Source organism: Triticum dicoccoides, chromosome 3B, assembly GCF_002162155.2.
Source record: "Triticum dicoccoides isolate Atlit2015 ecotype Zavitan chromosome 3B, WEW_v2.0, whole genome shotgun sequence".
Lineage (NCBI taxonomy): Eukaryota > Viridiplantae > Streptophyta > Magnoliopsida > Poales > Poaceae > Triticum > Triticum dicoccoides.
This window is the reverse complement of record NC_041385.1, coordinates 225,040,178-225,112,266: the sequence shown is the minus strand read 5'-3', so window position 1 is coordinate 225,112,266 and position 72,089 is coordinate 225,040,178. Positions and strand designations below refer to the sequence as shown.

At 43.3% G+C, this 72,089-nt stretch overlaps 1 protein-coding gene and 1 long non-coding RNA gene across 2 annotated transcripts; both read left to right on the top strand.

Moving 5' to 3' along the window:
- The first annotated feature begins 27,574 nt into the window (after positions 1–27,574).
- LOC119281168 lies at positions 27,575–28,599 on the top strand. The gene is made up of 3 exons (XM_037561769.1): positions 27,575–27,827; positions 27,917–28,008; positions 28,233–28,599. The coding sequence occupies exons 1-3, from the start codon at positions 27,747–27,749 to the stop codon at positions 28,384–28,386; spliced, it is 327 nt and encodes a 108-aa protein (XP_037417666.1). The 5' UTR covers positions 27,575–27,746; the 3' UTR covers positions 28,387–28,599.
- Positions 28,600–60,230: 31,631 nt separating this feature from the next.
- LOC119281167 lies at positions 60,231–60,623 on the top strand. Its single transcript, XR_005138290.1, has 3 exons — positions 60,231–60,286; positions 60,380–60,506; positions 60,596–60,623. It is a non-coding gene; the product is annotated as an uncharacterized LOC119281167 (long non-coding RNA).
- The last annotated feature ends 11,466 nt before the right edge of the window (positions 60,624–72,089 follow it).

Below are 72,089 nucleotides of genomic sequence, written 5' to 3'. Positions count from 1 at the left end.
TGTTAGCAGACTCAGAATTTGCATGGGGGCGAACACCCACGGGAGTGTTGAGCCCGTCATCAGGAGCCTGGAGCAAATCCATGAACTCCTTCCAGGTAGCAGTCAGCTTACGGCCATTGGTCATCCAGGTCATCCTCCGCTCCTCATTAGGGTGAAAGTATACTATGGCAAAGAACTGATAGATAAGCTCAGGGTCATAGTCAAGGTGAAAAGAGATCACATGTTCAATACCAAACTGCTCCACCAAGTCCAGAGCTTCTCCAAAGTACTCACGATACTTGTCCTTCCTCATGTGATGCATTTCAATCCATTTCACATCCACATAGGTATTCTACTTGTTCTTGATGACATCTAGATAAGTGAGAGTCTGTTGCTTGTTCCAAAACAGCTCACAACCTCTGACAGTAGCACGAGGGTTCACATACGGGTTGAGCTGCCTGAGACGGACGAACTCAGATTGGGGTATCTCGTCCATGCCCTTAGTGGGCTCCTTGTGCTTGCTAGCTGATGTCTTGACATGGCGCTTGGGAGCAGTGGAGCCCTCTGGTGCTTCACCTGGATTGCGCAGACGCTTGGAGCCAGTGTGACAACTGGGATTGGAATGGCGAGAGCCACCACCTGAGACACAAAACACAAAGCACCCACGACAAGCAAAAGGATCAATGCAAAGACCATGACAAAGCACAAGAAACACAGAGAGAATATACGTGAAAGCTTCCATGAGATAGATGTGATCCACGGTAGTACTGCCAGAGCCTGCGGTACTAAAATTTTAGTACCGCTCCAAGTCGCGGTAGTATCGTGCGAGGTCACGGTAGTACCGGGGTGGAAGCGGTAGTAAAACTTTAGTGCCGCAGCGAGTGCGGTAGTACCGCGCCAGACGGGCTGTAGTACCGGACAAGCAGTAGTACCGCGCCAGACTGGCGGTAGTACCGCACCGCGTCAGATCCAAACGAAAGTTTGAATCTAAAAGGAACTGCGAAACCACGGAGGTGCTACGGTGATCAAATCTAGCACATGACAAAAAGACAAGTATAATCCCTACGCAATACTACTCTCCTTCATCCTACTCTTGCATAGATTTAGCCTAAGAATCTCTAGAACACACAAGTCTCCCCCAAAGACCTAGAGGCAAAGAACACAACAAAAACAAGAAGGAGTTGGGGAAAGACCTTGGTCCATGGCAAGAGCACGTGGTGGGGAACGATCCCACCGGACGGAATCACGGGAGGGCAGCCGGAGGCGGAGATCCGGCGACGGATGCTGGCCCCGTTCTTGAGCGTGGGAGAGAGAGAGACGATGTGGGGGCACTAACAAATGGGTATGGGGGAGTTAGAACTCCCCCTGCCCATCCTTATCCCCACGCATCTGTGATGTCGCGGTAGTACCGCATGTCATCGCGGTAGCACCACTTGGGCGGAAGTACCGCACCGAAGCGGTAGTACCGCACTCCCAGGCGGCAGTAAAAAATTACTGCCACGTGGGGGCGGTAGTACCATGCTCCCTACACGCGGTAGTACCGTAGCTGGCTGCGGTAGTACCATGCACTCAAGAAAAAGAAGGTTTCAACATAAGAAAAAGATCTTTGCAAGGAACCTTTTAGCATAAGAGACACCACAAGAACATGCACAACCCAAGGTAGAAAAACAACAAGGAGCAACCTCGCGACACTACCTCTCAAAAGGAGAGGGCGGTGGCCGGAGCCACCTATGTCTGAGTTAGTTGGTATGGCACCGCGAAGAATTATCCTTGGTCCCATGACCAAAACTCGTCTTTGAAGCACAAGTACCATCAAAAATGGCTAATGTGAAAGATTTGATCGATTTATGCATAATGGGGGGAGGGAGAGTTCATTGACAGAACAACACTCCCCCTATGTCCATGCCTACACCTAAACTAGACAACAAGTTGAGTGTGGTGCGGGTGCAAGGGTTCAAGTCACATTGCTCGAATCAATGATATTTAGCTCATGCCTTAACTCGCGAAATCTTGCTTCATCCAAGGGCTTCATGAAAATATCTGCAAGGTTATCATGAGTGTTGACATACTTGAGCTCGATCTCCCCTCGCCTAATGTGATCCCGGATGAAGTGATACCGAATCTCAATATGCTTTGTCTTGAAGTGTTGCACCGGGTTGAGAGAAATCATGATGGCACTTTGATTATCACACCAAAGAGGCACTTTGTCACAAATGACACCGTACTCCTTTAAAGTTTGCCTCATCCATAAGAGTTGTGCACAACTACTACCGGCCGCCACATATTCCGCTTCGGTGGACGAGAGAGACACACAACTTTGCTTCTTGGAAGACCAACTCACCAAAGAGCAACCAAGAAATTGGCACCCTCCGGAGGTGGACTTCCTATCCACTTTGTCTCCCGCCCAATCAGAATCCGTATATCCTTCAAGCTTGAAGTTTGCCCCTCTTGGGTACCATAAGCCAAAGTTTGGGGTATGAGCCAAATATCGAAAGATTCGCTTGACCGCCACATAATGACTTTCCTTTGGTGCGGCTTGAAACCGTGCACACATTCCCACACTCAACATGATATCTGGTCTAGATGCACAAAGGTAAAGCAAGGAGCCAATCATGGAGCGATATACCTTTTGATCCACCGCTTTACCATTGGGATCAATGTCCAGTTGGCACTTGGTAGGCATTGGAGTAGAAGCCGGCTTGACATCACTTAGCTTGAAACTTTTTAGCATGTCTTGAGTATATTTGGCTTGGTTGATGAAGGTTCCTTCTCTTCTTTGTTTGATGTCAAAACCAAGGAAGAACTTCAACTCTCCCATCGAAGACATCTTGAACTTGGAGGTCATGAGAGCGGCAAATTCCTCATTGAAAGCTTTGTTAGGGGAACCAAAGATAATATCATCAACATATAGTTGGCATACAAACAACTCCCCTTTGACCTTCTTAGTAAAAAGAGTGGGATTGATTTGCCCCACCTCAAATCCACGATCTTGTAACAACTCGGTAAGGTGGTCATACCACGCACGTGGGGCTTGTTTAAGTCCATAGAGTGCCTTATCGAGTTGATACACATGATCCGGGAAGTAGGGATCCTCGAACCCGGGGGGTTGCTTGACATAGACCAACTCATTAATAGGACCATTAAGAAAAGCACTTTTCACATCCATTTGTTGCAACTTAAAGTTGTGATGGGAAGCATAAGCAATCAACAAATAAATGGATTCAAGGCGAGCAACGGGAGCAAAGGTTTCGCCATAGTCGATACCCTCGACTTGGGAGTAGCCTTGTGATACCAATCTTGCCTTGTTGCGAATGATGTTCCCATGAGCATCTTGCTTGTTCTTGAAAATCCACTTGGTTCCAATGACGTTGTGGTTCCCCGATGGCCTTGGCACCAATCTCCACACCTTGTTGTACTCGAAGTTGTTGAGTTCTTCATGCATAGCATTGAGTCTTCGAGCCCTTCATTGACCTTTTGGGGTTTAACACAAGAGACAAACGTGTGATGTTCACAATAGTTTGCTAATTGTCTACGAGTGCTTACCCCCTTTCTTAGGCTTCCAACCACATTCTCCATGAGATGGCCTTTGGTGGTGAGTTTGGAAGCAATCTTCACGGCACGACGCTCTAATTCCTCCTCGGATGTGGAAGGAGGAGGGTTAACTTGATCATCTTGGGCGCCATCTTGAGCTTGTTCTTGATCTTGAGCTTGCTCATGATCTTGAACTTGCTCGAGGGGGAGAACTTGACCTTGGGCATCATTTGGAGGTTCACCACCATCTTGAGATTGATCTGGCCCTTGGTCTTGTTCACAAGGTTGAGGGCCTTCACTTTGTTCTTCGGAAGCATGTGGGTCTTGAGGAGGTGATGGCTCCACTTGAGTGGAGCATTGTCCTTCTCCTTCGGCCACAAGGGGTTCCTCAATGGGTAGAATATGACCAATACCCATTCTTCTTATGGCTTGGGGAGGAATTTCATCACCTACATCACAAGTACCGCTTTGCTCCACTTGGGAGCCGTTATTTTCGTCAAACTCCACGTTACACGTCTCCTCAATGAGTCCGGTGGACTTGTTGAGAATACGGTAAGCATGAGCGTTTGTAGCATAACCAACAAATATGCCCTCATAAGCTCTAGCCTCAAATTTTGACAAACGAACACCTTACTTGAGAATGAAACACTTACACCCGAACACCCGGAAGTACTTGAGATTGGGCTTGTTGCCGGTGAGTATCTCATACGGAGTCTTGTTCAAGCCTTTGCGGAGATAGAGCCGATTGGATGCATGACATGCGGTGTTGATGGCTTCGGCCCAAAAGTTGTATGGAGACTTGAACTCCGCCATCATGGTCCTTGCCGCATCCATCAACGTCCGGTTCTTCCTCTCCGCTACACCATTTTGTTGAGAGGTATATGCTGCAGCATATTGATGTTTGATCCCCTCATCACTAAGAAACTCATCCAAGGTGTAGTTCTTGAACTCGGTGCCGTTGTCACTCCTTATTGTCAAGATCTTTGCATCATGTTGACGTTGAGCTTCATTTGCAAAGTCGATGACGGTTTGTTGAGTCTCACTCTTCCTCTTGAAGAAGTATACCCAAGTGTATCTTGAATAATCATCCACAATCACCAAGCAATACTTTCTACCTCCAAGACTATCAAAAGATGGGGGCCCAAAGAGATCCATGTGAAGGAGCTCCAAGGGTCTCTTCGAGTAGATGATGGTCGTGGGAGGGTGAGCGTTCTCATGAAGCTTTCCTTCAATACAAGCACTACAAGCACGGTCTTTGGCAAAACTAACATTTGTTAGTCCACGGACATGGCCCCCCTTGAGAAGACTTTGCAAAGATCTCATATTGACGTGGGCTAAACGGCGATACCAAAGACATCCCACGTCAACTTTAGCCATTAGGCATGTTGCGGTCTTAGTGGGTCGCTCCGAAAAGTTTATCACATAGAGACCATTCTCGACATGCCCAACAAAGGCTACTTTAAGAGTCTTGCTCCACAAGAGGGCCACAGTATCAATGTCAAAGAAAGTGGCAAAGCCCATGAGTGCAAGTTGACGGACGAAAAGTAAATTGTATGCAAGGGACTCAACAAGCATGACTTTCTCGATCGTTAGATCATGAGAAATGACAACCTTGCCAAGACCCAATACCTTAGAATGTGAGGCATCACCCCACTCGACATTGGTGGGCATAGATGGAATCTTTTGCACGTCCACCACCAAGTCCTTGCTCCCGATCATATGATTCGTTGCTCCACTATCGAGCAACCATGATCCCCCACCGGAAGCAAACACCTACAAGAGATCAATGCTTGGTTTTAGGCACCCATTTAGTAATGGGTCCTTTGATGTTAGTAACAAGGGTCTTAGGAACCCAAATAGACCATTCAATGTACTCATAAGGAGAACCAACAAATTTAGCATAAACATGTCCATCACTAGCACGGCACAACACATAGGATGAGTTAAAGTCGCCGGCTTTGTTGGAGGAGATGGTTTTGCCCTTTTTGGACACATCCAATGTCCATCCAATGTGGTTGCACTGGGAAAGACTCGTTTCAGCGGCACCATGACCCGGTCAACAACATATTCAAGTTGAGTTATTAATCAGGTTCAACTTAATGTGAAAATAACCGGTGTCATAATGCCATACTATGCATCACTTAACACATGCATCACATAACCATGCAAATAATTGAATCAACCATGCTCCTTCGGAGCCATCATCAACTCATGCTACTACTCTGGTTAAGATCACACCTCACTTACACCAGAATCATTTCTAGCAATCTCATCATTTTTCGTCATGCAAAGATAATAATTAAACTCTATGACCATATCCTTTATTCATTACTTGCAACTAAGTTCTCCTTAGCTTACAAACAAAATTCACTTCAAACATTCTGTAATTCAAGTATTTTAACATGACAAGCCTCTAACAGAATATACTCATTATATAACTAATTTTAAATGCATAAATATTCACAAGTTCAAGTAGGAAAATCACAAATATTGAAGTGGCACTATGAAAATGTTACTGTGGCTTGCCTTAGTGCTGATGAGGTTCACAAAGCTCCTGGTGATCCTCAAGACAAGCTGGCTCTTCTGAAAATAATCAAAACCACCAAAAGAAAACATCAAGAAACCTTCTGAAAATTACCAGAAAATCTAGACAGTAAGGAAAAATCACATCTTTTGGGTGTTGTTAGATTTTTGGACACAGAACACAATGCAAAAAGAATCAATGCATTTGGACTTATAGATAAAAAGTTATGGCCATTTGAAGTTTCCTAGATTTTAAATGAATTTGAAATAAATAAACATGGGGGTGACGTCGAAAGCGTAAACACCCAGGGCACCACCACTCATACCGCTTCACGCGCGTAATGAGTGGCTGACTAGCGGGCCCCGCTAGTCAGGCCAGAGGGAGGGGAGAGGGAAACAGAGGGAGGCGGCGCTTCGCCGGAGCACACGCCGGCGATGAGGCTTCTTGGAGTCAAACGAGAGGGAGGGATCGACGGAGGAGATGTTTGCGCACCTGCCCGTACCTGTAGCGTAGCTAGCGGTGACCGGACAACGTCGGAATCGACCTTTCTAGCGGAGGCAGAGGGCGGAGGTTGCCGGAGATGAAGACGACGACGGCTTGGAGCGGCTCCAGGGGCTCCAGAGGGGTGAGTTTGCTTCACGGAGGAGAGGCGGAGGCCCTGGCGGGGTTGCCTTGGCTTGGGAGGGACCGGAGCTGCAGGAACGATCCGGAGGGGATCGCCGGCGAGCTCGGCTTCGGGACGGAAGCCCGCGGCCTGCCCGGCCGGGTTGTGGCTTCTACTGGCTCGAGGAGGAAGTGGGAGTGGTTGTGGGTGCTCCAAGAGGCTGCGGGTGGCTGCTTTTATAGGCGGGCGGCAAGCAGGGCTCAGGCTTCGCCAGAGGACACCTGTCCACGGCGCCCGGCGACGAATGGCGCCAAAGAGAGAGGGAGAAGATGACGGAGGTCACGCAAGAACTATGCGCGGGCACGGACAAGCACACGAGCGAGGGGAAAGCGATGAACACAGTGCGCCACGCACTGTGCCATTGGCCGGATCGTGCCTGTGCTCGCTGCGGCGAGCTCCGGCATCGGTGAGCGGCAGGGGGAGTTATGGAGGTGGAGACGAGGATGCTGGTGAGGTGTGGCATGCTCTGGCCAGCTGGGCAGCAAGCACGCGCTCAACAGAGCACTGGCGGCGCGCAGAACGCGTGTATTGCATGCCAGCACGCTCGGATGAACGCGGTCACCGCGTGAACTGTGACATCAGGCCACCCTACGCACTAACACAGATGTCTGGCGTGTAGTCCTTAGTAAACTGAGTTGTTACCGCGGTTTGGTTAGGTTTCAGGTGCAGTAGAAATAAATTTGTGCTGCTGACAAGTTACTGGACAGTAACTTTGGAGAGTTACTGTGGTCAAACCACTAGGTGTCAAGGGCTGAGCTTTGGGGTTTTACTCACCCTTACTAAGGTAAATAGGCACAGGAAAAACCAGCTGCAATGGATCTAGTAAAAAGGTAGTTGCTGTAGAAACTACCATTTCTGTCCAGAAGTGACTTTATTTTCTGTAGCCAAAATATTCCAAAGATGGTGAAATATTTTTGCGCAGAAAGGTGCCCTAGGGTCCAAAAAATAATTGGGGTTTTTCTCAGGATTTTTGGGGCAAGAAAAATTAGGGTTGCTTTGGAGCTCAAAGGGTTAGCTAGGGATTTGGAGGTCAAAATGAATATTTTTCATTTAAGAAAAATATTCCACACAATATTTTTGGGTTGGACCAGGGGTAAAATGATGGTTGTGAGGAGGAGAGGGAACACTTGGGTGAAAATCAAGGGGTACCCAAGTGGTTAAGTCCAAATGAAATGATTCAAAACTCCAAATTCAAAACCAACTCAACTAAAAATCAAGCAAAGAAGAGAGGGCAAAAACCAGGCTGCCACAAATCTCCCCCACTTAGAATGAATCTCGTCCTCGAGATTCGGTTGCTTGGGAAAACCATTCTAGATAACATGCCCTTAGAAGTTCTTCTGATTCCCAGGTTGATTCTGACTCGGTATGATGCATCCATTGGACCTTGTAAAACTTTCGTGCTTTAGTGGGAGTGACCCTTTCCATTTGATCCAAATTTTTCACTGGCCTCTCTTCATAGGTCAAGTCCTTTGCCAGCTCTATCTCTGTCAAATCGGTCTTTTTCTCGGGCGGTGATATGCACCATCGCAATTGTGAAACATGGAACACGTTGCGCACGTCTGACAGCTCAGGGGGTAACTCCAACTGATATGCCACAGCACCTACCCGTGTCATAACGGGAAATGGACCAATAAACCTGGGTGCCAATTTTCCACGGGTTTGAAACCTCTTGATTCCTTTCATAGGCGTGACTCGAAGGTAGACATGTTCTCTGGGTTCAAAGCTGATCGGTCGGTGCTTTGTCTCGTAATAACTTTTCTGTCGCGATTTGGCCAATTGCAATCTGTCTCGGGTCTCCTTGACTTGCTTTTCGGCTTCCAGCATGAGATCTGTTCCGAAAATACGGCTGTCTCCGGTTTGAGACCAATTTAATGGAGTGCGGCACTTACGGCCATACAAAGCTTCATATGGTGACATCTTTAAACTGGTCTAGAATCCATTGTTATACGAGAACTCGGCGTACGGCAAGCAATCTTCCCATTGTGGTCCTTGGGCCAAAGCACAGGCTTGGAGCATATCTTCGAGTATCTGATTTACCCTTTATGTCTGCCCATCCGTCTGAGGATGATAAGCGGTACTGTATTTCAACTTTGTTCCGAGGGCCTGATGGAGAGGGGGCCAAAAAGTGGAGGTGAAAAGCGAACCTTGGTCAGAAGTGACGGTTCCGAGAACTCCATGCAGACTGACTATTCTGGATACATACAGTCGTGCAAGCTCATCTGCTCGGTATGAGGTTTTGATTGGGAGGAAGTGGGCCACCTTGGTTAATGTATCCACTATGACCCAGATCGCATTATTGCCTCATCGGGTCTTAGGTAGTCATGTGATGAAATCCATACAGACATCGTCCCATTTCCATTGTGACACTGGCAGCGGTTGGAGAAGTCTGGCTGGTTTCTGATGTTCTGCCTTTACTTTGTTGCATATGTCGCAACAGCCGACGAAATAAGCAATGTCTTTCTTCATTCCATCCCACCAGAATATTTGTCGAAGGTCTTCATACATTTTTGTACCTCCAGGGTGGATTGAGTACGGGGATTCATGGGCTTCTGACAGAATTTTCTGCTTCAGATCTGCTTGATTAGGCACACAAATCCTTCCCCTGAATCGGAGGTACCGCACTGATCCTTCAAGAAATCAAAAAACTTGATACGTTTCTGCATATCGGCATCGCCTGACTAGGCTTTGCGGATTTCTTCCTCAAGAGTAGGGGTAACCTTCAGAATATTGGCAAGGCCAACCTCAACTATGACCAGGTTGAGCTGAGCAATCTCTTCTTTAAGTCCCGGAAGGCAAAGATTCCAACATGACACTTAAACTGATGGGCTTTCGAGTGAGTGCATCGGCAACCACGTTGGCCTTACCCGGATGGTAATTTATTCCAAGGTGATAATCCTTGACCAACTCAAGCCATCTTCATTGACGGAGATTTAAATCCGGCTGGGTAAATATATACTTGAGGCTTTTGTGATCGGTAAAAATTTGGCACCTTTTTCCGATGAGGTAGTGTCTCCAAATTTTTAAAGCATGAACTACCACGGCCATTTCCAAATCATGAGTGGGGTAATTTCCTTCGTGGGGTCGTAGCTGCCGTGATGCATAAGCTACTACCTTGCCATCTTGCATAAGTACGCATCCTAGTCCTTGCCTGGAAGCGTCGCAGTATATGTCAAAACTGCGGTAGATATCTAGAAGTGTTAATACTGGCGCAATTGTCAAGCGTTTCTTCAACTCAGTGAAACTTTTCTCCTAGTCTGTAGTCCATTCAAACTTCTTATCCTTTTTGAGCAGCTCCGTCATGGGCTTAGCAATCTTGGAAAACCCTTCAATGAAACGGCGGTAGTATCCGGCTAATCCAAGAAAACTCCGGATATGAGATATGGTGGCGGGTGGCAACCAGTCGAGCACGTCTTTTACCTTGCCTGGGTCCATGGCTATACCTTCAGCGGATAGCACATGCCCTAGGAATCCAACTTGCTTGAGCCAAAACTCGCATTTACTGAATTTGGCGTACAACTGGTGCTCACGAAGTTGTTGCAACACTGCACGGAGGTGTTCCTTATGCTCTTCTTCACTTCTTGAGTAAATAAGTATATCATCGATGAAGACGACCATGAACTTATTGAGGAAATCCATGAATACTTTATTCATCATGTGCATGAAGAAGGCGGGGGCGTTGGTGAGGCCGAAGGACATGACTGTATATTCATAGAGACCGTAGCGAGTGGTGAATGCGGTCTTGAGAATATCCTCCTTTTTAATTTTGAGCTGATAATATCCAGTCCGCAAATCAATCTTTGAGAACACCTTGGCTCCACTGAGCTGATCAAACAAATCATCAATTCTTGGCAGAGGGTATTTGTTTTTGATCGTGACATCATTCAACTGTCGGTAGTCCACACACATACGGAGGCGGCCATCTTTCTTGTTCACAAAAATAGCAGGTGATCCCCATGGTGAGGAACTAGGGCGGATATACCCTTTTTGGAGCATTTCATCAAGCTGTTTCTTTAGCTCCACTAATTCGGATGACGACATTCGATAATATTTCTTGTGTATTGGTGTGGTTCCGGGCACAAGTTCTATTGCAAACTCAAGCTCTCGATCAGGTGGCATGCCTGGCAGTTCTTCTGGGAATACATCAGAAAACTCGCTGACCACCGGAATTAATTCCATTTCAGCTATTGCTGTAAAGACCATTTCCTTGGAGGGTATGCTCCTACGAGCAATAAACTTTGTAGTTTGTCCCTCTTGGACAGTCAAGTTGACTTCTTGGGTCGCACAATTTATGCACACTTGGTACTGAGTCAGCCAATTCATACCCAAAATAGCATCCAACTTATCAGACTCAATAAGTATCAAAGAGGTTGGAAAACAGATTCCGTTGATACTGACTTCCAAATTGCGGCAGACTAGATTGCTTCTGATAAGAGATCCCAGGGTTTGTACCAGCATATTCTTGCCCAAAAGCGAACAAGGAAATTTGTTTTAGGCAACAAAACTCCAAGAAATAAAAGAGTGGGAAGCCCCAGGGTCAAATAAAATTACTGCAGGTATGTTATTAATAGGGAACATATCAATGACGACTTCGGGATTTTCTTGGGCTTCGTCGGTGGAAATATGATGAACATATCCTGTGACGTCGTGCTGACTTGGACCTGCCTCCAAATAATGGACTTGTGGCTTGAACGTTACATTGGTCCATTTGTTCTTGGGACACTGTTTGGCATAATGTCCTGTTTGTCCACAACTGTAACAAGAATTGTTGCGCAGGCGATTTTCCAGAACTGGGTTGAGTACGTCATTCTTGACTTGGGTGGTGGCCTGGTTAACATTTTGTTGCCAATTAGGCTGGTATGCTACCTGAGTTGGCTGCCAGGTACGAACCTTCTGTACTGGTTGCATTTCCTTTTTAGGCTCAAACTTGCGCTTGTGATCGTTATGGGCAGACTAATTATCGGATACAATCTTGTGTTCCATTTCAGCAATGAAAGCCTTGTTCACCAGGGTTTGGAGATCTGGGAAATCGAACACACTGAGAGCACAGCGAAGTTGCGGGTTTAATCCACTAAGAAACATGTCCATCTACCTTTCTTCAATGGCCACGTCATATTGAGAGTAGCGTGACGGGTGATTGAATTTCTGCAAATATTCCCCCCACTGACTGACTTCCTTGGAGGAGCGCGAGAAATTCACGCTGCTTAGTCTTCATAATTCCCATAGGGATGTGATATTTACGGAATTGCTCCTTGAATCTTGACCGGGTAATGGCTTCATTAGCAGTCCCTATGGCTTTTTCATTTTCCCACCATATAGCAGCAGCGCCTTCCAGATAATGTGATACAAATGGAACCTTATACTCTTCATCAGTTCGAGCAACCTCAAGCTTCTTTTCCATAGTTCTCAACCAATCATCTGCGTCCAAGGGATCAATGGCCTGACTGAAACTAGGAGGCTTAGTCCTTTGAAAATCAGATAACTTGGAGTGAGGGACGGGCTGATTTCCATTCTGTCCAACCATTGCTTGAATACTTCTGAATATTTCCATCAGATCATTATTTCGTTGATCCTCAAACATACGCATAATTTGCTTGGTGGAGGGCGGATTTGGCGGTGGAGGCGATGGTGGAACGTACGGCTCGGGTGATTGTCCGGCCTATCGTGTGGAACGCCGAACAGGAGAACCCTCGCGAACGTTGCTACTGCAGCCTCCCCGCGTCATCCTAATATGATTTTTCCCAAGTCAATGTAACCGAGATGAGAAGCATTCGACATAAAGTGGGGAGAAAGCCAGCAACAAAAATCCAAGTGAAACCGGAAAGGGGAAGAAAATACGGTGAATAAAAATAAAGTCCAACATAATTACACATAGACTCATACATGAAAGATAACAACATGCCAGGTCCAACTACCTCATACATGAAACGAAACATCATGACTCGTACGACTACATCCATACTCCATCCTGACGACTGCGAATACTCGAAAGCTCTACTTCTCTATTGGTGCTGCGGGGTCCTTGATAACCCATAAGTATAGGGGATCGCAACAGTTTTCGAGTGTAGAGTATTCAACCCAAATTTATTGATTCGACACAAGGGGAGCCAAAGAATATTCTCAAGTATTAGCAGCTGAGTTTTCAATTCAACCACACCTGGAAACTTAATATCTGCAGCAAAGTGTTTAGTAGCAAAGTAATATGATAGTGGTGGTAACGGTAACAAAAGTAAAGACAGCAAAAGTAATGTTTTTGGTATTTTGTAGTGATTGTAACAGTAGCAACGGAAGAGTAAATAAGTGTAAACCAGTATATGGAAAACTCGTAGGCACCAGATTAGCGATGAATAATTATGCCGGATGCGGTTCGCCATGTAACAGTCATAACATAGGGTGACACAGAACTACCTCCAGTTCATCAATGTAATGTAGGCATGTATTCCGTATATAGTCATACGTGCTTATGGAAAAGAACTTGCATGGCATCTTTTGTCCTACCCTCCCGTGGCAGCGGGGTCCTATTGGAAACTAAGGGATATTAAGGCCTCCTTTTAATAGAGAACCGAAACAAAGCATTATCACATAGTGAATACATGAACTCCTCAAACTACGGTCATCACCGGGAGTGGTCCCAATTATTGTCACTTCGGGGTTGCCGGATCATAACACATAGTAGGTGACTATAGACTTGCAAGATAGGATCAAGAACACACATATATTCATGAAAACATAATAGGTTCAGATCTGAAATCATGGCACTCGGGCCCTAGTGACAAGCATTAAGCATAGCAAAGTCAGAGCAACATCAATCTCAGAACATAATGGATACTAGGGATCAAATCCTAACAAAACTAACTCGATTACATGATAAATCTCATCTAGTCCATCACCGTCCAGCAAGCCTACGATGCAATTACTCACGCACGGCGGTGAGCATCATGAAATTGGTGATGGAGGATGGTTGATGACGACGACGGCGATGAATCCCCCTTTCCGGAGCCCCGAACAGACTCCAGATCAGCCCTCCCGAGAGAGATTAGGGCTTGGCGGCGGCTCCGTATCGTAAAACGTGATGATTTCTTCTCCCTGATTTTTTCTCCCCGAAAGCCAATATATGGAGTTGGAGTTGGCGTCGGAGGGCCACCAAGGGGCCCACGAGGTACGGGGGCGCGCCTAGGGGGGCGCCCCCCACCCTCGTGAGCAGGGGTGTGGGCCCCCTGGTCTTCATCTTTTGCGAGGATTTTTCTTTATTTTTTCTAAGGTGTTCCGTGGAGTTTCAGGACATTCCGAGAATTTTTATTTTCTGCACAAAAAACAACACCATGGCTGTTCTGCTGAAAACAACGTCAGTCCAGGTTAGTTCCATTCAAATCAAACAAGTTAGAGTCCAAAACAAGGGCAAAAGTGTTTGGAAAAGTAGATACGACGGAGACGTATCAACTCCCCTAAGCTTAAACCCTTGCTTGTCCTCAAGCAATTTAGTTGACAAACTGAAAGAGAAAAAGAAAAACTTTTACAAACTCTGTTTGCTCTTGTTGTTGTAATCATGAAAAGCCAGCATTCAAGTTTCAGCAATTATTATGAACTAACCATACTCACAATGACACGTAGGTCTCACAATTACTCATATCAATAACATAATCAGCTAGCGAGCCATAATAACAAAACTCGGATGACAACACTTTCTCAAAATAATCATAACATGATATAAAAAAATGGTATCTCGCTAGCCCTTTCTGAGACCGCAAAACATAAATGCAGAGCACCTTTAAAGATCAAGGACTGACTAAACATTGTAATGAGATCCAGTCAAGTCATACCCAATATAAACCAATAATAATGAATGCAAACGATAGTGTGCTCCCCAGCGGGTGCTTTTTAATAAGAAGGGTGATGACTCAACATAAAAGTAAATAGATAGGCCCTTTGCAGAGGGAAGCAGGGATTTGTAGAGCTGCCAGAGCTCGATTTTGAAATAAAGATAAATTATATTTTGAGCGGCATACTTTCATTGTCAACATAACAACTAAAAGACGATGATATCTTCCATGCTAAACAGATTATAGGCGGTTCCCAAACAGAATGGTAAAGTTTATACTCCCCTTCCTCCACAAGCATCAATCCATGGCTTGCTCAAAACAACGAGTGCCTCCAACATTCAACGGGTCCCAAGAGGTGTTTTGTTTGCAGTTATTTTGATTTAGTTTGCATAAAGCATGGGACTGGGCATCCCGGATACCAGCCATTTTCTCGTGAATGAGGAGCGGAGTCCACTCCTCTTGAGAATAACCCGCCTAACACGGAAGATAAGGGCAGCTCTAGTTGACATATGAGCTATTTCAGCATGCAAAACAGAATTTTTATTTGAAGGTTTAGAGTTTGGCACATACAAATTTACTTGGAACGGCAGGTAAATACCGCATATAGGTAGGTATAGTGGACTCATATGGAATAAATTTGGGGTTTAAGGTGTTTGGATGCACAAGCAGTATTCCCGCTTAGTACAGGTGAAGGCTAGCAAAAGACTGGGAAGCGACCAACTGAGACAGCGACAACAGTCGTAAACATGCATTAAAACTAATTCACACCGAGTACAAGCATGAGTAGGATATAATCCACCATGAACATAAATATCATGAAGGCTATGTTGATTGGATTCAACTACATGCGTGAACATGTGCCAAGTCGAGTCACTCAATGCATTTAAAGGAGGATACCATCCCATCATACCACATCATAATCATTCTAATAGAGTGTTGGCACGCAAGGTAAACCATTATAACTCATAGCTAATCAAGCATGGCACAAGCAACTATAATCTCTAAATGTCATTGCAAATATGTTTACTTCATAATAGCTGAATCAGGAACGATGAATCATCATATTTACAAAAACAAGAGAGGTTGAGTTCATACCAGCTTTTCTCTTCCCAATAAGTCCGTCATATATCATCATTATTGCCTTTCACTTGCACGACCGAAACGGTGTGTATAATAATAAGAGTGCACGTGCATTGGACTAAGCTGGAATCTGCAAGCATTCAACTCAAGAGAAGACAAGTAATATGGGCTCTAAGTTAAATAAACAATCGTGCATATAAGAGCCACTAAGAATTTTCAATATGGTCTTCTCGGCCCCCAAAGAAAGGAAAAGAAAATAAAAACTATTTACACGGGAAAGCTTCCAACAAGTAAAAGAAGAACGGGAAATATTTTTGGGTTTTCTTTTTAATTCTACTACAAGCATGAAAAGTAAACTAACTAATAATTTTTTTGGTTTTTCTTAAAGTTTATCAAACACACAAGAAGAAAGCAGGAAAAAGAAATTTAAACTAGCATGGATAATACAATGAAAGAGTATGAGCACCAACATCTAGCAATGAGTGTGTGTGAACATGAATGTAATGTCGGTGGGAAATACGTACTCCCCCAAGCTTAGGCTTTTGGCCTAAGTTGGTTTATTGCCAGGGATGGCCTGGCGGATACCCGTAGGTGTAGCTGGGGTCGTACTGTGACGAAGAAGATCTGACTGCCACTGGCTGGCAGCCTCCTCTGGATCCCAAGAATAAACAGATAGTCATGGAGGCTCATCTTGTGGCTCCGGCTTTAGGGCTGGTGCAGGGTTCTGATAGGCTTGAACAGCCGACCACGGAACAATGTGAGGTTCTGCAAACAAGTTAAACAAAGAAGGAGTAGGCAAAGTAATAGTCTCAGGGTGATGTTTATCAAAGTATAATTTGTATCTGAGCTCCCCATCTCGACTCTTAACAAGAAAATCATGCGCTATCATACTCTTGTAATCTAAATAAGCACGGGGCAGCGTTGTTTCTTCTTTCTCCGCATGCCTAATGGGTATTTCAAAATGTTCAGCTGGGCGTGAAGCGTAAATGCCTCCAAAGATGGGGCCCTTAGTACGGTTCAGACTTAACCGTCTAGCAACAATTCCACCCATACTCACAGAGTTATTGCGGTATAAACCATGGAGCAAAATAATAATATCAGGAATACTAAGGTTCCCACAGTTCCCGCGTCCAATCAAGCAACGACTAGCAAATAAGGCAAAGTAGCGTAAAACAGGATAATGTATGCTAGTGATCCTTGCATCAGAAACCTTCCTGGTTTCTCCCACCGTGATAGTGTTAATAAAAGCTTCTACTTCATTACGGTGGGGTTCATCTAAGGTGCCCTCAAAGGGTATTCTGCAAACCTCGCAGAATTCAGCTAATGTCATCTCTTTAACAACGTCATATAAATGAAACTCTACTGTTGGAGGTGATTTCTTAGGGAAAAAGTAGAAGTTCTGCACAAAAGTATTTGTGAGTAAGAGATATTGATGACATTGGTCGTGGAGGAAGTCGGTGAGGCCGGCGCTCTCAATCAATAAATAGAAATCTTCATAAATCCCATCTCTCCTCAAGAAGTCATCAGAGGGCCATTCACACGGCCGGACCTCCGCAGTGCGAGGCAAATTAAATTTGGGCTTCTCCTCTTCTTCCTTTTGTTTTTCCTTGGAGCTTCGGCTCGACGAGCCTCTCAAAAGTCTTTCATTATTTCTGAAACAATCTGAAATTTTTAGTAACTTCAAATAAAAGTGAACCAACTTCAATAAAATTGATAGCAATAACTCCCACAAGTGCTAGGGCCTATATAAAGCATTGGAACTACTTGGAACCATATAAATTTGACATGCAAGCTCAAGAACATGGTCACCTATGCAGCACAAATTTGCAATGAATGAAGCACTAGAACAAAAACTAATTGGACCAATGGAGGAGTCACATACCAAGGAACAATCTCCCCAAGCAGTTTTGCAAGAGGTGCTTTGAGCAAGGAGATCGAAAATCACAGCAACGGGGGCTGGAACTCGTGCTTGAGTTGGTTTTTCGTGTTTGTGTGAGGCAGAGGAAGAAGATGGGTGCAGGGATAAGTGGAGGAGGGCCGCCGTGGGCCCACGAGGCAGGGGGTAGGGCGCGCCCTCCACCCTCGTGGCCGGGTAGCAGCTCCCCCCGTGGTAATTTTTGCACAGTAAATCCTCAAATATTCCCGAAAAAATCATATTAAATTGGCATGGCATTCTGAGGATTTTTATTTTCAGGATAATTTTATATTGCATGGATAAGTCAGCAAACAGACAGAAAAATACTATTTTACTTTATTTCTACTAAATAACAGAAAATATAAAGAGGGTACAGAAGGTTGTGCTTCTAGTTTCATCCATCTTGTGATCATCAAAATGAACCCACTAACAAGGTTGATCAAGTCTTGTTAACAAACTCATTCCGAATAATCACGGAACCGGAGAAATTTCGAATGACACTAAGTTACCTCAACGGGGATATGAAAATCCCCAACAATAAGAATATCATACTTTTTCTTGACAGTAGGGAGAGGAAATTCAAAACCTCCAAATATAATCGATGGAATTTTTCCAATAGAGTTGATACTATAAACTTGAGGTTGTTTTCTCGGAAAATGTACCGTGTGCTCATTGCCATTAACATGAAAAGTGACATTGCCTTTGGTGCAATCAATAACAGCCCCTGCAGTATTAAGGAAAGGTCTTCCAAGAATAATAGACATACTATCATCCTCGGGAATATCAAGAATAACAAAGTCCGTTAAAATAATAACGTTTGCAACCACAACAAGCACATCCTCACCAATACCGATAGGTATAGCAGTTGATTTATCAGCCATTTGCAAAGATATTTCAGTAGGTGTCAACTTATTCAAGTCAAGTCTACGATATAAAGAGAGAGGCATAACACTAACACCGGCTCCAAGATCACATAAAGCAGTTTTAACATAACTTCTTTTAATGGAGCATGGTATAGTAGGCACTCCGGGATCTCCAAGTTTCTTTGGTATTCCACCCTTACAAGTGTAATTAGCAAGCATGGTGGAAATTTCAGCTTCAGGTATCTTCCTTTTATTAGTAATGATATCTTTCATATACTTAGCATAAGGATTTGTTTTGAGCACATCAGTCAATCGCATACGCAAAAAGATGGGTCTAATCATTTCAGCAAAGCGCTCAAAATCCTCATCATCCTTTTTCTTGGATGGTTTCGGAGGAAAAGGCTGGGTTTCTGAACCCATGGTTCCCTTTCTTTACCGTGTTTCCTAGCAATGAAGTCTCTTTTATCATAACGTTGATTCTTTGATTGTGGGTTATCAAGATCAACAGCAGGTTCAACTTCTACATCATTATCATTACTAGGTTGAGCATCAACATGAACATTATCATTAACATTATCACTAGGTTCATGTTCATCACCTGATTGTGTTTCAGCATCAGAAACAGAGATATCATTTGGATTCTCAGGTGGTTCAGCGATAGGTTCACTAGAAGTTTGCAAAGTCCTATCATTTTTCTTTTTCTTCCTTTTAGAAGAACTAGGTACATCAATATTGTTTCTCTGAGAATCTTTCTCGATTCTCTTAGGGTGGCCTTCAGGATACAAAGGTTCCTGGGTCATTCTACCAGTTCTAGTAGCCACTCTAACAGCATAATCATTTTTCTTACTATTCATTTCATCAAGCACTTCTTTCCGAGCTTTAAGTACTTGTTCTACTTGAGTGGTAACCATAGAAGCATGTTTGCTAACAAGTTTAAGTTCACCTCTAATATCAGCCATATAATCACCCAAGCATTTAATCATAAAGGTATTATGTTTTAATTGTCTACCAAAATAGGCATTAAAATCATCTTGCTTAAACATAAAGTCATCAAACTCATCCAAGCACTGACTAGCAATTTTAGTAGGAGGGACTTCAGCTTTATCATATCTATAGAGAGAATTTACCTTTACTACATGTGTCGGGATATCGGGAGGTTCTTCATTAAATAAGTAATTGAGATCATATACTTATTCAACAGGCGGTAAATTAAGACCATGTATTTCTTCAATAGGAGGTAAATTCTTAACATCTTCAGCTTTAATACCTTTTTCTTTCATAGATTTCTTTGCCTCTTGCATATCTTCGGGACTGAGAAATAGAACACCTCTCTTCTTCGGAGTTGGTTTAGGAATAGGCTCAGGAACAGGCTCAGGAGGTAGCTCGGGAGGTGCCCAATTATTTTCATTTGCCAACATATTATTCAATAGAGTTTCAGCGTCATCCGGTGTTCTTTCCCTGAAAAGAGAACCAGCACAACTATCCAGGAAATCTCTGGAAGCATTAGTTAGTCCATTATAAAAGATATCGAATATTTTAGGTTTCTTAAGAGGATGATCAGGCAAAGCATTAAGTAACTTGAGAAGCCTCCCCCAAGCTTGTGGGAGACTCTCTTCTTCAATTTGCACAAAATTGTATATTTCCCTCAAGGCAGCTTGTTTCTTATGAGCAGGTAAATATTTAGCAGAGAAGTAATAAATCATATCCGGGGGACTTTGCACACAACCAGGATCAAGAGAATTATACCATATCTTAGCATCACCCTTTAATGAGAACGGAAATATCTTAAGTAAATAAAGGTAGCGCGATCTCTCATTATTTGTAAACAGGGCAGCTATATCATTTAACTTAGTAAGATGTGCCACAACAGTTTCAGATTCATAGCCATAAAAAGGATCAGATTCAACCAAAGTAATTATATCTGGATCAACAGAAAAATCATAATAATCCTGATCAGGCACACAGATAGGTGAAGTAGCAAAGGCAGGGTCGGGTCTCATTCTATCTCTAAAAGATTCTTTACTCCTTTTAACTAGCAACCTCTTAAGTTCACGTTTATCATGGCAAGCAAGAATAGCTGCAGAAGATTCAGCATCAAAAAGATAACCCTCAGGAATAGCAGGCATAGGTTCATCATCACTAACATCATCGTGTTCAGGTTCAATAATTTCTCTTTCTCTAGACCTAGCAATTTGCTCATCAAGAAATTCACCAAGTGGCACAGTAGTATCAAGCATAGAAGTAGTTTCATCATAAGTATCATGCATAGCAGAAGTGGCATCATCAATAACATGCGACATATCAGAATCAATAGCAGTAGTAGGTTTAGGTGTCGCAAACTTACTCATAACAGAAGGAGAATCTAGTGCAAGGCTAGATGGCAATCCCTTACCTCCCCTCGTAGTTGATGGCAAAATAGTAGTTCGATCATCTTTCAAGTTCTTCATAGTGTCCATCAGATATAAATCCCAAGTGACTCAAAGAATAGAGCTATTCTCCCCGGCAATAGCGCCAGAAAAAGGTCTTGATAACCCACAAGTATAGGGGATCGCAACAGTTTTCGAGGGTAGAGTATTCAACCCAAATTTATTGATTCGACACAAGGGGAGCCAAAGAATATTCTCAAGTATTAGCAGCTGAGTTGTCAATTCAACCACACCTGGAAACTTAGTATCTGCAGCAAAGTGTTTAGTAGCAAAGTAATATGATAGTGGTGGTAATGGTAACAAAAGTAAAGACAGCAAAAGTAATGTTTTTGGTATTTTGTAGTGATTGTAATAGTAGCAACGGAAAAGCAAATAAGTGTAAACCAGTATATGGAAAACTCGTAGGCATCGGATTAGCGATGGATAATTATGCCGGATGCGATTCGTCATGTAACAGTCATAACATAGGGTGACACAGAACTACCTCTAGTTCATCAATGTAATGTAGGCATGTATTCCGTATATAGTCATACGTGCTTATGGAAAAGAACTTGCATGACATCTTTTGTCCTACCCTCCCGTGGCAGCGGGGTCCTATTGGAAACTAAGGGATATTAAGGCCTCCTTTTAATAGAGAACCGGAACAAAGCATTAGCACATAGTGAATACATGAACTCCTCAAACTACGGTCATCACCGGGAGTGGTCCCGATTATTGTCACTTCGGGGTTGCCGGATCATAACACATAGTAGGTGACTATAGACTTGCAAGATAGGATCAAGAACACACATATATTCATGAAAGCATAATAGGTTCAGATCTGAAATCATGGCACTCGGGCCCTAGTGACAAGCATTAAGCATAGCAAAGTCATAGCAACATCAATCTCAGAACATAATGGATACTAGGGATCAAATCCTAACAAAACTAACTCGATTACATGATAAATCTCATCCAACCCATCACCGTCCAGCAAGCCTACGATGCAATTACTCACGCACAGCGGTGAGCATCATGAAATTGGTGATGGAGGATGGTTGATGACGATGGCGACGAATCCCCCTCTCCGGAGCCCCGAACGGACTCCAAATCAGCCCTCCTGAGAGAGATTAGGGCTTGGCGGCGGCTCCGTATTGTAAAACGCGATGATTTTTTCTCCCTGATTTTTTTCTCCCCGAAAGCCAATATATGGAGTTGGCGTCGGAGGGCCACCAGGGGGCCTACGAGGTAGGGGGCGCGCCCAGGGGGCGCGCCCCCCACCCTTGTGAGCAGGGTGTGGGCCCCCTGGTCTTCATCTTTTGTGAGGATTTTTCTTTATTTTTTCTAAGGTGTTCCGTGGAGTTTCAGGACATTCCAAGAATTTTTATTTTCTGCACAAAAAACAACACCATGGCAGTTCTGCTGAAAACAACGTCAGTCCGGGTTAGTTCCATTCAAATCATACAAGTTAGAGTCCAAAACAAGGGCAAAAGTGTTTGGAAAAGTAGATACGACGGAGACGTATCAGTCCTCTCCTGAAGCGGACTCGGATCCAGAACTGACGGGGTTAACGGAGACCTCCGGGTTAAAAGTGACACGACGACGCTGCCTCGAGGGCTCTCCCTCTGGGGTAGGTGGAGGGTGGATCATCGGGGCTACAGGAGTGGCGAGGAGTGAAACCCACTTAGCAGGAGCACTAAGTGGACTAACAGTCGCGGTGCCTGAGCTACTCGGAGGAGTAACCGGAGAAACAGGGGACCTAGAACTGGCAGGAACGTCGGGAGTAAATCCTACAGATGGTGGAGTAGTGGTTGAGGGTGCAGAGACTAAAGTAGAGGCTAAGGTAGTACGGACACAACTCAGCTCACGAGCCAGCTCGTAGATCAGAAGATAGCTAGCAGTGATGTAGCGAGAAAGGTGGCTAGCTACACTATCAGACTCCGGATCAATGAGAGGGAAACAAATACTTCCATTATCGTGGAGATAAGGATAGTAATGGAAACCTAGGAGGTTCTGCATCCGAACCTCGTTGTAGCGGAGCTCAACAAGTACCTCGAATGCAGCAAACTGGACAGCCTGAGAAGCGGTAGAATCGTAGCCGCTTCGAGAGGTACGAGTGTAACAGCTGGAATCGGAACTGATGCGCAGAGTAACCACGGCGTGATACTCATACACTAAGTCAGCTAGGCGCTCTCGATACACACGATAGGTTGGATCGCCTCCGTGAGGGTACAGCCGACGCCACAAGTTACGAAGGAGATGCGGCAACGTGTATGGCATCAGTTGCAACTGGCACGGATATAGCACCGGAGCCATCTACACTCACAACCATTAGCAGGTTAGCATAAAAATAAAATCAGTGCATGCAACACAACAACCAGCTACAATTATTACCGGCACTCAGCTACAACTCGTATCTAACGTCTAGTTAACTCGGCTTAGTCTAGCATGGCCTACAGTCAGCGCGGCTCTGATACCAAGCATTGTGGCACCCCGGCTCAGAGCGACCGGTTTACCTTGCATTGCCAGCCCAGAGACCTTGTCTTCTGGCAACACACAACAACTTGGTACAGAAAAACAACCGCTTTATTCATGCTAGCGGAGCACAGTTTATATTACAACAATTAGCGAGGCCAAGCGGCACACACGATGCGACTGAACAATATGTACATTATTTAGTGAATATAAAGGGGCCTCGATCATGACAACTACTTGGCAGCGGAATAACGTAGTAGCGGGACTCCATAGCACAGGGACACCGATGTGGACACGGTCTAGACTCGGACAGCACTCCTTCCCAACGAGACTTTCCTAAAATCTGGCATGACACGCCAGGTCAGTACATTGAATGTACTTGCAAGCTCACAATAAGCATAAACATAATGACAAACAATATCATGATACTTAACCAGTTAATCAACAATGCAACCAGATATCCAACATGCTGTGACTAGGCTCAACTGGTACTCGTTCCACGGACTTGCTTACCGGACGTGATCATTTCCAGACCACAACATGATAATCTCTAAAACACATTTGTGATCCTTACAGCGATCACCACCCGACCAACTCATGGCCCGTGACCCTTCCGGCAATCACCACCCGACCAACTCATGGTCCACCTCAACACGATGGCCTCACTGCCATCCTTAGTACAAACTTAGTGTGCAAATTATATTAAGTGTTGACCCATTGTGTACCCTACTTTCAAGCGTGTCCGTGACCGTGGACTCGGCTATCGATAGATTAAAAGCATTCTGCAGAGGTTAGTACACTGTACCCACACTACGAAACCCATGGCCTCGCACTCCCATTCATGTGGACCAACGGCATTCCGACGAAACCATTTCATTGACATGACACTCTCCCGGCCATTCCGACTCAGACCCCATCGGGCTAGTCTTGGGTGGCCCTGTGTCTACCTCCAGACACCTCGACCACCGTCGTGTCCACGATCCACTCAGGGACCCGGTACAAAAACTTAACTTAACAACGGGCTCACAAGGTTATGCTTGCCTACTGGGCTAGGGTACAGCACGCCCATAACCTTCCCTAAATGGAGGCACCGACCAGAGGCACGGCAATGAAACGCATTAAGGCCGTCCCATACCGGCAAATGTGGTTGCACTGGGAAAGACTCGTTTCAGCGGCACCATGACCCGGTCAACAACATATTCAAGTTGAGTTATTAATCAGGTTCAACTTAATGTGAAAATAACCGGTGTCATAATGCCATACTATGCATCACTTAACACATGCATCACATAACCATACAAATAACTGAATCAACCACGCTCCTTCGGAGCCATCATCAACTCATGCTACTACTCTGGTTAAGATCACACCTCACTTACAGCAGAATCATTTCTAGCAATCTCATCATTTTTCATCATGCAAAGATAATAATTAAACTAATTATTAAACTCTATGACCATATCCTTTATTCATTACTTGCAACTAAGTTCTCCTTAGCTTACCAACAAAATTCACTTCAAACATTCTGTAATTCAAGTATTTTAACATGACAACCCTCTAACAGAATATACTCATTATATAACTAATTTTAAATGCATAAATATTCATAAGTTCAAGTAGGAAAATCACAAATATTGAAGTGGCACTATAAAAATGTTACTGTGGCTTGCCCTGGTGCTGATGAGGTTCACAAAGCTCCTGGTGATCCTCAAGACAAGCTGGCTCTTCTGAAAATAATCAAAACCATAAAAAGAAAACATCAAGAAACCTTCTGAAAATTACCAGAAAATCTAGACAGCAAGGAAAAATCTCATCTTTTGGGTCTGTTAGATTTTTGGACACAGAACACAATGCAAAAAGAATCAATGCATTTGGACTTATAGATAAAATATTGACGACTGGAAGCTACCACTGTCAATAATTTATGGTGTCCCTTATTCTAAACAAGCCGACTTAGCTTGATGCGCCGGATGCGGAGCAGGCCCAGTATGGGAGTGATCGAATTCACGACCTCAAAGACCCGACTACATGTTGCTAGCCACTCAAACAAATGCGTTCTGCTCTCCAATGGTTATCGTTAAAATTAAAGAATCTTATGCAACGTCAGATTCGAAACTTTTTTTTGAACTTTTCAAAAACTAATAACTATGAAATGCCAAATATACTTGGCAACGTGAACAATTTTCCAAATTACATTTTTTTTAAAATTCTATACATTTTTAAAAAAGACGAACAAAAAATTTGAATAGAACATTTGTTGAAATTCACAAACATTTCTTAAAAGCATGAATGTTTTATAAAAATACAATTTTTTTTAAGTTGCAACAATTTTTGGAGACGGGAACATGTTTTGAACATATGGAAGAAATTTAGAAATGTGTCTTTTAGTGCAAAAATTATTTTCAATTTTTGAACATATCACTAAACAAGAATATTTTTAAAATTTGTAACTTTTTTAAATCTTGCACAAATTTGGAAAAACCCAAACATTTTTCAAAAAATGGGAATAACTTTTAAAATTCTGAAAAAAAAATCAGAATGATAAAAATTTAAAATTACAAACATTTTTTAAATAGGAACAGAATTTTGTAATTCATAACATGAACTACCAAATATACTTGGCAACATGAACAATTTTCCAAAATTTGAAGAGTTTTTGAAACTTACGTACATTTTTGGACAAAGCAAGAACAAAAAATTTGAACAGAACATTTCCTGAAATTCGCATACATTTCTTAAATACCTGAACATTCTTATAAAAACATGAATATTTTTACGTTGTGAACAATTTTTTAAAATGGGAACATGTGTTAAACATGCAGAAGAATTTTAGGAAATGTGTTCCTTTAATGCAAACATTCTTTTCAATTTTTTAAACCTATATCTAAAACAAGAATATTTTTCGAATTTGGAACATTTTTTAAATGCATTTGTTTAAATATTGATTTTTTGTGAAAAATACGACCATTTTATTAAGAACGGGAATATTTTTAAAATTTGGACATATTTTGGCACGACAAAAAAATAGAAACTTTTTTTAAAATAGGAACATATTTTTGTAATTCATAACTTTTTACGAAATTGTGAATAAAAATTAAAACTGCAAACATTTTTTGAAAACTGTGGAATTTCAGAAATTTTTAAAAAATATAATTGCAATGGGCAAAATAAAAAGAAACAGGAAATGAAAATAGAAAGAAACAGAAAAAGTAAATTTGAAACAGAACACAAACAAAAATGGGCCGCCGTGTCTTCGTCGACCTGTGCGTAGATGAAACTATATGCCGCATGGAGCGAAAAATAGAATTCTTTTATTGCTGCGTGGGCTGGTAAAAATGGCTGAGTTTACTGGGCCATAGGGCGCGTGGCCCACGTATGAAATTCTCCACAAATCGTTTTTCCTTTGCTAACAGATGGGGTACGAAAGTTTATTACCACCTCAGATAAAAATAAAAAAATCTTTTAGCGGTGAACGGATGAAAAAAATCGGAGAAACGCACCTTACTTTATTAGTAGGTATAGATATAGATATAGACTAGCTAGGAAAACTATTGTTGGGATGATATTTTCAATGATTACAATAGTATTACAGTGTGGCCAACTACCATAACCATGATTTTCCTTTTTATGTACTCCCTCCATTTTTGTTTACTCTGCATATTAGGGTTGACTGAATTCAAACTTCGTAAAGTTTGACCAAGTTTATAGAATACAATATAGCCATTTACCATAATAAATCTATACGATGTGAAAATACATTCAATAATAAATGTAATGTTGTTGATTTGTTATTGTATATCTTAATATTTTTGTTTACAAACTTGGTCAAAGTTTGTAAAGCTTGACTTTGACCAAAGCTAATATGCGAACTAAATAAAAACGGAGGGAGTATAAGTTAATATTGGCCAAAATATATGGGAGTATAAGCTAATATGCTTAAACTTGGTCACATCTATTTTTTTTTCATCAAAGATGCATATGGTTGTGAAATGACTTACAAGACATAAGTTGCACCAAGGGCAAGAAAAAAAATACTAAATTTAAATAGGGTGAAGTCTGGATATTTGTCCATATTATTGTTCTATATGCTGACCAATTCTCTTAATCATCGCCATGATTGACCACCTTCCGACACTTCACACCGCAGCACCGTATTAAAATAGAGGATGTTAACATGTATGGGTCTTGAGTAGCAGTGCTTGTTGGGCTAGGAGCATGTAAAAATTATTTTTCCGGATGCAACGAACGGACACGGTACGCTAGTTTCTATATAAGAGCCAATAGAGATTGCCTTTGCGCGCTTTTGCGCCATGGGAAAAAACCCTGCCCGTCTCTGACACGGGGCCTCTGGTTTCGAATCGGGTACGATTCTCGTTTGGGTTCGTAGTCGGAGCCTTTTCCCAGTTATATCATGTGCGCTTCCGTAGTATTCGATCTCATTACCGATTTCCGCTTTCTCGAACAAACCCCAATCGATTGTGGCGAGTTGCGACATGGCGACGATCGCGTTCCGACTCCTCTCTCGCCGGACTCTCACCAGCGCCATAGGCAAGGCCGCCGAGCACCTTCCTCAGATCAATTCATTCAATCCCGTCTCTCATCATCATCTTTTTTCAGTATTTCATTCCGAATTGACACTCAAAAGCTACGGGGTCTGTGGCAGGGTCGTTGGTCGTGGCGGTCCTATCTGATTGGCTTCGACGACACGGCGATGGCCGAGGCCAAAAGGCGATTAGGCCACGCGTCGTACATGAAGTAAGTACTACTACTAACAACCGATTTGCAGCCACGAGATACTTCCTCCGTCTCAAAATTCTTGTCTTATATTTTTCTAGATACGAATGTATTTAATACTAAAACTTGACTTGATACATCCGTATTTACACAAATCTAAGACAAAATTTTTGAGATGAAGGGAGTACTACCAGCTCACTAATCGCCACTAATCCCCGTCCCGTGTGTGTTCGTCTGCGCTGCAGGCTGCTGGAGAAAGAGCAGGCAGCTGTCGACCGGACCCTCGGCCGCTTGGTTTTTGGGTCGGCCGTGGTTTCCTTCGGATTGCTTCTTGCCAAGATTTATCCTCCTCCCCCGGCAAGCGGACGTACTACCACCCCTACTTCAGACGGGGTGTAGGGAAGAGATCCCGGTTTCATTTGGATATATGAACGAGTAACATGCTTTTCGGATGCAAATAAGATGGGTGTAATTCCTTTTTGATGTAGCTCACCATTCATGCCGAATGATAAGATGGGTGTAATTCCTTTTTGATGTACCTCATCATTCAGCCAAATGATAAGATGGGTGTAATTCTGATAATGTATTCAACTGTCCATATATACTACTATCTCTGTAACTTTTTTATAAGACGTTTTTCTCTTAGAATCTTCATAAGACGTTTTTAGAGTTTATGACACTGTCAAAAAACGTCTTGTACTCATTTGGCTTGGTATGTGGGGAGATGACTTGACCAGTCAAAATCGTGAACCAAATTTAAAATTGAACACCTCACTTGAATGAGAGAACTCCTTGGAAAATTGTTGATCAGGTCAAAATTGAGAACCAAATCCAAACGCAATGTCCTCAATTGAATGAGAGGCCTTCACCCTCTAGGGAGCTTATAGTGATACTAGAAGTCTTAGGGTTGTACATGTTCTATTTTTATGTGGTGATTGTTTTTAAATTGTGAAAAATATTTACGTGCTAGTTGGTATGGCGTGTGGGTAAACAATGGAGTGTGTTCCTTTTATTAGAGATGCTACACCTATGGATGGACTTTACGAAATCATGGTTATGGATGGATGTGTCAATTTTTTTTCAAGAAAATGATGTGTCAATTTATGGTTGGAGATTAGGGGAAGAGTGGCTCAACAGTGAAAATCAGGAAAGTGATTGGTGGGAGAGTGTTTGGTATGACCAATCCGTACTGAATCATCTGTGAGTGTGTCATTTTTCTTTTTCTGTTGTGGTGTTTGGGTGGGTCTTTTTGACCGTGTGATTGGAAGGCATCTTTTATAATTAATACAAATACATGAGAAAATTACCTATGTTCGCCGCATGTGTTATGCTCATGCTAAAAGAGTCACAGGGGGCACTTTCTTTTTGTCAATAAAGGCCCACACCACCCAGGCACTTACCAAGGGATCCATTCATCGAGAGATCCCACCACGAAGCCCGAGTCAATGACCCAATCAATCATGTAAATAATCCAATTTGAAGACCTAAGTTAAATGAGGGAGCTTTAATATTAGAGAGTTTAATGGATTTAGAGATTTTCATTGCCACAACCAAGGATCGATCGAGTCAAAATCAAGGATTTAACATTGTACTCCCTCCGCCCTAAAATGTAAGACTTTTTTGACACTAGTGTAGTAGCAAAAAATATCTTACATTATGGGACGGAGGGAGTATATCTCAATCGAATGGGAGATCTTCAAAATTATTGAGCATACTGTATTAGAAAATGAATGAGAGAGCTCCTTGTGAAATTGTTGACTCAGTCAAAATTAGATGACCCAATTCCATATTGTAGTCCTCAATTCATTTTGAGGCCTTAAAAACTAGGGAACATAGTCTATAGTACTAGGGTTTCCCCTTATATCTCCTCTTGAGGTTGTGCTATCGGTGCTACCCTTTTGAAGGTTCCACAACTAGACGGAAAATGATCAATCCCATTGCACAAGAGGCATGTAATCTCTTCCGCGGGGTGATCCTGCTTTAGGTTTCCTTCCATTCCTAAGGTGCGATTATCCAAGCTCTTCCCAAGTTCCTCCTTGTTCTTGTCGGGGTGTTCCTCCTCTACCCTTGGTGCGGCTCTTATCAGTCGAGTCTGGACTTCATGGAAATTGAAGCGGAAAATCGTTCATGTCATTTCCCAAATGGAATGACTTGTTTTGTCTCGGTCCCACCATTCTCCGGTAGGCCCTTCTAACAGAAGTGTGGCAAATCTCACCTTCTCAGAGTATGTGCAAGCAATGGTCTCCAAATTTTTTCTCACAATCTGTAGCCAATCATCGACCTCCATGGTCTTCGTGGCACTAAAAAATCTAGGCAGTCTCATCTCCATGAAGCTCATGAATGCATCCTTTAGGGGGTTGGTGCTTGTTTCTTACTCAGGTGCTTGATCCAGGTCTCCAGTTGATAGCTTATCAAGGTTTGTCCCTGCGCCACTTGTTCCATCAATGTGGGGACACCGGGAGCTGACCAGTTGTTGGTATGGTCTTTGGTTTCGCAAATTCTCTGGACCATCTGGTTGCGGTCTACTCATGGTCCATGGTTTCGGGTTTAGGTTGGGGACGAGGGAATAGTCGAGATAGATAGATACCCTTATACTAACTTCTACTAATTATAGCCTCATATGGTTGTTAGTATAACACATAGGTAACGTTCACACTTCACACATGAAACACGTAATCAAGACTTCATTCAATTTATAAGCAATAAGGTTCCAAGAAAATCCTAAGTAAGGTCATACCGCATCCGTTATGATCTCATCCTACTGCTATTACATCACCACGTCAGATTGACATAGTAGTGGTATGTGTGAAACGTTCTACTTCTGATTAACATAGTAGTGGTGGTTAAATCTATCACAGTTTCGGTATCCAACTCCTTCAATTGGCTTCCTTCTTGAAGCGGTTCTTGTACTTCTCCCTTGCAAGTTCTTCCTAGACAGTCTTCAACTCTCTTCTTCTATCTTGTGGAGGTGCTCCTGAGTGCAGTGCAATCTAACTATTCTTCCCATGCAGCATCTCGTCCAGCGTCGAAGAATGTAGCTTGGAGTGTCGGGTTGGTGATTACTTGAAGTCCTCTAGCCTCATTGTTGTCCCATGGTTGGCGTACATGTGTAGTTACACTAACCAAGAGTTCCTTCCTTCATGTCAGACTAGGAATCCTCTGTAACTGCTTCTCCATACAGTCCCATGCCTAACATGACACCCTTCAATGCTTTTGGAAATTTGATGTCTCCCTTCAAGATCATGCTAAGCATTGACTTCTCCTCGTCTAGTTCCATGAAAGTGGCCATCTACATTTTGAAGGGGAGAGGGTTAGAAATGAAGAGGTAATAAGATACAAGACCAAAGGATAAACTTAGTGAAGTCTAAAATATGTTTTGTCCCTATTGTCTTTCCATCTCCTAGGGTCATGTCCTATAGACAACATGTACTCTGATAACATATGTCACAAACCAGTACCGGGAGGGCCCCCGAATATATGTGCTTACTGTCTCAGTCCCTGGATCAATAACTGACACTCACAATCTGTGATGCCCCCGATTCGACCGTACACTAATCATACACGCAAATGTGTATGATCAAGATCAGGGACTCATGGTAAGATATCGCAACACAACTCTAGACACAAAATAAAATAATACAAGCTTTATATTACAAGCCAGGGGCCTCGAGGGCTCGAATACAAAAGCTTGATACACAAGAGCAACAATATCTGAAAACGGGCATAAGTTAAACAAGGATGCCTTAAGAAGTCTAGCACAAAAGCAACATGATCGAAGAGGCAAGGCCTCCTGCCTGGGACCTCCTAACTACTCCTGGTCGTCGTTGGCCTCCACGTAGCAGTATCCGTCGGCGGTGGCATATGGCTCTAGGGATCCACCATCTGGTTGCATCAACCAGAAAGAAGAAACAAGGGGAAAAGGGGGTAGCAAAACAACCGTGAGTACTCATCCAAAGTACTCGCAAGCATCAGATCTATACTAAGTATGCATTGGTATCAAATGGAAGGTTTGTATTTATGGACTGAACTGCAGAATGCCAGAATAGAGGGGGAAGGCCTAGCCTATCAAAGACTAGCATCTTCAAGCAGCTCCAAGCATCTTGCAGTGTAGAAGAGTAAAGAATAGCATTTTAATTAACAAGTATGTCGTAACATTAACGCCCAGAGATCCTTCCTCGACTCCCTATGAGAAAGCAATCCCGGAGCCGCATATCCATCACATATCTCAAGTATCCATTTCTAGTTATATAAGATCAGGATATAAGGTTGAACTTCTGTTACCGTGGACACGGCTATTAATAGATAATCTTCCCTGCAGGGGTGCACCAAATTTTCCAACACGCTTGATTACTCTGGCCGGACACACTTTTCTGGGTCAATGCCTGGCCTCGAAAGATCAACACGTCGCAGCCCTACCTAGGCTCAGCAGAGAGGTCCCCGCCGGTCTACATCCTAAGCGCTCTGGGGTCTTGGGCCCATCGCCCGTTGCACTCCGGGTCGTTGTGCGCAGGGTGAATAACAGCACCGCCTTGGATGGCCAGCACGACCCGACCATGCCGCATTGCTGAAATGGACGTCTGACAAAGCTTCGGCTGATACTGCAACGTCAAGGCCCATAACTATTCTTGCGTGGTAGTTAGTGCGTAAAGGCCAGAGGCCAACTCAGAACAAATACCCAAACCTGTTAGTGCATTCGGGGCTCGCGGAGAAGAGCAGAGACTGACGATAATGTTGTTGGGGAACATAGCAATAATTCAAAATTTTCCTATGTGTCACCAAGATCAATCTAGGAGATACTAGCAACGAGAGAGAGAGGGAGTGAATCTTCATACCCTTGAAGATCGCTAAGCGGAAGCGTTACTAGAACGCGGTTGATGGAGTCGTACTCGCGGCGATTCAAATCGCGGAAGATCCGATCTAGCGCCGAACGAACGGCGCCTCCGTGTTCAACACACGTACAGCCCGGGGACGTCTCCTCCTTCTTGATCCAGCAAGGAGAGAGGAGAAGTTGAGGGAGAACTCCGACAGCACGACGGCAAGGTGGTGGTGGAGCTCGTGGTTCTCCAACAGGGCTTCGCCAAGTACTACAGAGGAGGAGGAGGTGTTGGAGGAGGGAGGGGTTGTGCCAGGGGAAGGGTGTGGCTGCCCTCCCACCCCCTCACTATATATAGGGGGAAGGGGAGAGGGGGGCGGCCCCTCTAGATAGATCTAGAGGAGGGGCGGCGGCCAGGGGAAACCCTAGATGAGTTTGGGCGCCCCCACCCCCTAGGAAACTTGCCCCCCAAGCCGGGAGGGGCGGCTGCCCTAGGGGTGGCACCCCCACCTCCCCAAGTTACGTGAGATGGGGTGGGAGGGGCGCTCAGCCCCTTAGTGGGCTGATGTACCCCTCCCCTTGGCCCATAAGGCCCCCCAACACTTGCCGGGGCCTCCGAAACCCCTTTCGGACACGCTGGTCATCACCTGGTACCCCCGGAACAATTTCGGACTCCAATACCCTTCGTCCAATATACATATCTTCACCTCCGGACTATTCCAGAGCTCCTCGTCATGTCTGAGATCTCATCCGGGACTCTGAACAACCTTCGGTAACCACATACTATTCCCATTACAACTCTAGCATCACCGAACCTTAAGTGTGTAGACCCTACGGGTTCGGCAACCATGCAGACATGATTGAGATACCTCTCCGGCCAATAACCAATAGCGGGATCTGGATACCCATATTGGCTCCCACATGTTCCACGATGATCTCATCGGATGAACCATGATGTCGGGGATTCAATCAACCCCGTATACAATTCCCTTTGTCCATCGGTATGTTACTTGCCCGAGATTCGATCATCAGTATCCCTATACCTTGTTCAATCTCGTTACCGGCAACTCTCTTTACTTGTTCCATAATGCATGATCCCGTGGCTAACTCACTAGTCACATTGAGCTCATTATGATGATGCATTACCGAATGGGCCCAGAGATACCTCTCCGTCATACGGAGTGACAAATCCCAGTCTCAATTCGTGCCAACCCGACAAACACTTTCGGAGATACCTGTAGTGTACCTTTATAGCCACCCAGTTACGTTGTGACGTTTGGTACACCCAAAGCATTCCTACGGTATCCAGGAGTTGCACAATCTCATGGTCTAAGGAAATGATACTTGACATTAGAAAATCTTTTAGCAAATGAACTACACGATCTCGTGCTATGCTTAGGATTGGGTCTTGTCCATCACATCATTCTCCTAATGATGTGATCCTGTTATCAATGACATCCAATGCCCATGGTCAGGAAACCATAACCATCTATTGATCAACGAGCTAGTCAACTAGAGGCTCACTAGGGACATGTTGTGGTCTAAGTATTCACACATGTATTACGGTTTCCAGTTAATACAATTATAGAATGAACAATAGACAATTACCATGAACCAGGAAATATAATAATAACCATTTTTATTATTGCCTCTAGGGCATATTTCCAACAATCTCCCACTTGCACTAGAGTCAATAATCTAGTTCACATCACTATGTGATTGTAATGAATCCAACACCCATGGGGTTTGATCATATCTTGCTTGTGAGAGAGGTTATTAGTCAATGGGTCTGAACCCTTCAGATCCGTGTGTGCTTTACAAATCTCTACGCCATCTTGTAGATGCAGCTACCACGCGCTATTTGGAACTATTCCAAATAATTGTTCTACTATATGAATCCGGTTTACTACTTAGAGTCATCCAGATTAGTGTCAAAGTTTGCATCGACATAACCCTTACGACGAACTCTTTTACCACCTCCATAATCGAGAAAATTAGTTAGTCCACTAAGGATAACTTTAACCGTTGTCTAGTGATCCATTCCTGGATCACTCTTGTACCCCTTGACTGACTCATGGTAAGGCACACTTCAGGTGCGGTACACATCACGGCATACTGTAGAGCACAGGGGACGACCTTCGTCCTTTCTCTCTCTTCTGCCATGGTCAGGTCTTGAGTCTTACTCAATACTCACACCTTATAACACAACCAAGAACTCCTTCTTTGCCTATCTATTTTGAACTCCTTCAAAATCTTGTCACGTTATGTATTCATTTGAAAGTACTATCAAGCGATTTTGATCTGTCCTTATAGATCTTGATGCTCAATGTTCAAGTAGCTTAATCCAGGTTTTCCATTGAAAAACACTTTTCAAATAACCCTATATGCTTTCCAGAAACTCTACATCATTTCGGATCAACAATATGTCAACAACATATACTCATCAGAAATGCTATAGTGCTCCCACTCACTTCTTTGGAAATACAAGTTTCTCATTGATGACCCACAAGTGTAGGGGATCTATCGTAGTCCTTTCGAGTGTCGAACCCAACGAGGAGCAGAAGGAAATGACAAGCGGTTTTCAGTAAGGTTTTCTCTGCAAGCATTGAAATTGTAGGTAACAGATAGTTTTGTGATAAGATAAATTGTAACAAGTAACAAGCAATGAAAGTAAATAAAGTGCAGCAAGGTGTCCCAATCCTTTTTGTAGCAAAGGACAAGCCTGGACAATTTCTTATAATGAGAAAAGAGCTCCCGAGGACACATGGGAATTATCGTCAAGCTAGTTTTCATCATGCTCATATGATTCGCGTTCGGTACTTTGATAATTTGATATGTGGGTGGACCGGTGCTTGGGTACTGCCCTTACTTGGACAAGCATCCCACTTATGATAACCCCTATTGCAAGCATCCGCAACTACAAAAGAAGTATTAAGGTAAACCTAACAATAGCATTAGACATATGGATCCAAATCAGCCTCTTACGAAGCAACGCATAAACTAGGGTTTAAGCTTCTGTCACTCTAGCAACCCATCATCTACTTATTACTTCCCAATGCCTTCCTCTAGGCCCAAATAATGGTGAAGTGTCATGTAGTCAACGTTCCCATAACACCACTAGAGGAAAGACAACATACATCTCATCAAAATATCGAACGAATACAAAATTCACATGACTACTAATAGCAAGACTTCACCCATGTCCTCAGAAACAAACGTAACTACTCACAAAGCATATTTATGTTCACAATCAGAGGAGTAATAATATGCATTAAGGATCTGAACATATGATCTTCCACCAAGTAAACCAATTAGCATCAACTACAAGGAGTAATCAACACTACTAGCAACCCACAGGTACCAATTTGTGGTTTTGATACAAGATTGGATACAAGAGATGAACTAGGGTTCTGAGAGGAGATGGTGCTGGTGAAGATGTTGATGGAGATTGACCCCCTCCTGATGAGAGGATAGTTGGTGATGACGATGGTGATGATTTCCCCCTCCCAGAGGGAAGATTCCCCGGCAGAATAGCTCTGCCGGAGCTCTAGATTGGTTCCGCCAAGGTTCCGCCTCATGGCGGCGGAGTTTCATCCTGTAAGCTTACCTCTGATTTTTTCTAGGGTAAAAGCCTTCATACAACAGAAGATGGGCACCGAAGGGCCACCAGGGGGCCCAGGAGACAGGGGGCGCCCAGTAGGGGTGGGCGCTCCCCCACCCTCCTGGCCTGGGTGTGGGCCCCCTCTGGTAGTTTCTTCGCTCAATAATTCTTATTAATTCCAAAACTGACTTCCGTGGAGTTTCAGGATTTTTGGAGCTGTGCAGAATAGGTTTCCAATATTTGCTCCTTTTCTAGCCAGAATTCCAACTGCTGGCATTCCCCCTCTTCATGGTAAACCTTGTAAAATAAGAGAGAATATCCATAAGTATTGAGATATAATGTGTAATAACAGCCCATAATGCAATAAATATTGATATAAAAGCATGATGCAAAATGGACGTATCAACTCCCCCAAGCTTAGACCTCGCTTGTCCTCAAGCGGAAGCAGAAATCGGAAAATATGTCCACATGTTTAGAGATAAAGGTGTCGATAAAAATAAAATACGGACATGAGGGCATCATGATCATTCTTATAACAACAACATATATAGATTTTATCATATGATTTCTTATGCTCAAGTAACAATCAATTCACAATGTCAAGTATGGTTCAGAAACTTCATCGAGAACTAACAAACTATAATCTCAGTCATTGAAGCAATTGCAATTTATCATAACATCAGAAAGAGTCAAGAATAGAGCTTTTCAGCAAGTCCACATACTCAACTATCATATAGTCTTCTACAATTGCTAACACTCACGCAATACTTGTGGTTATGGAGTTTCAACCGGACACTGAGAAAGATAGGGGCTTATTGTGTTGCCTCCCGACGTATTCACCTTTGGGTGATGTCAACAATAATAATTCATGCTAACTTACACCCAATTGGATATATATATCAAGATCTTTCAAACACGAGGAGCTTGACAAAGGATAAAATGAAAAAGGGAAAGGTGAAGATCACCTTGACTCAAGCATAAAGTAAAAACATAAAGTAAAAGATAGGCCCTTCGTAGAGGGAAGCAGAGGTTGTCATGTGCTTTTAGGGTTGGATGCACAAAATTTTAATGCAAAAGAATGTCACTTTATATTGCCACTTGTATATGGACCTTTATTATGCAGTCCGTCGCTTTTATTGCTTCCATAACAAGATCGTATAAAGCTTATTTTCTCTGCACTAATAAGTCATACATATTTAGAGAGCAATTTTTATTGCCTGCAACATGACAACTTACTTGAAGGATCTTACTCAATCCATAGGTAGGTATGGTGGACTCTCATGGCAAAAACTGGGTTTAAGGATATTTGGAAGCACAAGTAGTATCTCTACTTGGTGCAAGGAATTTGGCTAGCATGAGGGGGAAAGGCAAGGTCAACATGTTGGGAAGATCAATGACAATATACTTTAACTGAGATGTGAGAAAACATAAACCATTACGTGTCTTCCTTGTCCAACGACAACTCTTTTGGCATGTCATACTTAATGAGTGCTCACAATCATAAAAGATGTCCAAGATAGTATATTTGTATGTGAAAACCTCTCTTTCCTTATTACTTCCTATTAATTGCAACGATGACCAAAACTACGTTTGTCAACTCTCAACAACTTTTATGCCTCATACTTTCTATGTGTGAAGTCATTACTATCCATAAGATCAATATGAACTCTTTTATTCTTTTTATTCTTTCTACTTTATCGAGATCATAGCAAGATAGTGCTACGTCTTGAGCTTGCATTGGTTTTCCTTGAAGGGGAAAGGGTGATGTAGCAATAGTAGCGTAAGTATTTCCCTTAGTTTTTGAGAACCAAGGTATCAATCCAGTAGGAGGCTCCTCAAAAGTCCCACACACCTACACAAACAGAAAAAGAACTCACAACCAACGCAATAAAGAGGTTGTCAATCCCTTCACGGCCACTTGTGAAAGTGAGATCTGATAGAGATAGTATGATAAGATAAATATATTTTTGGTATTTTATAATATAGATAAGAAAAGTAAAGATGCAAATAAAAGTAGATTGAAAGCTTATATGATAAAAGATAGACCCGGGGGCCATAGGTTTCACTAGTGGCTTCTCTCAAGATAGCATAAGTATTAGGGTGGGTGAACAAATTACTGTCGAGCAATTGATAGAAAAGCGAATAATTATGAGATTATCTAGGCATGATCATGTATATAGGCATCACGTCCGTGACAAGTAGACCGACTCCTGCCTGCATCTACTACTACTACTCCACACATCGACCGCTATCCAGCATGCATCTAGAGTATTAAGTTCATAATAACAGAGTAATGCATTAAGAAAGATGACATGATGTAGAGGGATAAACTCATGCAATATGATATAAACCCTATCTTTTTATCCTCGATGGCAACAATACAATACGTGCCTTGCAACCCCTGCTGTCATTGGGTAAGGACACCGCAAGATTGAACCCAAAGCTAAGCACTTCTCCCATTGCAAGAAAGATCAATCTAGTAGACCAAACCAAACTGATAGTTTGAAGAGACTTGCAAAGATAACTCAATCATACATAAAAGAATTCAAAGGAGATTCAAATATTTTTCATAGATAAACTTGATCATAAACCCACAATTCATCGGAGCTCGACAAACACACCGCAAAGAGAGTTACATCGAATAGGTCTCCACAAGAGAGGGGGAGAACATGGTATTGAGATCCAAAAAGAGAGAAGAAGCCATCTAGCTAATAACTATGGACCCGAAGGTCTATGGTAAACTACTCACAACTCATAGGAGGGGCTATGGTGTTGATGTAGAAGCCCTCCGTGGTCGATTCCCCCTCCGGCAGAGCGCCGACAAAGGCTCCAAGATGGGATCTCGCGTATATAGAAGGTTACAGCGGTGGAAATTGTTTTTCGTTGGCTCTCTAGATGTTTTCGTGGTACATGGGTATATATAGGAGGAAGAAGTACGTCAGTGGCCACCCAAGGGGCCCACGAGATAGGGGGCGCACCCTTTAGGGGTGGGCGCGCCTTCCACCCTCGTGACCGCCTCGGCTGCTTCTTGACTTGCACTCCAAGTCCTCTGGATGACGTTCGTTCCAAAAATCACGCTCCCGAAGGTTTCATTCCGTTTGGACTTCGTTTGATATTCCTTTTCTTTGAAATACTAAAATAGGAAAAAAAAACAATACGGGCTGGGCCTCCGGTTAATAGGTTAGTCCCAAAAATGATATAAATGTGTAAAATAAAGCCCATAAACATCCAAAAGGGGTAATATAATAGCATGGAACAATAAAAAATTATAGATACGTTGGAGACGTATCAAGCATCCCCAAGCTTAATTCATGCTCGTCCTCGAGTTGGTAAATGATAAAAACAGAATTTTTGATGTGGAATGCTACCTAGCATAATTCTCAATGTAATTTTCTTTATTGTGGCATGAATGTTCAGATCCAAATGATTCAAAATAAAAGTTCATATTGACATAAGAAATAATAATACTTCAAGCATACTAATAAAAGCAATGATGTCTTCTCAAAATAACATGGCTAAAGAAAGTTCATCCTGTCAGGACCCCGACTCAATGCCACACCGATCTAGCATGTAACACCTCATATCACTTTGCGGCCTCACGCACGGTATTCCCATGGGTGTCGCCTTACCAGGCCCGGGACCGTTTGCGCCTTTGGGCACACGTATATGATAGTGTCGCTAGCATCCATATGACAAGGAGCCCATGCTGACATGACTGCTCGTGAATCCAAAGTGGCACTAACTTACAGGGAGAGGCATACATGACCCAACAACGAACGTGTCGGTCATCAGCGAGTGAATCCGGGCTGTAGCAACTGGGCTAGCAGGACTCTGGTAAACCGGGCTGTAGCAGGCTAACAGGACTCTGGTAGACACCGCGTGACATTTCCCCGAAGGGACAGACACAGGAACGAAGGACACATGCGGCCAACCTAAGTGTTCCGAAGCAGTAGCAAGCTACCATGGCTCAGTGGAAGCACTAGGAGACATTTCCCTGTAAGAGAGGCTACCAAGGATAAACAACTAGATAGTCAGATCCCACACATACCAAGCATTTCAATAACATACACACAATAAGCTCGATATGTGCAAATACAACATGGCATCACAACATGACTCTACAACTCAAGTATTTTATTCAATAGGCTCTGTGGAGCGAGATATTACAAACATGGGTCTGGTGACCCAACATTCAGAGCATACAAGTCAAAGCACATGCGGAAGCTCAACATGTCTGAGTACAGACATCTATAAATGAAAAATGCTGAGAAGCCTGACTATCTACCAGATCCTGCCGAGGGCACAAGATCGTAGCTGAGGTAACAAGCTAAACGTTGAAGTCCACGCGGAACTACTAGTGAGACAGAAGTCTCTGCAAAAACATAAAATAGGCAAACGTGAGTACAAATGTACCCAGCAAGACTTACATCAGAACTAACTACATATGCATCATTGTCAACAAAGGCGATGGTGGGGTTAAACTGCAGCAAGCTAGCTTTGACTCGGTGGCTATCCTGAACTACGACTGCAAGTAAATCTTTTGAGGTGTCGCACACGAGTCCACATATTCACCATATTAGTACACCACTATGGATCCGCTCCCGTCACCCTACGAGAACGCCATCCATAGCACTCACGCTTATCTTGCGTATTTTAGGGTATCCACTTTGACTTGTCTATGAACACTACAGGCAACCCAGAAGTCCTTTACCGCGGACACGGCTATTCGAATAGATGATGTTAACCCTGCAGGGGTGTACTCCTTCACACACGCTCTCACCACTTACCACCATGTACACGTCGTGTATCTCAGCAACCTTCAAGCGGAAGCCTGGCAAGGGAGTCGGCCACGACCTGACTAACCACACAAGTCTCTAGTCCAGGTTTATCGCCTATTCGGGTTCCATCTGCAAGGATATCTGGCCGGGGTGTCACTCACGGCCCCAAACAATGTGAGCAGGGTTCCCAAGCCCACCATCCGGGTGCCACTTGGTACACCGTGCCACTGCGCCTAGTCTATCCCAAGCCCACCTGTACCGGGTGCCACTTGGTAGACTACAAGCACTACGTACAAACACCAGAAACTAGTTGCAACTCCTGGACAGAGATCGAGTTGATTAATAAGTCGAGAGAGCTTGGAGTGCCTGGAGCCCAATGTGTGGTAGTAACTGTTCATGGATCACAAACACAGAACTCAGTTCCTGAGGACGGCTTCAATGAGACAACCCACCATGTACTCCTACATGGCCTCTCACCGCTACCTTTACCAAATTGTGTTCACACACTTAGCTCACATAGTAGGACATGTTCACACGCCTCCAATTCATCCTCGATGAATCAGACCTGACTCAACTCTAAGCAGTAGCAGGCATGACAAACAAGCATGAATGAGTGGGCACATCAGGGCTCAAACAATTCCTACTTATGCTAGTGGGTTTCATCTATTTACTGTGGCAATGACAGGTCATGCAGAGGAAAGGGGTTCAACTACCGCAGCATGTAACAATTGAATCATTGTTGTCCTAATGCAGTAAAAGAGAGCATGAGCGAGAGAGTGGGATTGTATCGGAATGAACAAGGGGGTTTTTCTTGCCTGGCACTTCTGAAGATAGTATAGTTCTTCATCGGTGTCATCGATCACATCGTTGGAACCACGTCTATCGAGAGGGAACAAATACCGACAACCAAGGAAGAATACAATCAATGCAATGCAACAATTATGATGCATGATAATGACACGGCAATATGAGTGTGTTGGGGTAATGCAACTACAACCAGATGGGTTTGGGTCATTTTGAACCAAAGGTTCAACCCCAAACTCAAATTATGAACTTAAATAGTGCTTTATAATGTTTTGTACTAAACAGCAATGTTAAGATGTTTAAACATGCATGACACCAGTACAGATGGATAGATTGGATTTTTGTGATCATTTTTCATATATAAATCTTTTCAATCTGAGTTATAGATTATTTTCTATGAATTTTTGAAGTTTATAACATTTTCTGAAATAAATAAACCATTTAAGATTTATTTAAATTACAGAAATGAATTACTATGTCAGCATGATGTCACTGTGATGTCAGCAATCAACAGGGCCAGTCCAGGTCCAACCTGATCAATGGGGCCCACATGTGAGTGGCTATGGCTTTAATTAAGAAGGTTAAGCATAAGCCGTGGATTAACTGGGTAGTGGGTCCCAGTGTCAGTGGCACAATGTTTAGTTAGCGGGAGATTAACCTCTAACAGTGGCAATTAGCACTAATTATAACCCTACACTAATTCAGTCAAAGGCCGGCCCCACATGTCATGGACACAGGGGGGGTCCTGCCGTGGTCAAAGTGGGTCAAACCCACCGGCGTTTAGCCGGCGACGGGGTCAAACGCGGCGGAGGTGCTCGGGATTGGGCTGTGGTGGCCGGGGCTGACGGCAGCGAGCTTGGCAGTGGCGACCGACGTTCGGGTGTGCACAGAAACGTGGCTGCGGTGGCCTAGGCGATGCGTGCGCGGAACCTAAGCCGTCTACGCGATGCGGCGAGCAGGATGGACATGCGCCCGGGACCTAATGGTCACCGAAGCATCGTCGGCAGCAAGCACGGGCAGGGAGGGTTTCGGTCGTCGGCGAAGCGGCAGCTACGATGTGCAACCGAGAAAATGAAGAGGGGGAGAAGGAGCAGCAGCTCACAGCGGTTGCAGCAGGCATCGAAGCGGGCTCGGGGAAGGTCGGAGCTGAGCGGGGCGGCCAGGCGGATCTCCGGCGGCCGAGGAGGGGAAAAGCATCGGGGGCGGTGCTTCGGGGCCCTTCTGGTCGCGTGGCTCAGTGAGGAGGTAGCGAACGAGGTGGCGGAGCTTGGGAATTGCTCGGGGCGGCTCAGGGAACACGCTGGACGCGGTGACAGCGAGCGGCACCGACGGCAGCATTCGGCTACGTCGAGAGGGCAAGGGAGAGACGAGGGGGAGGAATGGAGCGGTCAGCGCGATCCAGACGGCTCCGGGGTGGTATCTCGCGACGTCTCGCTAGCGGGAGGAGGCAGGCAGGCACCCTGGTGGCGTGGCGTGCCATGCGTGCGCGCGCGTCGGCCACACGCCTGGCCGACTGGCGCCAGAAGGACGACAACGCCTGGTGGGCTGGCCTAAACTGGGCCGCCAGGTAGGTCCTGGTGAGTGGCCGAGTGGCCTTCTCTCTCTCTCTCTTACTTAATTGTTTCTGTTTTTCTATTTTCCTGCAACTTTAGAGCTTTATTAAAAATACTAAAACTAATGCAAAAATCATGAAACTTCTCATGCCCACTGTTTGGAATATTTCCAACAGTAAACATTTTAGTTTATGATTATTTGGACATTTAAAATATTTTATAGCATTTAAATGTCCAAATGCAATTATCATATGATTTAATCTAGTGACCTTGTGATGTCCTAGAAAAGTGTGCATCATTTTTGTCAGAGGTTCTAGACCAAGGCAAAGATGATGAACATTTTAGAAGGGCATTTTAGGTTCATTGGAAAAGATTTTGGTAAACCCTAGTTGGATTAAGGGGGTGTTGGGGGTTCTGTCATCCCCATTTTCAATTTTCTGAGCAAAATAAACATGATGCAACACCAGAGGCTAGCACTAGGCATTACCATAACTAGGAATGTGACAACTCACCCCCACTAAACAAGAATCTCGTCCCGAGATTCAAGCGTAGGGTAAGATGAAGGGGGAAACGCGAACTAACACAATCTACACGATCCAGGTAGCACTTCATAAGAACGTTGATTCGATCACGATATTTGTCTCGATGTCATGCTCTGAGAACTTCGTCCAACACGACGATGACAGAAAGAAATTCTACGGGACCGATCTCCTCAAAGATCGAGCAACTGTAGATCAGCTCATGAAATGAGACATAACATCTCTTGAGTTGAGACAAGATACACACATCAAGAATGATGGAAATGAGCGTATGACAAGGTTTAATTAAATAGCAGAATTTCCACACTTACGAGGGTGGTGAAAGGGTGTCAATGTAATAAGGAGTTGGTTGCCCTTCGGAATAAATGGGGCACCTTTGGGAAGATGACTGGTAGAATTATTCCCTTCAGTGGCAAAACGTATTACTTTTGATACATCGATCATTGAAACTCTCTATACCATCCTAAGGCAATTCACAAACGATCGTTCGACGGAGTTCGAGAGAACGACATACTCGAGCTAGAATGGATGATGTGGACTACCTTGTTGAAGACAACGCGATGGATGATTTTGCTTATCATCGAAAATGGATGGGACCCATGGTAGGACCACTTCTGAAGATGATCCTGAACAACAATTGCTAAGAAGGGCAGTCCAAGGGAGATTGGCACAAGGCGGTGCAAGCTGGGAACAAAATGCAAATGGCGGAATGTTCCAACCATCATATCTGCCTGAGATTCAAATCTGGTTGGTGTCAGGAAATTCCAGACTCATCAAGTCTAGAAAGAAAAATGAAAGTTTGCAACACAAATCGATGAGATGGCGTTGCGAGATTCTCGGGGAATGAACTACGATAGCAAGCTCCAAAACATGAGCTGGTTCTGCTACGAGCATGTGAACATGTTGTCCCAGACAAGCATGGCCACGTAGTAGTCTTATAATAAAACACTACCGAGTTCAGGTGGGGAACCATCATCGAGGATATCAAAGTCCTTGCATAAGTCTGGATTAGCTATTATGAAGGAACTTCTTCTCCTTGAACAAGTCAATCAGTGGCTTGGTGTGCTAGGGAATACATATGGAATGCATGTAATTAATCTGCCAAACCATATAATACATTCGCACATGCATAACTGACTTGGGATGATTCTAGAGGAAGAAAAAATAATCTTTCTCAGATCCACGGCGGCAACTTACACCAAGTGCACGTGAATTAGAAGGGCTCACTTCTTTCGTCCAAACATATGCTTCATGAACGGGACATGAAGATAATGCTTATAAAGTTTCCAATACTAGCTGGATGTTCAACATGAATCATGGAGAAGATAACAATGTTTCTAATGGGCTCAACAAGAATTCATCCAGGTTTCCATACAAGTGGAATTCCAAAATTATGTGAACAAGGTGATAGCATTGGTCAGACCTGAAAGATATAATGGTGTATGCTCGAGGAACAACCACGAGTAAGACAACATTATGAATATCGTTCGTTCTGATTTGATTTGACGATAGCCCATACTCAAATCAAAGGTTTGGGTAAGACAATAGATCCAACAATTGACCACGAGGATCAACCAATGAAGATATCATCTTTCTTCAACACACACGCACAAGGATATCCCTTTGGAATGATCTGAGTCGGACAAGCTTTTATCTTCCAACTCTCCAAGTTGTTGTTTAGCTTAACCAACTAGCTCAGGGTATCCAACACGGATTCTTAGAGAAAGGGTGGTTTCGAAAACCAACTTGATCACGAGCTCAACATAGCGGTCAGGTGACAACCCGGTGATACTTCCGAGAAGATAATCGGAAAATCACGAACCACCGATATGCTATTATGCTCGAGAACAATCTTGCTTTTCAGGGCAAGATGAGATGATCAAATAAGCAAGGGATTGACATAGCCCTAACTCATTGATCGAAAGGTGCACCTAAAATAAGGACTAGGTAGCACGATCAATCTTAGAATGATAATTCAATACCAACATGCTAAGAATGAGATTATTCTCCATTAACTACCAAGCAATGGGGTTGCTAGCAGTATTGGTTTCACACATCACGATTCACTTCTTGGCATTCCAGTTACAATAACACGGGAATCGAGGAATTAACAATGATGGCAAGAAGCATTACTGCGTCAAGAATTCATAAGAGGTGGTGCAATTCTCATGACACTCTTGACATAAAGATGGTAACACTCCAAGTTAGAGCAGAGCAGAAGCTAGATTGGCATTTTGATCTGCGGAATACAATTGCTTTGATCCAATCCTAGATATGGATGAGGTTCTGGAGTTTGTTTCTCCTATTCATTCTAAAATAGAACGGCTTGGCGGACCACAAGAATACTACGCATTGAAGAACATGCATGCACAACATAAACTTGACTATCAACTGATAGACAAGGGTCGGAATACAATTACAGAGGGACAACTCAAAGGAACATATATCTTTCTGAGTTGTGGATGCATAGGTTAGTATGTCGAACAAGTTCAACATATTTCTTCCGAATAACCCATGCTGAAGAGGAAGGACTGTAAGATTCACAACTATGAATTGAGGACTCACCAAGAGCACTCTGGTTGCGATCTTTTGGTTCAAAGAACTTCCGCCATAAGCAGTTCATGGTATTTGGAGGAAGGAAATACCACGAACCACGAGGACTATCGCAAAGGTTACTAATATCCCGAAGGAACTAGAAAACACTATCAACATGAAATAAGTAGGGTGAATCTCGGGTTCAAGAACCCAGGAGTAGAATACCTACTACTAGGTAGCATCACACGATGCTTTCGAGAATGATGGCCAGAATCATCACACTAGGAACACAAAACATGGCTAGATTACCTGGTGATCCTCTAAGACACCTAGGGTCATAATACTAGCTCCAACATATATGTCGAGGCAACAAAGTACCTCAACTCAGCAATTTAGTGTGGTTAACCTGGCCTAAAAAGACATCAGAACGAAAATAAGGGATTTGCAAATGCATCAAACTATTTAGAAACCTGGGATGACTCGGACAGCATAACGACTGTAGATGCTCAAAAGATTTGAGACATCCTGCAAAATGATGGCATAACCGCTCAACATCACAATATGAAGGTTTCAAGACCAACTGGCGATACGCAGAAGTAGTAGGAACTAAACTGAGGCTTAAAGCCAACAATCCTATAGGTCTACAGATTAGTAACACGTGATCCTGATAGAAAGAAGAGAAATCCTAGTTCCTTAACCCCATAGGAAGATAAGATGACTCGGATCAGAAGGGCATACGGTATAAGGAGTAAAAAGAGCCTTACGTTCCCAACCACAATCAATTCCCTTATATAACTAAAGAATTTCTAGACTCAACTTCGACCAGTTTGGCTTGGTAATCCTACAGGCAGTCAAGCTCTGATACCAAAGCTGTCAGGACCCCGACTCAATGCCACACCGATCTAGCATGTAACACCTCATATCACTTTGCGGCCTCACGCACGGTATTCCCATGGGTGTTGCCTTACCAGGCCCGGGACCGTTTGCGCCTTTTGGCACACGTATATGATAGTGTCGCTAGCATCCATATGAAAAGGAGCCCGAGCTAACATGACTAGTCGTGAACCCAAAGTGGCACTAACTTACAGGGACAGGCATACATGACCCATCAACGAACGTGTCGGTCATCAGCAAGTGAATCCGGGCTGTAGCAACTGGGCTAGCAGGACTCCGGTAAACCAGGCTGTAGCAGGCTAACAGGACTCTGGTAGACACCGCGTGGCATTTCCCCGAAGGGACAGACACAGGAACGAAGGACACATGCCGGCCAGCCTAAGTGTTCTGGAGCAGTAGCAAGCTATCATGGCTCAGTGGAAGCACTAGGAGACATTTCCCGGTAAGAGAGGCTACCAATGAACAACTAGATAGTCAGATCCCACACATACCAAGCATTTCAATAACATACACACAATATGCTCGATATGTGCAAATACAACATGGCATCACAACATGACTCTACAACTCAAGTATTTTATTCAATAGGCTCCGAGGAGCGAGATATTACAAACATGGGTCTGGTGACCCAACATTCAGAGCATACAAGTCAAAGCACATGCGGAAGCTCAATATGTATGAGTACAGACATCTATAAATGAAAAAGGCTGAGAAGCCTGACTATCTACCAGATCCTGCCGAGGGCACAAGATCGTAGCTGAGGTAACAAGCTAAACGTCGAAGTCCACGCGGAACTACTAGTGAGACGGAAGTCTCTGCAAAAACATAAAATAGGCAAACGTGAGTACAAATGTACCCAGCAAGACTTACATCAGAACTAACTACATATGCATCATTGTCAACAAAGGGGGTGGTGGGGTTTAACTGCAGCAAGCCAGCTTTGACTCGGTGGCTATCCTGAACTACGACTGCAAGTAACTCTTTTGAGGTGGCGCACACGAGTCCACATATTCACCATATCAATACACCACGATGGATCCGCTCCCGTCTCCCTACGAGAATGCCGTCCATAACACTCACGCTTATCTTGCGTATTTTAGAGTATGCATGTTCACTTGTCTATGAACTGTACAGGCAACCCAGAAGTCCTTTACCGCAGACACGGCTATTCGAATGGATGATGTTAACCCTGCAGGGGTGTACTCCTTCACACACGCTCTCGCCACTTACCACCATGTACACGTCGTGTATCTTAGCTAACTTCAAGCGGAAGCCTGGCGAGGGAATCGGCCATGACCTGACTAACCACACAAGTCTCTAGTCCAGCTTTATCGCCTATTCGGGTTCCATCCGCAAGGATATCCGGCCGGGGTGTCGCTCACGGCCCCAAACGATGTGAGTAGGATTCCCAAGCTCACCATCCGGGTGCCACTTGGCACACCGTGATACTGCGCCTAGTCTATCCCAAGCCCACCTGTACCGGGTGCCACTTGGTAGACTACTAGCACTACCTACAAACACTAGAAACTAGTTGCAACTCCTGGACAGAGATCAAGTTGATTAATAAGTCGAGAGAGCTTGGAGTGCCCGGAGCCCAATGTGTGGTAGTAACTGTTCATGGATCAGAAACACAGAACTCAGTTCTTGAGGACGGCTTCAATGGGACAACCCACCATGTACTCCTACATGGCCTCTCACCGCTACCTTTACCAAATCGTGTTCACACACTTAGCTCACACACAATAGGACATGTTCACACGCCTCCAATTCATCCCCGATGAATCAGACCTAACTCAACTCGAAGTAGTAGCAGGCATGACAAACAAGCATGAATGAGTAGGCGCATCAGGGCTCAAACAATTCCTACTCATGCTAGTGGGTTTCATCTATTTACTGTGGCAATGACAGGTCATGCAGAGGAAAGGGGTTCAACTACCGCATCATGTAACAGTTGAATCGTTATTGTCCTAATGCAGTAAAAGAAAGCAGGAGCGAGAGAGTGGGATTGTATCAGAATGAACAAGGGGGTTTTGCTTGCCTGGCACTTCTGAAGATAGTATAGTTCTTCATCAGTGTCATTGATCACATCGTCGGAACCACGTCTATCAAGAGGGAACAAATACCAGCAACCAAGGAAGAATACAATCAATGCAATGCAACAATTATGATGCATGATAATGACATGGCAATATGAGTGTGTTGGGCTAATGCAACTACAACCAGATGGGTTTGGGTCATTTTGAACCAAAGGTTCAACCCAAACCCAAATTATGAACTTAAATAGTGCTTTATCATGTTTTGTACTAAACAGCAAGGTTAAGTTGTTTAAACATGCGTGAAACCAGTACAGATGGATAGATTGGATTTTTTGATCATTTTTCATATATAAATCTTTTCAATCTGAGTTATAGATTATTTTCTATGAATTTTTGAAGTTTATAACATTTTCTAAAATAAATAAACCATTTAAGATTTATTTAAATTGCAGAAATGAATTACTGTGTCAGCATGATGTCACTATGATGTCAGCGGTCAACAGGGCCTGTCCAGGTCAAACCTGATCAGTGGGGCCAACATGTCAGTGGCTATGGCCTTAATTAAGAAGGTTTAAACATAAACCATGGATTAACTGGGTAGTGGGTCCCAGTGTCAGTGGCACAGTGTTTAGTTAGCGAGAGATTAACCTCTAACAGTGGCAATTAGCACTAATTATAACCCTACACTAATTCAGTCAAAGGCCGGCCCCACATGTCATGGACACAGGGGGGTCCCACCATGGTCAAAGTGGGTCAAACCCACCGGCATTTAGCCGCCGGCGGGGTCAAACGCGGCGAAGGTGCTCGGGATTGGGCTGTGGTGGCCGGAGCTGACGGCAGCAAGCTCGGCAGCGGCAACCGACGTTCGGGTGTGCACGGAAACGCGGCTGCGGTGGCCTAGGCTATGCGTGCGCGGAACCTAAGCTTTCTACGCGATGCGGCGAGCACGATGGACGTGCGCCCGGGACCTAATGGTCACCAGAGCATCGTCCGCGGCAAGCACGGGCGGTGGCGGGTTTCGGTCATCGGCGAAGCGGCAGCTACGGCGTGCAACCGAGAAAACGAAGAGGGGGAGAAGGAGCAGCAGCTCACAGCGGTTGCAATAGGCGTCCAAGCGGGCTCGGGGAAGGCCGGAGCTGAGCGGGGCGGCGAGGTGGATCTTCGACGGCCGAGGAGGGGAAAAGCATCGGGGGCGGCGCTTCGGGGCCCTTCTGGTTGCATGGCTCGGTGAGGAGGTAGGGAACGAGGTGGCGGAGCTCGGGGATAGCTCGGGGCGGCTCAGGGAACACGCTGGACGCGGTGACAGCAAGCGGCGCCGACCGTAGTGTTCGGCTATGGCGTCGGGAGGGCGAGGGAGAGACGAGCGGGAGGAATGGAGCGGTCAGCGCGATCCAGACGGCTCCGGGGTGGTTTCTCGCGACGTCTCACTGGCGAGAGGAGGCAGGCAGGCGCCCTGGTGGCGTGGCGTGCCATCCGTGCGCGTGCGTCGGCCACGCGCCTGGCCGACTGGCACCAGGAGGAGGACATCGCTTGGTGGGCTAGGCCTAAACTGGGCCGCCAGGTAGGTCCTGGTGAGTGGCCCAGTGGCCTTCTCTCTCTCTCTCTCTTACTTAATTGTTTCTGTTTTTCTATTTTTCTGCAACTTTAGAGCTTTATTAAAAATACTAAAACTAACACAAAAATCATGAAACTTCTCATGCCCACTGTTTGGAATATTTCCAACATTAAACATTTTAGTTTATGATTATTTGTACATTTAAAATATTTTATAGCATTTAAATGTCCAAATGCAATTATCATATGATTTAATCCAGTGACCTTGTGATGTCCTAGAAAAGTGTGCATCATTTTTGTCAGAGGTTCTAGACCAAGGCAAAGATGATGAACATTTTAGAAGGGCATTTCAGGTTCATTCGAAAAGATTTTGGTAAACCCTAGTTGGATTAAGGGGGGTGCTGGGGGTTATGTCATCCCCATTTTCAAATTTCTGAGCAAAATAAACATGATGCAACACCAGAGGCTAGCACTAGGCATTACCAGAACTAGGGATGTGACACATCCCTACAAAATCATATAGTTAGACTATGTTTCATTTTCATCACACAAAATACTCCCATCAAGAACAACCCCGGTTTCAGCCAAGCAATTGGTTCATACTTTTTAACATGCTTCAGCCTTTTTCAACTCTCACGCAATACATGAGCGTGAGCCATGGATATAGCACTATGGGTGGAATAGAATATGATGATGGAGGTTGTGTGGAGAAGACAAAAAAGGGGAAAGTCTCACATTGACGAGGATAATCAACGGGCTATGGAGATGCCAATCAATTAATGTCAACATGAGGAGTAGGGATTGCCATGCAACGGATGCACTAGAGCTATAAATGTATGAAAGCTCAACAAAAGAAACTAGTGGGTGTGCATCCAACTTGCTTGCTCACGAAGACCTAGGGCATTTGAGGAAGCCCATCGTAGGAATATACAAGCCAAGTTCTATAATGAAAAATTCCCACTGGTATATGAAAGTGACAACATATGAGACTTGCTACATGAAGAACATGGTGCTACTTTGAAGCACAATATATGAGACTCGCTATATTAAGAACATGGTGCTACTTTGAAGCACAAGTGTGGAAAAAGAGATAGTAACATTGCCCCCTTTTTATTTCTTTTCTTTTTTTCTTTTCTTTTTTTTCTTTTTTTGGGCCTTTTTTTCTTTCTTTTGGCCTTTCTTTTTTTTCTTTTTTTCTTTTTTCTTTTTCCTTTTTTCTTTTTGGGGACAATGCTCTAATAATGATGATCATCACACTTTTATTGATTTACAACATATGAATTACAACTCAAAACTAGAACAAGATATGACTCTATATGAATGCCTCCGGCGGTGTACCGGGATGGTGCAATGAATCAAGAGTGACATGTATGAAAAATTATGCATGGTGGCTTTGCCACAAATATGATGTCAACTACATGATCATGCAATGGCAATATGACAATAGTAATGCGTGTCATGATGTAAACGGAACGGTGAAAAGTTTCATGGCAATATATCTCGGAATGGCTATGGAAATGCCATAATAGGTAGGTATGGTGGCTGTATTGAGGAAGATATAAGGTGGTTTATGTGTGATAGAGCGTATCGTATCACGGGGTTTGGATGCACCGGCGAAGTTTGCACCAATTCTCAAGGTGAGAAAGGGCAATTCACGGTACCGAAGAGGCTAGCAATGATGGAAAGGTAAAAATGTGTATAATCCATGGACTCAACATTAGTCAAAAGAACTCATATACTTATTGCAAAAAATTTATTAGCCCTCGAAGCAAAGTACTACTACGCATGCACCTAGGGGGGAGGTTGGTAGGAGTTAACCATCGCGCGCCCCCGACCTCCACCCAAGGGAAGGCAATCAAAAGAGCACTCTATGCAATAAATTTGTTACACAACTTTCACCATATGTGCATGCTACGGGACTTGCTAACTTCAACACAAGCATTCTTTAAATTCATAATCACCCAACTAGCATGACTTTAATATCACTACCTCCACATCTCAAAACAATTATCAAGTATCAAGTTGATCATAGCATCCAATTCACTTCCTATGATAGTTTTTATCATACCCAACTTGGATGCCTACCATTCTAGGACCAATTTTATAACCATAGCAAATACCATGCTGTTCTAAGAGACTCTCAAAATAATATAAGTGAATCATGAGATACTAGCAATTTCTACAAAATTAAGCCACCGCCGTGCTCTAAAAGATATAAGTGAAGCACTAGAGCAAAAACTATCTAGCTCAAAAGATATAAGCGAAGCACATAGAGTATTCTAATAAATTCCAATCAAGTTGGCTTCTCCCAAAAGGTGTGTACAGCAAGGATGATTGTGTAAAACTAAAAAGCAAATACTAATATCATACACGACGCTCCAAGCAAAACACATATCATGTGGCGAATAAAAATATAGCTCCAAGTAAAGTTACCAATGAACGAAGACGAAAGAGGGGATGCCTTCTGGGGGCATCCCCAAGCTTAGGATTTTGGATATTCTTGAATATCTTGGGGGTGCCATGGGCATCCTCAAGCTTAGGCTTTTGCCACTCCTTGTTCCATAGTCCATCAAATCTTTACCCAAAACTTGAAAACTTCACAACACAAAACTCAACAGGAAATCTCATAAGCTCCGTTAGTGAAAGAAAACAAAACCACCACATAAGGTACTGTAATAAACTCATTCTTTATTTATTTTGGTGTTAAACCTACTGTATTCCAAGTTCTCTATGGTTCATACCACTTAATACTAGCCATAGATGCATCAAAATAAGCAAACAACACACGAAAAGCAGAATCTGTCAAAAACAGAATAGTCTGTAGCAATCTGTAACGAACGCAAACTTCTGGAACTTTAAAAATCGTACCAACATAGGAAGTCATGGGAAATTTTTCTATTGATCAGCAGCAAAAAGAATCAACGCAAAAGCACGTTTCTGTGATTTAACAAAACTAACTTCGTGCGTGTAAAGTTTCTGTTTTTCAGCAGAATCAAATTAACTATCACCATAGGTTATCCTATAGGTTCTACTTGGAACAAACACTAATTAAAACATAAAAACACATCTAAACAGAAGGTAGATGCAAAATTTATTACTAAACAGAAGCAAAAACAAAAAACACAAATAAAATTAGGTTGCCTCCCAACTAGCGCTATCGTTTAATGCCCCTAGCTAGGCATAAAAGCGAAGATAGATCTAAGTAGTGCCATCTTTGGCACTCAATTCGTAAGTAGCTCGCATGATAGATTCATAAGGCAATTTGACTTTCTTTCTTGGAAAGTGCTCCATGCCCTTCCTTAATGGAAATTGGAATCTAATATTCCCTTCCTTCATATCAATAATCGCGCCAATCGTTCTAAGGAAAGGTCTACCAAGAATAATAGGGCAAGAAAGGTTGCAATCTATATCAAGAATGATAAAATCTATGGGCACCAAATTTCTATTTGCAACAATGAGAAAATCATTGATCCTTCCCATTGGCTTTTTAATGGTGGAATCCGCTAGGTGCAAATTTAAAGAGCAATCATCAAGATCATGGAAACCTAGAATATCACATAAAGTTTTCAGAATCGTGGAAACACTAGCACCCAAATCACACAAAGCATAACACTCATGATCTTTAATTTTAATCTTTATAGTAGGTTCCCACTCATCATTAAGTTTTCTAGGTATAGAAACTTCCAAATTAAGTTTTTCATCATAAGATTGCATCAAGGCATCAACAATATGTTTGGTAAAAGCTTTATTTTGACTATAAGCATGAGGAGAATTAACAACGGATTGCACAAGGAAATACAACCTTCTAAAGAACAATTATCATAATCAAATTCCTTGAAATCCGAGATAGTGGGTTCAATGCTATGTAAAGTCATGACCTATCCAATCCCACTTTTACCAAATTTAGCATCAAGATCTAAAAACTCCGAATTATTGGGACGCCTTCTAACTAAAGTTGACTCATCTCCAGTCCCATTATTATTAAGATTCAGACTGCAAAACAAAGATCTAATAGGAGGCACATCAATAACTTTAAGATCTTCATCATTATTTTCGTTGAAACTAGAAGAACACGCCTTTACAAAGCAATCTTTCTTAGCACACAATCTAGCGGTTCTTTCCTTGCACTCATCAAAGGAAATTCTCATTGCTTTTAGAGACTCATTGATATCATGCTTAGCAGGGGTAGATCTAAGTTTAAGAAAATCAACATCAAGCGAAAGTCTATCAACGTTCCTAGCCAAATCATCAACTTTGAGCAATTTTTCTTCAAGCAAAGCATTAAAATTCTTTTGAGAAATCATAAATTCTTTCACACTATTCTCAAAATAAGAGGGCATCTTATTAAAATTACCATAAGAATTATTGTAGGCATTTCCATAATTATTAGAGGAATTACTAGGGAATGGTCTAGGATTAAAGTTTCCTCTATAAGCATTGTTTCCAAAGCTATTCCTACCAACAAAATTCCCATCCATAGATTCATTATTATTCTCAATCAAAGTAGACAAAGGCATATCATTGGGATCAAGATGTGTATTTTTAGTAGCAAACAACTTCATAAGTTCATCCATCTTTCCACTCAAAACATTAATTTCTTCTATAGCATGCACTTTTTTACTAGTAGATCTTTCGGTGTGCCATTGAGAATAATTAGACATAATATTATCAAGGAGTTTTGTAGCATCTCCTAAAGTGATTTCCATAAACGTGCCTCCCGCGGCCGAAAAAGATTTCTAGAAGCAAAGTTCAAACCGGCTTAAAAATTTTGTATGATCATCGCGAATCATCAATTTCATTCTTTCCCAAGATTGGGCAACATGCTCATGATCAAGTTGTTTAATATTCATAATATCGTTCCTAAGAGTGATGATCTTAGCGGGAGGAAAATACTTAGAGATAAAAGCATCTTTGCACTTATTCCTTGAATCAATACTATTCTTAGGCAAAGACGAAAACCAAACTTTAGCACGATCTCTAAGTGAAAACGGAAATAACTTCAATTTAACAATACCATTATCCGTATCTTTTTTCTTTTGCATATCACACAAATCAACAAAGTTGTTTAGATGAGTAGCGGCATCTTCACTAGGAAGGCCGGGGAATTGATCTTTCATAACAAGATTCAGCAAAGTAGTATTGATTTCACAAGACTCAACATCATTAAGAGGAGCAATCGGAATACTAAGGAAATCATTATTATTGGTATTGGAGAAATCACACAATTTGATATTATCTTGCGCCATGGCAACAAGTAATCCAACACACAAGCAAACAGAAAAAGGCAAGCGAAAAAGAGAGGAGAAGATTGGGAAAGAGAGGGCAAATAAAACGGCAAGGGTGAAGTGGGGGAGAGGAAAACGAGAGGCAAATGGCAAATAATGTAAATGCGAGGGAGATGAGTTTGTGATGGTTACTTGGTTTGTCTTGACTTGAGCGAAGACCTCCCCGGCAACGGTGCCAGAAATCCTTCTTGCTACGTCTTGAGCTTGCGTTGGTTTTCCTTGAAGATGAAAGGGTGATGCAGCAATAGTAGCGTAAGTATTTCCCTCAGTTTTTGAGAACCAAGGTATCAATCCAGTAGGAGGCTCCTCAAAAGTCCCACACACCTACACAAACAAACAAAGAACTCGCAACCAACGCAATAAAGGGATTGTCAATCCCTTCACGGCCACTTGCGGAAGTGAGATCTGATAGAGATAGTATGATAAGATAAATATATTTTTGGTATTTTATAATATAGATAAGAGGAGTAAAGATGCAAATAAAAGTAGATTGAAAGCTTATATGATAAAAGATAGACCCGGGGGCCATAGGTTTCACTAGTGGCTTCTCTCAAGATAGCATAAGTATTACGGTGGGTGAACAAATTACTGTCGAGCAATTGATAGAAAAGAGAATAATTATGAGATTATCTAGGCATGATCATGTATATAGGCATCACGTCCGCGACAAGTAGACCGACTCCTGCCTGCATCTACTACTATTACTCCACACATCGACCGACTCCTGCCTGCATCTAGAGTATTAAGTTCATAAAGAACAGAGTAACGCATTAAGCAAGATGACATGATGTAGAGGGATAAACTAAAGCAATATGATATAAACCCCATCTTTTTATCCTCGATGGCAACAATACAATTCGTGCCTTGCAACCCCTATTGTCACTGGGTAAGGACACCGCAAGATTGAACCCAAAGCTAAGCACTTCTCCCATTGCAAGAAAGATCAATCTAGTAGGCCAAACCAAACTGATAATTCAAAGAGACTTGCAAAGATAACTCAATCATACATAAAATAATTCAGAGAGATTCAAATATTTCTCATAGATAAACTTGATCATAAACCCACAATTCATCGGATCTCAACAAACACACCGCAAAAAGAGTTACATCGAATAGATCTCCACAAGACAGGGGGAGAACATGGTATTGAGATCCAAAGAGAGAGAAGAAGTCATCTAGCTAATAACTATGGACCCGAAGGTCTGTGCTAAACTACTCACAACTCATAGGAGGGGCTCTGGTGTTGATGTAGAAGCCCTCTATGGTCGATTCCCTCTCCGGCGAAGCGCCGGCGAAGGCTCCATGATGGGATCTCGCAGATACAGAAGGTTGCAGCAGTGGAAATTGTTTTTCGTTGGCTCTCTAGATGTTTTCGGGGTACATGGGTATATATAGGAGGAAGAAGTACGTCAGTGGCCGCCTGAGGGGCCCACGAGACAGGGGGGCGCGCCTGAGGGTCCCTTATTCTAAACAAGCCGACTTAGCTTGATGCGCCGGATGCGGAGCAGTCCCAGTATGGGAGTGATCGAATTCACGACCTCAAAGACCCGACCACATGTTGCTAGCCACTCAAACAAATGCGTTCTGCTATCCAATGGTTAGCGTTAAAATTAAAGAATCTTATGCAACGTCAGATTCGAAACTTTTTTTTCAACTTTTCAAAAACTAATAACTATGAAATGCCAAATATACTTGGGAACGTGAACAATTTTCCAAATTACATTTTTTTGAAATTCTATACATTTTTAAAAAGGCGAACAAAAAATTTGAACAGAACATTTGTTGAAATTCACAAACATTTCTTAAAAGCATGAACGTTTTATAAAAATACAATTTTTTTTGAAGTTGGGAACAATTTTTGGAGACGGGAACATGTTTTGAACATATGGAAGAAATTTAGAAAATGTGTCTTTTAGTGCAAAACTTATTTTCAATTTTTGAACATATCACTAAACAAGAATATTTTTCAAATTTGTAACATTTTTAAATCTTGCACAAATTTGGAAAAACCCAAACATTTTTCAAAAAATGGGAATAATTTTTAAAATTCTGAAAAAAATTCAGAATGATAAAAATTTAAAATTACAAACATTTTTTAAATAGGAACAGAATTTTGTAATTCATAACATGAACTACCAAATATACTTGGCAACATGAACAATTTTCCAAAATTTGAACAGTTTTTGAAACTTACGTACATTTTTGGACAAAGCAAGAACAAAAAATTTGAACAGAACATTTCCTGAAATTCGCATACATTTCTTAAATACCTGAACATTCTTATAAAAACATGAATATTTTTACGTTGTGAACAATTTTTTTAAATGGGAACATGTGTTAAACATGCAGAAGAATTTTAGGAAATGTGTTTCTTTAATGCAAACATTCTTTTCAATTTTTAAACCTATATCTAAAACAAGAATATTTTTCGAATTTGGAACATTTTTTAAATGCATTTGTTTAAATATTGATTTTTTGTGAAAAATACGACCATTTTATTAAGAATGGGAATATTTTTAAAATTTGGACATATTTTGGCACGACAAAAAAATAGAAACTTTTTTTAAAATAGGAACATATTTTTGTAATTCATAACTTTTTACGAAATTGTGAATAAAAATTAAAACTGCAAACATTTTTTGAAAATTGTGGAATTTCAGAAATTTTTAAAAAATATATTTGCAATTTGCAAAATAAAAAGAAACAGTAAATGAAAAGAGAAAGAAACAGAAAAAGGAAATTTGAAACAGAACACAAACAAAAATGGGCCGCCGTGTCTTGGTCGCCCTGTGCGTAGCTGAAACTATATGCCGAATGGAGCGAAAAATAGAATTCTTCTATTGCTGCGTGGGCTGGTAAAAATGGCTAAGTTTACTGGGCCATAGGGCGCGTGGCCCACGTATGAAATTCTCCACAAATCGTTTTTCCTTTGCTAATAGACGGGGTACGAAAGTTTAGTACCACCTCAGATAAAAATAAAAAAAATCTTTTAGCGGTGAACGGATGAAAAAAATCGAAGAAACGCACCTTGCTTTATTAGTAGATATAGATATAGATATAGATATAGATATAGATATAGACTAGCTAGAAAAACTATTGTTGGGATGATATTTTCAATGATTACAATAGTATTACAGTGTGGCCAACTACCATAACCATGATTTTCCTTTTTATGTACTCCCTCCGTTTTTGTTTACTCTGCATATTAGGATTGACTGAAGTCAAACTTCGTAAAGTTTGACCAAGTTTATAGAATACAATATAGACATTTACCATAATAAATCTATACGATGTGAAAATACATTCAATAATAAATCTAATGTTGTTGATTTGTTATTGTATACCTTAATATTTTTGTTTACAAACTTGGTCAAAGTTTGTAAAGCTTGACTTTGACCAAAGCTAATATGCGAACTAAATAAAAACGGAGGGAGTATAAGTTAATATTGGCCAAAATATATGGGAGTATAAGCTAATATGCTTAAACTTGGTCACATCTATTTTTTTTCATCAAAGATGCATATGGTTGTGAAATGACTTACAAGACATAAGTTGCACCAAGGGCAAGAAAAAAATACTAAATTTAAATAGGGTGAAGTCTGGATATTTGTCCATATTATTGTTCTATATGCTGACCAATTCTCTTAATGATCGCCATGAGATTGACCACCTTCCGACACTTCACACCGCAGCACCGTATTAAAATAGAGGATGTTAACATGTATGGGTCTTGAGTAGCAGTACTTGTTGGGCTAGGAGCATGTAAAAATTATTTTTCCGGATGCAACGAACGGACACGGTACGCTAGTTTCTATATAAGAGCCAATAGAGATTGCCTTTGCGCGCTTTTGCGCCATGGGAAAAAACCCTGTCCGTCTCTGACACGGGGCCTCTGGTTTCGGATCGGGTACGATTCTCGTTTGGGTTCGTAGTCGGAGCCTTTTCCCAGTTATATCATGTGCGCTTCCGTAGTATTCGATCTCATTAACGATTTCCGCAGATTAGGTTTCTCGAACAAACCCCAATCGATTGTGGCGAGTTGCGCCATGGCGACGATCGCGTTCCGACTCCTCTCTCGCCGGACTCTCACCAGCGCCATAGGCAAGGCCGCCGAGCACCTTCCTCAGGTCAATTCATTCAATCCCGTCTCTCATCATCATCTTTTTTCAGTATTTCATTCCGAATTGACACTCAAAAGCTACGGGGTCTGTGGCAGGGTCGTTGGTCGTGGCGGTCCTATCTGATTGGCTTCGACTTTTTTATAAAAGTATTATCAATATTTTAACAAATTCTAAAAATATATGAACTAATCTAGAAATTTCTAAAATATTAGCCCGTCGGCCTTGCTCAGGCCGAAGAGGCACTTTCTGGCCACGCTTAGACCGAAGTTCGGTCTTCGGTCACGTTTGGGCCGATGAGTGGCCGGACTGGGCCGAAAAGATCAACTTCGGCCGCGGGCCGACCGATGGACGCACTTCGGCCTCGCCCTGACCGAAGAGTTGCCTTCGGCCTACACCAAGCCGAAGAGGGCACCTGCATCAGCAAAAGCAATTGTGTCTCCCCTAAAAAAAGCAAAAGCAACTGTGTCAGCGTGTGCAAGAGGGATGCCTTTTCCTGCTGGATATACGTGCTGTTAGATCACTTAGATGTTCGTGTGTTCCACTTAGAATTATACCAATAAAGTACAGTAGATTGTTCATCTGCATGTATGCTTGGAGGCATGCTAGCTTCGGCCTAAGGTTGGTTGTAGCTCGCGATAACCAACAAACAACGAGATTTGGCATCTCTTTGGAAGCTCCTGACCGTAACTCAAGGGACTTGTGCCAACTCACTTGGACTCGCGACACTTCCAGCGCCACTCTCTATGCTGCTAGCTTTCAGCACTCGAGGCAGCCCGCCCTCTTCGTCGGTGCAAAGCGCATTCTAAGAATAAATATTGATACTCCCTTCGTCCTAATATAAGTGTCTTAACCTTAATATAATTTTATACTAAAATTAGTACAAAGAATAAACACTTAGAGTAATTTTAACCGGGGGATTCATTTCATCCGCCCACGTCCGTCTGAGTCGTCAAAGATAAAATGATGGCCCAACGCGCCTGCCCATTACCAAAACCCGTCTGTTTCACGTCCGAGCGGACCCATTTTCGGTCCAAATTTGCGTCAGAAATTTGTCGGCGCGGATGCGAAACGAACGCGTGATAGGTTCTCTCTTGCGGATCGATTTCTCAGTAGCAACAATATCTGGGATACAAGCTTGATTCGGTTACAAGAATGGTGGAGGATGAACTACGGTTCAAGGAGGGGAAAGTGGTAGCCGCCAGGTTCGTCGTTGATCCACCGGATGCCTTTGCCCTCGTGCGCCTCCTCTGAAGTAGCGTGCAGCATGGGCTCGGGTGATCCACTCTGGCCCATGGGCGCGTTGGCTGGCCGTTTGATTCGTGTGGGCCGCTGGGCAGTTGTTGTGTTGGTGTGGTCGCTGCCCAGTGGATCCTGCTCGTCAGGGCGCTAACAACGCGTCGCGCGTTCCCTCGATGTCCGCCATTGCCCCATATGTCGGCAGGCCAACGACCCAGATGGTCATAATTAACACGGTGACCTACAAAGGGCCTATCTGGCAGTGTGTGGAAGGGCCGATGCCCGTCCTTTTCAATGGACGCGTGCGGCGGGGCCGGCCTCATCCACTCCCCCGTTTATATCCGGCCACCTTTGTTCCCTCGCCAATGACCAGAAAAACCTAGCAAGCCTGCCAGCCCCAAACCCTAGCAAAGTCGTGGGCATCTTTAGCGGGAAGGGAAGGAGGATGGGCAGGTAGGAAGGGGAGATTCAGCGCCGGAGCGAGCTCTTCCCGCGTGCTCCCTCCTTCACCGCCACCGGCTAGACGCGACACGCCACCAGGCGCGGTGGCACTGGGAGTACCGCCAGCCCTTTGTCGTATCCAGCTATCATCGTGCCGCAAGGCTGGCATCTGGACCCTACCAAAGCCATAGCCTATCAAAGTGCCGTTGGCTGGGCCGGGCCGCCTCCCATCTTCATCGACCTCACCGACGGCGACGATGATGGCAAGGGCAAGGGCAAAGGCAAGGCCGTCCACTAGGGCAGAGTGCGGGTGTTTACTAGAGTTTTTTAATTTGTAGTTATGTTTAAGTAGACTTTGGCCGCCGGCGTTTGACCGGCCATTTATGTATAATTATGCTTAATTTATTAAGTGTTGACCACGACAGCAAAATGTGTATAATATCCCGTGGGCGCATCCGCCGATCCAAATAGAATGCTCACACACATTAAAAAATTCGCCATGTCAATATTTTGTAATATGTCCGGCCATGCGTGAAACTTTCACGTATCTCAAATAAAATTTAGTAGCAGATGGATATCGGCTTGGGCTCTAACACATCTTCTTGTACTAGCACTTGCGCTGGAGGTGCGCGTGTGGCACTCCCCTCTTCGGCTCGGTGCAGGCCGAAGACAGCTCTTCGGTCAGGGCAAAGCCGAAGATTGCCCATCGGTCGGCCCGCGGCCGAAATTAATCTCTTCGGCCCAGAACGGACACACCTTGGTCCAAGTGTGACCGAAGACCAAACTTCGGTCTAAGAGCAACCGAAAAGTGCCTCTTCGGCCTGTGCGAGGCCGATGGGCTAATATTTTTGAAAATTTCAAATTAGGTCATATATATTTGGAATTAGTTAAAATAATGAAAATACTTTTGAAAAAAGACACGGCGATGGCCGAGGCCAAAAGGCGATTAGGCCACGCGTCGTACATGAAGTAAGTACTACTACTAACAACCGATTTGCAGCCACGAGATACTTCCTCCGTTCCAAAATTCTTGTCTTATACTCCCTCCGTTCCCAAATACTTGTCTTTCTAGGCATTTTAAATGGACTCAAAATACGGATGTATGTAGACATACTTTAAATTATAGATTCACTCATTTTACGTCGTATGTAGTCACTTGTTGAAATCTCTAAAAAGACAAGTATTTAGGAACGGAGGGAGTATTTTTCTAGATACGAATGTATTTAATACTAAAATTTGACTTGATACCGTATTTACACAAATCTAAGACAAAATTTTTGAGATGAAGGGAGTACTAGCAGCTCACTAATCGCCACTAATCCCCGTCCCGTGTGTGTTCGTCTGCGCTGCAGGCTGCTGGAGAAAGAGCAGGCAGCTGTCGACCGGACCCTCGGCCGCTTGGTTTTTGGGTCGGCCGTGGTTTCCTTCGGATTGCTTCTTGCCAAGATTTATCCTCCTCCCCCGGCAAGCGGACGTACTACCACCCCTACTTCAGACGGGGTGTAGGGAAGAGATCCCGGTTTCATTTGGATATATGAACGAGTAACATGCTTTTCGGATGCAAATAAGATGGGTGTAATTCCTTTTTGATGTAGCTCACCATTCATGCCGAATGATAAGATGGGTGTAATTCCTTTTTGATGTACCTCATCATTCAGCCAAATGATAAGATGGGTGTAATTCTGATAATGTATTCAACTGTCCATATATACTACTATCTCTGTAACTTTTTTATAAGACGTTTTTCTCTTAGAATCTTCATAAGACGTTTTTAGAGTTTATGACACTATCAAAAAACGTCTTGTACTCATTTGGCTTGGTATGTGGGGAGATGACTTGACCAGTCAAAATCGTGAACCAAATTTAAAATTGAACACCTCACTTGAATGAGAGAACTCCTTGGAAAATTGTTGATCAGGTCAAAATTGAGAACCAAATCCAAACGCAATGTCCTCAATTGAATGAGAGGCCTTCACCCTCTAGGGAGCTTATAGTGATACTAGAAGTTCTTAGGGTTGTACATGTTCTATTTTTATGTGGTGATTGTTTTTAAATTGTGAAAAATATTTACGTGCTAGTTGGTATGGCGTGTGGGTAAACAATGGAGTGTTCCTTTTATCAGAGATGCTGCACCTATGGATGGACTTTACGAAATCATGGTTATGGATGGATGTGTCAATTTTTTTTCAAGAAAATGATGTGTCAATTTATGGTTGGAGATTAGGGGAAGAGTGGCTCAACAGTGAAAATCAGGAAAGTGATTGGTGGGAGAGTGTTTGGTATGACCAATCCGTAGCGAATCATATGTGAGTGTGTCATTTTTCTTTTTCTGTTGTGGTGTTTGGGTGGGTCTTTTTGACCGTGTGATTGGAAGGTATCTTTTATAATTAATACAAATACATGAGAAAATTACCTATGTTCGCCGCATGTGTTATGCTCATGCTAAAAGAGTCACAGGGGGCACTTTCTTTTTGTCAATAAAGGCCCACACCACCCATGCACTTACCAAGGGATCCATTCATCGAGAGATCCCACCACGAAGCCCGAGTCAATGACCCAATCAATCATGTAAATAATCCAATTTGAAGACCTAAGCTAAATGAGGGAGCTTTAATATTAGAGAGTTTAATGGATTTAGAGATTTTCATTGCCACAACCAAGGATCGATCGAGTCAAAATCAAGGATTTAACATTGTACTCCCTCCGTCCTAAAATGTAAGACTTTTTTTGACACTAGTGTAGTAGCAAAAAATATCTTACATTATGGGACGGAGGGAGTATATCTCAATCGAATGGGAGATCTTCAAAATTATTGAGCATAATGTATTAGAAAATGAATGAGAGAGCTCCTTGTGAAATTGTTGACTCAGTCAAAATTAGATGACCCAATTCCATATTGTAGTCCTCGATTCATTTTGAGGCCTTAAAAACTAGGGAACATAGTTTATAGTACTAGGGTTTCCCCTTATATCTCCTCTTGAGGTTGTGCCATCGGTGCTACCTTTTGAAGGTTCCACAACTAGACGGAAAATGATCAATCCCATTGCACAAGAGGCATGTAATCTCTTCCGCGGGGTGATCCTGCTTTAGGTTTCCTTCCATTCCTAAGGTGCGATTATCCAAGCTCTTCCCAAGTTCCTCCTTGTTCTTCTCGGGGTGTTCCTCCTCTACCCTTGGTGCGGCTCTTATCAGTCGAGTCTGGACTTCATGGAAATCGAAGCAGAAAATCGTTCATGTCATTTCCCAAATGGAATGACTTGTTTTGTCTCGGTCCCACCATTCTCCGGTAGGCCCTTCTAACAGAAGTGTGGCAAATCTCACCTTCTCAGAGTATGTGCAAGCAATGGTCTCCAAATTTTTTCTCACAATCTGTAGCCAATCATCGACCTCCATGGTCTGTGGCACTAAAAAATCTAGGCAGTCTCATCTCCATGAAGCTCATGAATGCATCCTTTAGGGGGTTGGTGCTTGTTTCTTACTCAGGTGCTTGATCCAGGTCTCCAGTTGATAGCTTATCAAGGTTTGTCCCTGCGCCACTTGTTCCATCAATGTGGGGACACCGGGAGCTGACCAGTTGTTGGTATGGTCTTTGGTTTCGCAAATTCTCTGGACCATCTGGTTGCGGTCTACTCATGGTCCATGGTTTCGGGTTTAGGTTGGGGACGAGGGAATAGTCGAGATAGATAGATACCCTTATACTAACTTCTACTAATTATAGCCTCATATGTTTGTTAGTATAACACATAGGTAACGTTCACACTTCACACATGAAACACGTAATCAAGACTTCATTCAATTTATAAGCAACAAGGTTCCAAGAAAATCATAAGTAAGGTCATACCGCATCCGTTATGATCTCATCCTACTGCTATTACATCACCACGTCAGATTGACATAGTAGTGGTATGTGTGAAACGTTCTACTTCAGATTAACATAGTAGTGGTGGTTAAATCTATCACAGTTTCGGTATCCAACTCCTTCAATTGGCTTCCTTCTTGAAGCGTTTCTTGTACTTCTCCCTTGCAAGTTCTTCCTAGACAGTCTTCAACTCTCTTCTTCTATCTTGTGGAGGTGCTCCTGAGTGCAGTGCAATCTAACTATTCTTCCCATGCAACATCTCGTCCAGCGTCGAAGAATGTAGCTTGGAGTGTCGGGTTGGTGATTACTTGAAGTCCTCTAGCCTCATTGTTGTTCCATGGTTGGCGTACATGTGTAGTTACACTAACCAACAGTTCCTTCCTTCATGTCATACTAGGAACCCTCTGTAACTGCTTCTCCATACAGTCCCATGCCTAACATGACACCCTTCAATGCTTTTGGAAATTTGATGTCTCCCTTCAAGATCATGCTAAGCATTGACTTCTCCTCGTCTAGTTCCATGAAAGTGGTCATCTACATTTTGAAGGGGAGAGGGTTAGAAATGAAGAGGTAATAAGATACAAGACCAAAGGATAAACTTAGTGAAGTCTAAAATATGTTTTGTCCCTATTGTCTTTCCATCTCCTAGGGTCATGTCCTATAGACAACATGTACTCTGATAACATATGTCGCGAACCAGTACCGGGAGGGCCCCCGAATATATGTGCTTACTATCTCAATCCCTGGATCAATAACTGACACTCACAGTCTGTGATGCCCCCGATTCGACCGTACACTAATCATACACGCAAATGTGTATGATCAAGATCAGGGACTCATGGTAAGATATCACAACACAACTCTAGACACAAAATAAAATAATACAAGCTTTATATTACAAGCCAGGGGCCTCGAGGGCTCGAATACAAAAGCTCGATACACAAGAGCAACAATATCTGAAAACGGACATAAGTTAAACAAGGATGCCTTAAGAAGTCTAGCACAAAAGCAACATGATCGAAGAGGCAAGGCCTCCTGCCTGGGACCTCCTAACTACTCCTGGTCGTCGTCGGCCTCCACGTAGCAGTATCCGTCGGCGGTGGCATCTGGCTCTAGGGATCCACCATCTGGTTGCATCAACCAGAAAGAAGAAACAAGGGGAAAAGGGGGTAGCAAAACAACCGCGAGTACTCATCCAAAGTACTCGCAAGCATCAGATCTATACTAAGTATGCATTGGTATCAAATGGAAGGTTTGTATTTATGGACTGAACTGCAGAATGCCAGAATAGAGGGGGAAGGCCTAGCCTATCAAAGACTAGCATCTTCAAGCAGCTCCAAGCATCTTGCAGCATGTAGAAGAGTAAGGAATAGCATTTTAATTAACAAGTATGTTGTAACATTAACGCCCAGAGATCCTTCCTCGACTCCCTATGAGAAAGCAATCCCGGAGCCGCATATTCATCACATATCTCAAGTATCCATTTCTAGTTATATAAGATCAGGATATAAGGCTGAACTTCTGTTACCGTGGACAAGGCTATTAATAGATAATCTTCCCTGCAGGGGTGCACCAAATTTTCCAACATGCTTGATTACTCTGGCCGGACACACTTTTCTGGGTCAATGCCTGGCCTCGAAAGATCAACACGTCGCAGCCCTACCTAGGCTCAGTAGAGAGGTCCCCGCCGGTCTACATCCTAAGCGCTCCGGGGTCTTGGGCCCATCGCCCGTTGCACTCCGGGTCGTTGTGCGCAGGGTGAATAACAGCACCGCCTTGGATGGCCAGCACGACCCGACCATGCCGCACTGCTGAACTGGACGTCTGACAAAGCTTCGGCCGATACTGCGACGTCGAGGCCCATAACTATTCTTGCGTGGTAGTTAGTGCGTAAAGGCCAGAGGCCAACTCAGAACAAATACCCAAACCTGTTAGTGCATTCGGGGCTCGCGGAGAAGAGCAGAGACTGACGATAATGTTGTTGGGGAACATAGAAATAATTCAAAATTTTCCTATGTGTCACCAAGATCAATCTAGGAGATACTAGCAACGAGAGAGAGAGGGAGTGCATCTTCATACCCTTGAAGATCGCTAAGCGGAAGCGTTACTAGAACGCGGTTGATGGAGTCGTACTCGCGGCGATTCAAATCGCGGAAGATCCGATCTAGCGCCGAACGAACGACGCCTCCGTGTTCAACACACGTACAGCCCGGGGACGTCTCCTCCTTCTTGATCCAGCAAGGAGAGAGGAGAAGTTGAGGGAGAACTCCGACAACACGACGGCAAGGTGGTGGTGGAGCTCGTGGTTCTCCAGCAGGGCTTTGCCAAGTACTACAGAGGAGGAGGAGGTGTTGGAGGAGGGAGGGGCTATGCCAGGGGAAGGGTGTGGCTGCCCTCCCACCCCTTCACTATATATAGGGGGAAGGGGAGAGGGGGCCGGCCCCTCTAGATGGATCTAGAGGAGGGGCGGCGGCCAGGGGAAACCCTAGATGGGTTTGGGCGCCCCCACCCTCTAGGAAACTTGCCCCCCAAGCCGGGAGGGGCGGCTACCCTAGGGGTGGCGCCCCCACCTCTCCAAGTTACAAGAGATAGGGTGGGAGGGGCGCTCAGCCCCTTAGTGGGCTGATGTGCCCCTCCCCTTGGCCCATAAGGCCCCCCAACGCTTGCTGGGGCCTCCGAAACCCCTTTCGGACACGCTGGTCATCACCTGGTACCCCCGGAACAATTCCGGACTCCAATACCCTTCGTCCAATATACATATCTTCACCTCCGGACTATTCCGGAGCTCCTCGTCATGTCCGAGATCTCATCCGGGACTCCGAACAACCTTCGGTAACCACATACTATTCCCATTACAACTCTAGCATCACCGAACCTTAAGTGTGTAGACCCTATGGGTTCGGCAACCATGCAGACATGATCGAGATGCCTCTCCGGCCAATAACCAATAGCGGGATCTGAATACCCATATTGGCTCCCACATGTTCCAGATGATCTCATCGGATGAACCATGATGTCAGGGATTTAATCAACCCCGTATACAATTCCCTTTGTCCATCGGTATGTTACTTGCCCGAGATTCGATCATCAGTATCCCTATACCTTGTTCAATCTCGTTACCGGCAAGTCTCTTTACTCGTTCCATAGTGCATGATCCCGTGGCTAACTCACTAGTCACATTGAGCTCATTATGATGATGCATTACCGAGTGGGCCCAGAGATACCTCTCCGTCATACGGAGTGACAAATCCCAGTCTCAATTCGTGCCAACCCAACAAACACTTTCGGAGATACCTGTAGTGTACCTTTATAGCCACCCAGTTACGTTGTGACGTTTGGTACACCCAAAGCATTCCTACGGTATCCAGGAGTTGCACAATCTCATGGTCTAAGGAAATGATACTTGACATTAGAAAATCTTTTAGCAAATGAACTACACGATCTCGTGCTATGCTTAGGATTGGGTCTTGTCCATCACATCATTATCCTAATGATGTGATCCTGTTATCAATGACATCCAATGCCCATGGTCAGGAAACCATAACCATCTATTGATCAACGAGCTAGTCAACTAGAGGCTCACTAGGGACATGTTGTGGTCTAAGTATTCACACTTGTATTATGGTTTCCAGTTAATACAATTATACCATGAACAATAGACAATTACTATGAACCAGGAAATATAATAATAACCATTTTTATTATTTCCTCTAGGGCATATTTCCAACAATCTCCCACTTGCACTAGAGTCAATAATCTAGTTCACATCACTATGTGATTGTAATGAATCCAACACCCATGGGGTTTGATCATATCTTGCTTGTGAGAGAGGTTATTAGTCAACGGGTCTGAACCCTTCAGATCCGTGTGTGCTTTACAAATCTCTACGCCATCTTGTAGATGCAGCTACCACGCGCTAATTGGTACTATTCCAAATAACTGTTCTACTATATGAATCCGGTTTACTACTTAGAGTCATCCAAATTAGTGTCAAAGTTTGCATCGACATAACCCTTACGACGAACTCTTTTACCACCTCCATAATCGAGAAAATTAGTTAGTCCACTAAGGATAACTTTAACCGTTGTCTAGTGATCCATTCCTGGATCACTCTTGTACCCCTTGACTGACTCATGGTAAGGCACACTTCAGGTGCGGTACACATCACGGCATACTGTAGATCACAGGGGACGACCTTCGTCCTTTCTCTCTCTTCTGCCATGGTCAGGTCTTGAGTCTTACTCAATACTCACACCTTATAACACAACCAAGAACTCCTTCTTTGCCTATCTATTTTGAACTCCTTCAAAATCTTGTCACGTTATGTATTCATTTGAAAGTACTATCAAGCGATTTTGATCTGTCCTTATAGATCTTGATGCTCAATGTTCAAGTAGCTTAATCCAGGTTTTCCATTGAAAAAAACTTTTCAAATAACCCTATATGCTTTCCAGAAACTCTACATCATTTCCGATCAACAAGATGTCAACAACATATACTCATCAGAAATGTTATAGTGCTCCCACTCACTTCTTTGGAAATACAAGTTTCTCATTGATGACCCACAAGTGTAGGGGATCTATCGTAGTCCTTTCGAGTGTCGAACCCAACGAGGAGCAGAAGGAAATGACAAGCGGTTTTCATTAAGGTTTTCTCTGCAAGCACTGAAATTGTAGGTAACAAATAGTTTTGTGATAAGATAAATTGTAACAGGTAACAAGGAATGAAAGTAAATAAAGTGCAGCAAGGTGTCCTAATCCTTTTTGTAGCAAAGGACAAGCCTGGACAATTTCTTATAATGAGAAAAGAGCTCCCGAGGACACATGGGAATTATCGTCAAGCTAGTTTTCATCACGCTCATATGATTCGCGTTCGGTACTTTGATAATTTGATATGTGGGTGGACCGGTGCTTGGGTACTGCCCTTACTTGGACAAGCATCCCACTTATGATTAACCTCTATTGCAAGCATCAGCAACTGCAAAAGAAGTATTAAGGTAAACATAACCATAGCATTAGACATATGGATCCAAATCAGCCCCTTACGAAGCAGGTTTAAGCTTCTGTCACTCTAGCAACCCATCATCTACTTATTACTTCCCAATGCCTTCCTCTAGGCCCAAATAATGGTGAAGTGTCATGTAGTCAACGTTCACATAACACCACTAGAGGAAAGACAACATACATCTCATCAAAATATCGAACGAATACAAAATTCACATGACTACTAATAGCAAGACTTCACCCATGTCCTCAGAAACAAACGTAACTACTCACAAAGCATATTTATGTTCACAATCAGAGGAGTAATAATATGCATTAAGGATCTGAACATATGATCTTCCACCAAGTAAACCAATTAGCATCAACTACAAGGAGTAATCAACACTACTAGCAACCCACAGGTAACAATTTGTGGTTTTGATACAAGATTGGATACAAGAGATGAACTAGGGTTCTGAGAGGAGATGGTGCTGGTGAAGATGTTGATGGAGATTGACCCCCTCCCGATGAGAGGATAGTTGGTGATGACGATGGTGATGATTTCCCCCTCCCAGAGGGAAGATTCCCCGGCAGAATAGCTCTGCCGGAGCTCTAGATTGGTTCCGCCAAGGTTCCGCCTCGTGGCGGCGGAGTTTCATCCTGTAAGCTTACCTCTGATTTTTTCCAGGGTAAAAGCCTTCATATAGTAGAAGATGGGCATCGAAGGGCCACCAGGGGGCCCAGGAGACAGGGGCGCGCCCAGTAGGGGTGGGCGCTCCCCCACCCTCCTGGCCTGGGTGTGGGCCCCCTCCGGTAGTTTCTTCGCTCAATAATTCTTATTAATTCCAAAACTGACTTCCGTGGAGTTTCAGGATTTTTGGAGCTGTGCAGAATAGGTTTCCAATATTTGCTCCTTTTCCAGCCAGAATTCCGACTGCTGGCATTCCCCCTCTTCATGGTAAACCTTGTAAAATAAGAGAGAATAGCCATAAGTATTGAGATATAATGTGTAATAACAGCCCATAATGCAATAAATATTGATATAAAAGCATGATGCAAAATGGACGTATC

Excerpts from the sequence above, each read along its gene's own strand:
- LOC119281168 (XM_037561769.1), top strand. The coding sequence starts at position 27,747 with ATGGCGACGATCGCGTTCCGACTCCTCTCTCGCCGGACTCTCACCAGC. Across the intron at positions 27,828-27,916 it reads CCGCCGAGCACCTTCCTCAG|GGTCGTTGGTCGTGGCGGTC; the intron begins ATCAATTCATTC and ends GGTCTGTGGCAG. Across the intron at positions 28,009-28,232 it reads GGCCACGCGTCGTACATGAA|GCTGCTGGAGAAAGAGCAGG; the intron begins GTAAGTACTACT and ends TCTGCGCTGCAG.